Raw genomic sequence first — 72,089 nt, forward strand, 5'->3', positions numbered from 1 at the left:
GCAGACAGCCATGTTTCTGTCACAGCAATACAGTTAAGCTGCAAGTGCTGAGTACATGATGCTAAATCTGCAACATGTCCAGATAAACCCTGCACATTCATCAAAAACACAGAGAAAGCATTTGACTCCATGTTAGGCCGGGCTATGTTGTCACTTAAAAACTTTGGCATGCTTCGAAGTGCATCCTTTATTTTGGCGTTGCAGAAAATGACCTTCTCTTTAAAATCTGTAATGATCAACCCATCCATAGTCCTAACACGACTCAAAGCTACATAAGCCTGTCCTGGAGCAAATATCCTCTCTAGAGAGACCACTGCCTTGTCGACAGTCAGTCCCTGTGTTTTGTGTGCAGTACACGCCCAGGCAAGTTTCAATGGAAATTGCCGGCGCATCCCACCTTTCCCAGTGGCTCTTTCCTCTTCAGGCTTGATGCCTGTTGAGCCAGCTACCACTGGTGGGGTATGTGCACTGTTCTTCCTCCTCTGGGCACCAACATTATCATCATCAAACTTGACAAAAACAACCTGAGGAAACCTACTGTCAGGCTGATGAACTATATCAGTGACTGTGCCACATACCCCATTCACAAGCCCATCATTGATATCCACATTTTTAATCAACATCACACGAGCACCTTCACCTAAGTTTAACACCTGATCCAAACATGTGTTGGATGCTCTGCTGTGATGACCGCTCATCAATTCCAACTTCCCGGTTTTTTTGCTGTTCTCAAAGTCCTGGGCATGTATCTCTTCCCACTCAGTACATACATCAACCAGCTGGGAATGATTGTGCAGGTTAACTTGGTTATTTGTTGCATATATATGCAAAGCTGAGCTTTCTTCACCTGTTACACGCTGTTTCAACATATCAACATCCTTGTCCTCCAATGGTGTCTCTTTAGGACGAGTTCTGAGCCTGTTCAACATATCTGCAAATGCTTTTTCCTTCTGCCTTACAACCGTTGTCAACTCCACAACCTTAAATAAACTGGACCAAAGGTTCACAGTCACATCATCATTATACAACGCTTTCCCTCTAACAGGAGGCAGCTGATAAAAGTCTCCAACAGCCAGCACACACACATTCCCAAACGGTGAAAAGTCACCTGTTTGTTTTATCTGCCTCAACCGTCCATGGATGTAAGCTAGAAGGTTGTGATCTACCATGGAAATCTCATCAATAATCACAATCTGCAGATCACCTAACTTAGCTCGCAATGAATTGAGCTTCTCTTCACCCAAAGGACTGTACGGCAAGCGCACATCCTTCCCAATGCTAAATGTGGTGTGTATCGTTGCTGCATTCAAATTGTATGCAGCAATGCCTGTTGGAGCACATAGTAACACACACGTGCTATCAGGATGACGGCTAACAGTAGACAAAAGTCTCCCTGCCTCATATTGAATAGCTCTGATTAAATGGCTCTTCCCTGTCCCAGCACCACCTGTAATAAACACATGAAGAGGCTCTGGCTTTTCCCCTCTGACCTTATCCAAGCACCACTGACGGACCTGATAAAATACAGACAACTGTGTCTCATTTAGTGATCGAATCAATGTCAAGCCCTCGCATCTGCTCATGACATTCCTCTTCTCTAAATGAGAAACCTGTTGCCTGGTAACAGCTAAATCTGGAATGTTTTCTGGCGGGTCATCCCCTAGCTGTGGATTGTCCTGAAGTTCCTGCACGCACTCTAACCGTTCCAGCTCCGCTTCTGGACACAGCTCAGCCCAGGCATCCTCAAAAACACCCTGATCATCTAACTGTTTCTGAGCATTCTCTATCTTATCTGCTTCTATCTCAAATCTACGTCTATTTACATCAACAACTGACCTCACAGAATGCCTGGCCCCATCACTAAACCTGACATTACCATTCTCGTAAAAATCTTTAAAAGTTACATGGTTAGTGGGTTTAAGCTGGGAATCTGAACGATGTGGCAGGAACAACTGTAAGATGCTTTGGTGGAACAACTCTGGACTCTTGGTCTCAGAGAAGCGAGCATAGCGAACTACAGCTGGCTTTGTCCGAGTTCTCTTGGCTACAGAACCAAAATTCCCATTTAATTTAATTGCCCCTTTACATTTCTCATTTTTGGTGAGAACGCGATACTCAGACGCAAACAAAGCCAAACACATATCACTAAACACATCATCATTAGGCCTGTTCCTGTACCGATCATTTAAACTGGTCATCCACATGTCTTCGTCGCTAAGATCAGATGATGACGCAGATGATGCCTTATGTTTTAACACACTTAAAGGCAAACTCATTCTAACTGTACTTTCCCCTGTGGGAATGAACATGACCTTTCTGGAGCACTCTTTAAGATGCATATTAGTAAGCCTATAAACAGCCTCCTGGGCAGACACATCTCTATGGTGAAGGTAAACACTGCCTAAATTCTTAAGAGCATCTTTTGCACTACGATTACCTTCTTTAGAGGCCTCCCTATGTGCATTGCCCAACATTAATCCCATTTCCCGCTCCGCTTTGGAAATATAGGAAATAATATAGACTACACATGCATACGCGTCCACTACAAACTGGATATCTAAATTCGCATTCCAACATTTTAATAAAGACTTGTTGTAGTGGTTAATCCACGTTTCATCAACCTGTCTTTTCAAAACCACCTGAGTGCGCCGTTCAAGCACTCTTACACATTCCTCAAACGCCTCCTGAGTAATATTCAAGGCCTGAAACAGCTGCTGCACACTATCAAAACTTCTGTTTTCATCTGACAAAGCCATCTTAATGGATGTCAGAACCCTGTTGGCCCATTCTTTCTTCTTCTTTTTAAGTTCAGCTAAACGTGTAAGACATGGACACAGTCTACCAGGATGAGCTGGGTCTACAGGACAAGTGCACGGTGGCACTGTTTCATCAGGTCGCCGGCTAATAAAAGTCCTAGCTGACACGGGCCTTGGGAAATTGAAACGACACACAGTGTTTTTCTTTTTACATGTCTTGGCATGTCGTTTCGAATGTCTCTGAACAGTAGTAACAATGTCCAGCAGCTCCTCATCTGATGATGGGAGTTCACATGTTACATATTTGTCAATGAACTGAACGACCTCCTCATCAGTGTTTCTGTCTATCAGCGGAGCATTCTCTATCCAGAATAGACAATGGACATGAGGAGAACCTCTCTGCTGAAACTCCACCCTGTAAAAGTAATCTATAATCTTACCAATCGGTTGAGATGGTGACATGAGCACATTCCTGAGGAAACAATGCCATCTATAATCAAACATGCGAGCAGCTGTGACAGGATTGCGTCTCAACAAATCACACTTATCAGCCCACTCTAAATCTTCTACAGTGGCTGTTCGTCCTTCCTGCTTCAGAATAGTAGAGAGCAGATTGCCCCAACGCATATCTGCAGAACTAAATGAACAAAACCAGGTTGGAATGCCCAGCTGACGCACACAGGCCAGGAGGTCACGCTGGGCTCCCTGCCAGAAAGCTGGAGTGCCTCTAATAGGTCGAAGAAAACGATAACCATCATCATACTCCAGCATCTTCTTGAAATTCTCCTCATTATTCAGAATATCTGACACCTTATACGACCTCTCACCCCCTTTACTTTTACGTAATGCAATTGACACATTTGACACAACCTGTTCAACCTCTGACATATACTGAGCAAAAAATATGTATTCAAGATTATTTGCAAACCTGCCATCTGCGTGTAAAATGCGATTATTAAAGTATCGTGACAAAGTCAGCCGATATTGGCGATGCTCGTGGTAAGTGTTTCTGGCCCTTGGAAACAACACTGGGAAACACTTTGCTTCATTAGTAATATCAGAAAGCAGCTTCACAGGATTGTTGCCTTCTGCTGGTGCTACATTCAAAATATCATCAAAATATTGGTCAAGAACCTCCTGACCAATATCAACAGGCATTAGACAGGTGTCCTGAAACATGCCATGTGACTGTCTATCGTGCAGAAGCTCCTCCTCCTCAGCTGCAGCAGCATCATCATCATTAGCATCAGGTCTGTTTACAGTCTGTGATGCTGCAGGAACGTTACCACCAGCACTGTCAACAGTCTGTGATGCTAAAGGAACGTTAGCATCAGCACTATCAACAGTCTGTGATACTAAAGAAACGTTAGCATCAGCACTGTCAACAGTCTGTGATACTAAAGAAACGTTAGCATCAGCACTATCAACAGTCTGTGATACTAAAGAAACGTTAGCATCAGCACTGTCAACAGTCTGTGATACTAAAGAAACGTTAGCATCAGCACTGTCAACAGCCTGTGATGCTGCAGGAACGTTAGCATCAGCACTGTCAACAGTCTGTGATGCTGCAGGAACATTAGCATCAGCGCTGTCATCATTCTGTGATGTTAAAGGAACTTCAGCTTCCTGTTCCTGACAAAACTCATTTAACCACGCTTCATTAAACACAATGTCCTTATAAAGGCTATTGGTCTGTTTTAAATACTGCAAGGCCTGTCTAATGCGGAGAGTGTCAACAAACTGATACTCATAGTGGCCTTTATAGGTCAACTTACGCTTTAACTTCACTGCCAACAAAGACCCCTCCATATTGGAACGGGGTAACAGGTTACTGGTCTGTACAATGTTGGCTGGAACACAGGTCACTGGACCATGTACTCCATTTTGACCCCCTTTAGGCAAAGCTAGCATCTTCATAAATGGAATATGGAGAGCAACCAAATGTTGCTCTAAACTATTCAAACAGGCCAGCTCAGGAGGGACAGCCTGTACTGTTAGATTGTTCTGAGAACACTCAGGTGGCATCTCACCTCTGTTAATCTTATAGTGACAAGTGTAACAAATCCACAATTTACCCCGAGCAGTGTCTAACACCTGACATGGCACAACACAAAACTCATTACATTTATGCAAGTAGTCCTCGGTTATGCAGTTTGTTGCTATTGAGGCTATTGTCTGTGTTTTGTTATAATCATCTCTTTTACAGTTCAGAACCTGGTGCCTGAATAGCAAGCGGAAACACACTGCGCAGACATGTTCTGGACCTTCCAGCACGTCCTCTAAAAACTGCTGCATAACAAAGTCAAACTGTCCTGTCTTCTCTTTCTTAACCTGCCTTTTCAATCTAACATCTGCTATAACACGCTTTTTGTGATCAGGATTTTGATGATACTTTCTAATGCTTGCAGACTTTATTTTGTTTCTTAGAGTTTTATTCAGTTGATATGTAGTTCTACTCTTTTGCATTACTGTACTCTTGTGTACAAGATTAGATTTGTACTTCAAAACACTAAATGATTTCACCTTTAATCTATGCTCCATGTTTTCTTTGTATTTAGCAATGCTGGATGCCTTTAATTTTAATTTATGCTCTATGTTTTCTTTGTATTTAGCAATGCTGGATTCCTTTAATTTTAATTTATGTTCCATGTTTTCTTTGTATTTAGCAATGCTGGATTCCTTTAATTTTAATTTATGCTCCATGTTTTCTTTGTACTTAGCAATGCTGGATGCCTTTAATTTTAATTTATGCTCTATGTTTTCTTTGTATTTAGCAATGCTGGATTCCTTTAATTTTAATTTATGCTCCATGTTTAATTTGTACTTAGCAATGCTGGATGCCTTTAATTTTAATCTATGCTCTATGTTTTCTTTGTATTTAGCAATGCTGGATGCCTTTAATTTTAATTTATGACTGATATCTTTGTATTTATTTATTACCATCAACTTCTTTTTTTCTCTGTAATTGACATTTTCCTTATATTTGTTCACAAGAAGAGCATCCAACCTCATCTTATGGAAAGCATTCTGTTTGTATTTACTCACACCCATATGCTTCTTGGGTTCCTTATACAAGATGTTTTGCTGATATTTTCTTTTACGCTGCATTCTATACATCTTCTTGGAATAAATCAATGACCTAGACCTAAGTGGATTAAAGGTGCTTTCATCAGAAACATCACTTTCATCTTTACTATGACATCTCAGGTTATAGCCAACAGAAACAGATGTGTTAACGTTACAGTAACCATAGCAACTCTGTGACTGAGACTGCTGTGCACAGACAACTGTTTCATAATGATTAGCATTAACATTATGTAAATACACAGCTTCATTTGACAACTTCCTATTTTGACAGCTATATTCAAGCCAGCGATCATTATAATAGGTGAAAACACTAACACCTAAATAATCAGCTGTGGCTTGAATCTCTAACTCAGTGGCCCAACTATCAACATAGCTCATCCTTGACATCTTGATGTATTCTGATATTGAAGGATACTCGCTTCTCAGAAGACTCTGATATGAAACAGGATTGCTTTGTAACTGCTTCACAGCTGCATTTCTAATTTTCTTATGGTATTTCTGTGTACCACTAATGGCCTGGCTAACGGCCCTAAAGAAACAGTTACCATCACCCACAATCTTCTCTGTCATACAAGGAATTCCTAAAGAACCAACAGCAGAAGAGGCGGCATCTACTCTCTCTGATTCTATGTTAGCCTGCTTACACAAAGCTAAAGCAACATCTTTAGAAAGGGGACGGAATTCTAAGTTTTTACATGCTACATCCCCAACAAACACAACATCTGAATTGACATCATTATCAAAACTCTTTGCTTTCTTGGAAGTGCCATGTCTCTGTGTGCATTTACGTTTTTCACGTTGGTTAGTGGCTGCACAGACCACTGGTGTGACAAGAGGGGTAACCTGTCCCTCTCCACATGTAACGGCTGTCTGTGTGCATTTACGTTTCTCGCGTATGTTAGTGGCTGCACGGACCACTGGTGTCACAGTAACCTGTTCCTCTACACAATCAACAGCTGCACCAGCACTCACCACTGGTGTGACAGTAGCAGGAGCAGTAACCTGTCGCTCTATACACTCAGCAGCTGCACCAGCACTCAATGACACAGTTGAGGGTTTCACTTTAACACCACAGATCTCAAACTGTTTGGGAGATGTCCGACTACCTGCAAATTTGCTAAAGTGCTTAAACAGATCCTGTACAGAACTAAAATAGACTACAACACTCCGTCCTTTACCATGGACCATCCCATAAACATCGCGAGCGTGGGAGTCAACCACAGCATACTCACCATCTTTACTACAAATGACAGCACATGTAGCCCCACCCATTGTAACCAAGCAGGGCTTGTCTTGTGTACACCTCTGACGGAGACCGTCAAACAGAGAGATGTGCTCAGGTGAAATACGCACACTTGGAGAGGAGGCCCCAAATCCATATACAGGTTTCACATCATACTCAAAATCAACAAAACCATACTGCTTAGGCAACTCTGTAACAGCAGGGAATCCAGATGGATCTGCGATCTGATTGCCTTCCCACATGGATGTGTACAGTTTATCACCTGCGAGCACTACCTCGTCCAGTGTGTCAGACTGCCACTCAAAGACGCTGTCTTTGGTGTGTCTCACTAAAGCAACCAAACCAATGGCCATACACTGACGACCGTGATATGCAAACTTACTCTGGTCGCCTTGATGGAAACTTCCACTAACAGAAGCGCGACCTTGGGACTGACTAGTAACAACTGGATCAATCGCTACTGAAACACTGCTGGTCTCTCCCTCAGACTGAGTGGGTACAACTGGTTCAATAACCACAGAAACATTGCTGCTCTCTCCCTCATCAACACACTGCTCCACAGAAATGCTCTGTCCCTCATCAACACACTCCTCCACACTGCCGCTCTCTCCCTCAGACTGAGTTGCCACAACTGGTTCAATAACCACAGAAACATTGCCGCTCCCTCCCTTATCACCACACTGCTCCACAGAGATGCTACTGACAGAAAAAAACTCTGTAAACAAAGACTGGCCCAGAGCAATGATGTGTTCCACCAGGTCATCAAAGGTGGTGTTGAAAACGACCCTAGATCTGCCTGGATAGGACCTCTTTCCCTCTTCGGAACGTGCCCCACAATCCACAACAACAAAGAAGTCCTTGTGCTGCATGACCAACACTGCTGCTGTGTTGAGCCCCAACACACACATGCCATCCCCTGACAACTGCTGCCTCAACTTCTCCTTCAACTCAATCACATCCCTGATGCTCCTATACTCTGGCTCCCCCAAATCCACGTTCCACTGATGACCACACACATCAAACTGCCTCCTCACCCCCCCCAGCCAAGTCCCCAAAGTTAACCCCTGTTTGCGAACAAAATCAAGATCATCGCCACGCCACGTACAAACCGGAGCGATGCTATGTTTAATTGCCGCGACAACACAGCATGACACGTAATCATGGACATCATATTCGTGTTTTGGAGAAAGATACTCTGTCCCTGATGCTGGAGACCCTCCCTTCATCAATGAACAACAAGGCACAGTGGGAATACTCTGACCTTTAGTAGCTTCTGGTGTGTCCCCTTCAGTTGCTCGCTGGGTTTCCCGGACCACCGTCGCATCCTGGGGAACAGGTTGGACAGGCTCAGGGCTGGGAGGGACAGCAGCAGGAAGGGCAGCGACACTGGGAGTAGGAGCGGTCCCTGGCACATCACAGGTCGACACAGGGTCGGGTGTCGCCTCCACCTGCAAAAGAAGAAACATGAAAACATTAATACCTGTGGAAGAGAGAGTCATGCTGGCTATAATAAAGATGGTGTTAAATTTGCCACAACAACAAACACAATTACAAAGACCATTCAATAACTCTACTTGCCTTCTGGTCCACGGCCTGGGCTTCAGGACGGACAGTCAACGTGGGAGTTGAGGTCACGACCTAGAAAGAATAAGAAAGGAAAGACATCCCATTAAATCTACATATTCAAGTAAATCTGATCCAGATTTTGCAGTTATACATCATTCACAATGACTTTCTGTCCATCACAATAATACATGAACACATCTCCTTCAGGATTTAAACACGACATACCTTCTTCCTAGCACGTCTGGGCTTCTTGGGGACAGGTCGAGTACGAGGTCCCACAGGCAGCGGCTAAAGTGACAGAAACATAGTGTCAAAACAGTGGACAAAAAGAATATCTGAACTATTAGAAGTTTCTTGTTCTATAAATACCTGCTCGCCCGTGGAAACAGCGTCCTCGGCCGAAGGACCAGCGTCGTCCGTGTCAGGCAACATCCCAGGCGGCAGCCAGAAAGGGTTCAGGGGAAGAAGACGCTGTATGAAAGACATAAAGATTTTTTGTCACACTTATCGTTTTGTTAGGGAATAGAATGTCACTGTCAAGATCACAGTTAAATAAAATGACAACATACCACTCGAGGAACCCTCCTCTCCCGAGAGCAACGGCGCTACAACGACAAAACAGAAAAGACATTAGGATACAGAAAAACCTTCATTTCTCAGTTCATGACCATATGTAGACAAAGTTCGTCTTCTTACCTTCCTGCCTGGCACGGTCGTCCAGGCGTCCTCGTCCCTGGGAGGGGTGGGTGGAGGTGGGGCTGGGACCTCCCGACCGGTCCACGTGGGAATGGGCCTGGGCCTGGGGGACACCGGAAAGACGACGGGTGGCGGAGGTGGCGGAGGCGCGGGCCGCTCCAGGTGCTGCTTGGTGGCAGCCACCAGCGACTCCACGAGGATAGGCATCCCCGCGTCGTCACTGAGGTGCGTCTATGAAGAGGAACAAATAAAGATTACAATACAGTAATGTTGAACAAGATGACATTTACTGTCAATCATACTGTGTTGTCTAAATAAGCATTTCTGAGATTCAAAGTACAATTTTCACTTACACCATCGACAGCCCAGAGCTGCCGTTGCCTCGGTGGGAAGCGTTCCGCGTGGCAGTAGAACCGCAAACCTAAAGACAACAAAAACAAGGAAAACCCACGGATTACTGAAAAACTCAACGCACAGTCCACGGTCAACTTTCATAACACAAACAATAAAGGAGCATTGCCTCAATTATAGCTGAAATAGATACTTCTGATAAATCATAAGTGCCTAAACCCATGCATTGATATTTTCAAACATACGGTGCTGTCCTGCGATGCGCTGGAAGTTCTGTCTGTGGGACTCCTGGACAACCCCCTCCACAGACAGACGAGGGACATGGTCCACGACGAAAACCTACACAAAATGTCATAACGGTCAGTTACAAATCGATAGTCACAGTACATATAATTTCATGTTCAACAAATACATCAATGACCTACCTCTGCAGTCCGCCAGGCTTCCATGACAGCGCGCAGGTACCGGTCAAACGCTGCAGCTGCTCGGTCCGGGGTCTGGTTCAGGTTGTTGCTGGGGGCAAGAACACAAACAGCATCAGGGATGTGAGGACAAGTGTGGACAACATGATTTACCTCCTTCCTGAGCAGGTCCGCGCACGCCCCCGGCACAGACAGGAAACCGAAGGTGTAGCCGTCCGCTTCCATTGGCACGAATCCATCCACGATGGGGCGTAGATGGGATGCCCCGACAAAAACAACAAGCTGGGAGAAAAGGAAAAAAACACGTCTTAAAGGATGTACACTCACAATGACACTTATTATCAGCATTCATCATGATTTCTGAATAGTACATACCTTCTTATCGGGGACTTTTGCAGGAATGGCCACCTTCAGCTGCTTCCCGGTGCGCGGAGAAAGGGGCCACTGCAGAGACTTCCGGCGCCAGCCAGTGCCGGGGACTGTTGATGAAAATACGTACAACATTTCAGCTCATGCATACAGAAACATATACAGAGAATGGTTTAGGGAAATATATGGAAGAATACTTACTGGCACTGAAGGCGGAGCGGGCTGGCAGGAAAGTCGCATCCTGCCGCCGAGACTGCTGCCGGAACCTAGCAGCCTCGGCACGACGGTAGGCCTTGCCACGGGGCATCTAAAAGTATAAATACCCAGTTATTACACATGTGTAGATTAAGACATGCATTTAGAAAGGATTTCACATTACCTCACACATAATAAAAATATTCTGATTTTTAACCAATAATTCACTGATGTTCCCTTTAAGCCCACCTGCTCCCATTAAACCCACTGGCTGTGTTTCAATGGAGAGTTTCTTCCTTTTGACTTTTGAACCATTTTCCTGCCTAAGTTTGACCTCACCTAATCAATCAGCTTCATAATTCAGATAATTAAATACCCAAATTTAAATATTAGTGATATTGCATGGGCCAATTCATTCATTTTATTAATTGTTTCTATTTAAGCTGTGGTTTTATGTTTAAAAAGTTATTTGTTTAGTTGTAAATACTGAAATTGATTCATTTATTATCCTTAAAATAGTATTGAACCAGGAAACTGTCTTTCTCTCAGTCATTGGGTCTTCAGAAATCTAGATAAAAACACTTTCAACCAGCTGGCTGGACCAGAAAATTTGGACAAATGTAAATGCCAATTGTATAATGTAGGATAGAGATACAGACAAAATGACAACAGATATTGAAAGCATAAGTACTGAAGAGTAATTTCCATTCTAATTTTTATTTTGTTCATGAATAGTTTTTTGGCTACATTGCAAAGAAGACATGTTGTAAGTTTAGCTTTTTCTGTGTTGACAACACATCAAATAGGCCGATCATGCCTATTTCAAATGCCATTTACAGGGCCAAGGAGAGGAGTGGAGACAAAATGAAAATAGCTATTGAGAGCTAAGAGATTACATATTTTAATAGAATAAGTTTGGATTTTGAAGATTTTTAAATATATATATATATATGTAGAAAAATACTATGATTACACCACTTAGAATAAACAGAATTAAAAAACAGCTGTTCATTTAAGTTAATCCAAGCACAATGGAAAGAGGTCAGAGCCGACTTCAGCTGTGACGACACACAGTGCCAGACCTTAGAAAAAACCCCTCCTCCACTCGGCCCGTGGCATCCATTTTAAATGAGCTCAACAAAAGGTCAAAGTTGTGACTTCACTTTGACCTAAACTTTCCACAACAAACAATGTACCCCAATTAAAAGAAAACTATTACCTGTATATACAACACACACAAAGTGAGTTCAGGCTTCATACAGTCACACTAACACACATGGAAAATTCTAAACTCTATAAGCATAACAACAAACTAACTTCAGAGGCCAAAATGGCCACAAAATGACTGACTTAAAAGCAATCCTGAAATGCTGAAATGTTTGCTGGACAATACTGCTGTTAATTACAATAACAACAATAACTAATAAAACAATAACATGAATCACTTTAGATACATTCTATTACTGCACATGTACGGAATATTCCACAGTTTCACTCTTCAACAACAACAACAACAACAGCCACACGGCCTAGGTCACAATAGATCCAGGGAACCATAGCCAGACTAGCGTGCTACCAGCTCAAAGTTGACCACACAAAAACACATTGGCCTGGGCACTAGTACAATAACAATAAAGAGGATAAATATTCCACCGTTTCAATGCATAGCTCTCACCAAAACCTACTTCTCTGGTCCAGTCACAGAGCAATTACAGTTCTCAGCTTTCAGAAAAACACGAGCCTCTCTGCTAACTTCAACATGCTAACGGCTAACTACGCTACATGCTAATGCCCAGTTCGAAATGAACGTCTTACGTGCATTTCGAAATGATTTAATATTACCAGAAGCACACACACAACTCTAATCATGTTTATTGCTGGTCAAAGACAAACAGTTTCAACAACACACTACAGACTTGTTCATAAACAATAGCACTGCTGTAAGTTAACTCTACTGGTTGAGCAAGCCAACGGCTAACTATAGCTACAACATGATACTAAGATAATAAATCGAATACAAAACAAATACTTACGGTAATGACTGATAGGTCACAAAGATGTACACAGAAGTCAACGCTGTGATGAGTGGGTTTGAAGATTTTCTCAGCAAAAAGCCGTGAAAAGACTGTTTCTCTCGTACTATTAAACTAGCGTGCTACCAGCTCAAAGTTGTATCAAAACAGACAGAGACACGGAGTTTGCATCGTAGTAGATAGGACTGGGCGTGAACTCACCGTAACCAATCACAGCGTGGTGGGAATACCCAGAAAGTCCGTCGAGCCCCGCCCCCGGTTACTGTTGTTATCTGTTTGAAGCTGATGACAAAAAGCCATCATTGTTGCCGTGCTGTTCCGTGGCTTAATCGGTAGCGCGCTTGCCTTTCACGCAGTCAACCTGGGTTCGAATCCAAGTCAAAACCATAATATTTCTTTATTCATTTTATCATGGTTATACACTGCTCCAAAAATAAACGTTAATACATACGTAAATAGATGTTGTCAACTCTCTATTTTTTTTACAATCTATGTTCTCAACACACTACTATACATTTAATAACGAATTTAAACTGCAGTATTTCATTAATTGAGATGTAAGATGTGTTGTTTAAATGTTCCCTCTAACAACTCTTTTTTTTCCTCTATATGGAAGAGAATCTGCTCTGTACAATTGCGCATGCATATGCTTTTATTTTGAAGGATGTTTTCCGGTGCCATGTCCAACCACCCTAGACCTTAGTAATAACTTTAGGGTTGTTTATAATACAGACACTAAATCTCAGATAACAGTTATCAGAGTTAGCCAGATGGAGTTCAATAATTGCTATAATATAAATATATAGGCCTATTCATTAGAGAATTTCATTTACATATATCCAAAATGTATTATTTACAAAACTTACATAATCCAAGGCACATCAAAATGTATTTTAGCAGCCATCTTTTCTATATAGTAGCATTAATGTCTATATTGATAAATAACAATTACGTTTTAAAATGGTCATTGTAGACATTTTTTTAAAAAGTGGTTTTCTGAAATACTTTGAATATAGTGTGCTGTATCATGAATGAGTGTTGCACTACTAGAATAAATCTTCGTGTTCCATCGTTATTGCCGTGCTGTTCCGTGGCTTAATCGGTAGCGCGCTTGCCTTTCACGCAGTCAGCCTGGGTTCGAATCCAAGTCAAAACCATATTATTTCTTTATTCATTTTATCATGATTATACACTGCTCCAAAAATAAACGTTAATACGTACGTAAATAGATGTTGTCAACTCTCTTTTTTTTTTTTTTTACAATCTATGTTCTCAACACACTACTATACATTTAATAACGAATTTAAACTGCAGTATTTCATTAATTGAGATGTAAGATGTGTTGTTTAAATGTTCCCTCTAACAACTCTTTTTTTCCTCTATATGGAAGAGAATCTGCTCTGTACAATTGCGCATGCATATGCTTTTATTTTGAAGGATGTTTTCCGGTGCCATGTCCAACCACCCTAGACCTTAGTAATAACTTTAGGGTTGTTTATAATACAGACACTAAATCTCAGATAACAGTTATCAGAGTTAGCCAGATGGAGTTCAATAATTGCTATAATATAAATATATAGGCCTATTCATTAGAGAATTTCATTTACATATATCCAAAATGTATTATTTACAAAACTTACATAATCCAAGGCACATCAAAATGTATTTTAGCAGCCATCTTTTCTATATAGTAGCATTAATGTCTATATTGATAAATAACAATTACGTTTTAAAATGGTCATTGTAGACATTTTTTTAAAAAGTGGTTTTCTGAAATACTTTGAATATAGTGTGCTGTATCATGAATGAGTGTTGCACTACTAGAATAAATCTTCGTGTTCCATCATTATTGCCGTGCTGTTCCGTGGCTTAATCGGTAGCGCGCTTGCCTTTCACGCAGTCAACCTGGGTTCGAATCCAAGTCAAAACCATAATATTTCTTTATTCATTTTATCATGATTATACACTGCTCCAAAAATAAACGTTAATACGTACGTAAATAAATGTTGTCAATTCTCTTTTTTTTTTTTACAATCTATGTTCTCCACACACTACTATACATTTAATAACGAACTTAAACTGCAGTATTTCATTAATTGAGATCTAAGATGTGTTGTTTAAATGTTCCCTTTATTTTATTGAGGAGTGTATATTTAATTTGCCACCTCTACTGATTTCTTCAGCTATATCTATTTCAAATCAAACAGTAGCCCAAGACAGTTAATGTACGGAGGTGCTGACAGAATTTTACTGGATTTTCAACAACTCACACTGTGCCACGTGAAAATGTAGCAAAGGTTCCAATGTTTCATAGCTCATTCAGTAGAGCACATGACTTTCACATGGAGATCCTCGGTTCAAGCCCAGGGGCTAGCATAAAGATTTTTATCATCATTTTCTCATGATTATATGTTCTCAACTCTCTCTCCTTTTTTTTTTTTACAGTCTATGTTCTCAACACACTACTATACATTTAATAACGAATTTAAACTGGAATATTGAGATCTAAGATGTGTTGTTTAAATGTTACCTTTATTTTATTGAGGAGTGTATATAAAACAGTAGTCCATGTGAATGTCTTTGGCCTGTCAATAATTTTCATTTTAATTTGCCACCTCTACTGATTTCCAAGGTGGTGACTTCACAGTGACCTAAGAGCCTGACATTAGTTTAGTTTAGTTTAGTTTGGTTTATTTCAGTCAATACATGTCATTAAAAGGAAAATAACAAACCAGAAAGAAAAAAGTAAATAAAGAAAAACATCATTCAGAATAAACAATAAGTAAACGTAAAAAGAAAATTTGGACCGAAAAGGCATAGGCTGAAGAATAGCTTATTACGCCTATACTGTTACAACTCTGATTAATTAAAAAAAAACAAAAAAAACATTTAAAATGTACAATTTGTTATTTATTAATAAAAGAAATAAGCAATCACAAAACAGTGAAAAGAGTGAAGCTGCTTGATTTGATTTCCCTTTCTCCTTCCTTTCCTTTCCCTTCCTTTCTCCTCTCCTTTCCCTTCTTCCTCCCCTACTTCCTTCCTCCTCAAAAGAAAAGGGGGAAAAAGAAGACAATCAAACATAAAGAAAACAGGACAAAAATAGCAGCAGCATAGCACGTGTCACCACTCATTACTCAAACTTATATGAATTGATCATCCTGTTTTCAAGTACTTTTTTGAATAAGATTATGGTATTACATGTTTTTAAGTCATTCTCCAATTTGTTCCATAAATTAACAGCTGTTACCGTAATGCATTGTAATTTGTTGTTGGTTCTGGTTTTTAACTTTCTAAATATACATACCCCTTTGAGATTGTAATGGCTTTGTCTTAGATTAAAAATTTTCTGAATACAGTCAGGCAGCAAGTGGTTGTTAATTTTGTGAAGTTTTGAAATCCACCAGTTGTTTGAATTTGAGTTCATTACAATTAATAAATAATTGATTAGTGGCTATAGTCAACTTTGTTTATAAGTGGCATTGCTTTTTGAGAGACATTGACACATTGAGAGTGAAGGCATAACTATCCCACCCAACTCCAGATTCAAGAAAGACAGAGTACACGATATTAATCTGCCACTACAACAAATTCAGTTCTTGATGAGGGACCATAGCATAATGGACCTGTAAAGACTGCTAAAACACCCTGGATGGCAACACCACCACAGGGGGAGAAGAGTCTGAGGCAGCGTGGAAGCGGGACGCCGAGTGGCGTGGAACGAGGGCCCGTCATAGCCGCTTGCGGCTTTAATTAGGGCCCGAGCCTGTGACAACGTCCCAGGGAGGACCCTATTGTAATTCGACATGCACATTAGTCAACGTGCCAGCCGACGAGTAACAACAAGTAAGCAAGCAAGTAACCAAGTACTGCATAGACCTGGCAGCAAAAACCCCAGATATTGTAATGTTTATTATTATTAGGGCCCGAGCCAGTGACAACGTCACAGGGAGGACCCTATTGTAATTCGACATGCACATAAATCAACGTGCCAGCCGACGAGTAACAACAAGTAAGCAAGCAAGTAACCAAGTACTGCATAGACCTGGCGCAAAATACCCCAGATATTGCAATGTTTATTATTATTATTATTATTATTACGCGCGTTTGAACGCGATTTCGACCCCTTTGCCGAAGCGAGAAACGGATGAAATTTGGCATACACGTGTAGTCTGGTGAAAATAGACGTACCATGACATCCGTTCGTGTGCGCAGAATGTAATGGCGCAACAGCGCCCCCTTGAAATTTTGAATTGATCAGCCCCGCCACACCGTTGCACTTACATGCATGAAATTTGGTGGGGTTATAGAACATGGGAAGACACACAAAAAATCCTCTTAAAGCCACGCCCTATACCCAACCGGAAGTCGGCCATTTTGGATTGAAATTTTGACCTATTTGACCGAACCCCTCCTACAGATTTCGTCCGATTGACTTTAAATTGGCTATGGACCATCGAGACGCCATGCTGATCTTATCTTGTGAACTACATGTCTGTAGGTCAAAGGGCGTGGCTGCTATGATGCGACACATTTTGGCGACTGTTCGTGTTCGGCGCCGTTTCACTTCGAACGGCTCTCACGCCGACATACTTGATCGTAGCCGCTTCAAACTTGGTGGACATGATGATGGGTCCTTCCTGGACAATCTGACATATTAACTTCCCACGTTACTCATAGCGCCCCCCGGTGGTAACAGGAAGTCGACACAGATTACGCTAACATGAATTAATCGTACATAGTTCACCCCAGCAACTTCGTTCCACTTCTGATACATGTGAAACAAATCGGTGAAGCTACATTACGTACGCTTTGAGGCTACGGCTAATTGCCCCCGTGTGGCGGCGCCACGTATTGCGGTCCATCAGAAACGAACTCCTCCTAGGGGTTTCGCCCGATCGGCTTCATATTCGCTACACATCATCCTCAGACCGCCCTGATTACAGCTTGTGCTCTGCAGGTCGGTAGGTCAAAGGGCGTGGCCACTGTGGCCGCCGCCATTTCTGATGCCTCGCCATGCATACACGGGCTGCTCTATCTCCCATGTACTTCGTCCGAACTGCTTCAAAATTTATGTACGTGATCAGACACCCGCCCTCTACACCTCTATTGCCTCGTATGCAAGTTCGCTCAACTCGCCCCCTTGTGGACACAGGAAATGACATATTTTACATCGACATTGTCCGATTTGCTCGAAACTTCACATGTGTGATGAGGTCACGACCTTGAACGCAACGACCCACATCCCGTTACTGCCCCCTGGTGGACGAACCGTAAACTTGCCGTAACTCCATCGTACATTGTCCGATTTTCTCGAAATTTCACGTGTTTGATGAGGGAACAACCCTCTACTAGCTGCCGACGTCCGGTGGCGCACGGGGGTTTCGAAGAGCGCCCCGGGGGTGGCGGGGACCGGGGGGTCGTGGGAGCGAGACGCCGAGTGGCGTGGAACGAGGGCCCGTCATAGCCGCTTGCGGCTTTAATTAGGGCCCGAGCCAGTGACAACGTCACAGGGAGGACCCTATTGTAATTCGACATGCACATTAGTCAACGTGCCAGCCGACGAGTAACAACAAGTAAGCAAGCAAGTAATCAAGTACTCCACTGACCTGGCGCAAAATTCCCCGAAATGCAAATGTTTATTATTATTAGGGCCCGAGCCTGTGACAACGTCCCAGGGAGGACCCTATTGTAATTCGACATGCACATTCGCCAACGTGCCAGCCGACGAGTAACAACAAGTAAGCAAGCAAGTAACCAAGTACTGCATAGACCTGGCGCAAAATATCCCAGATATTGTAATGTTTATTATTATTATTATTATTATTCTTATTCTTCTCCGCGTTTGAACGCGATTTCGACCCCTTTCCCAAGCCGGGAAACGGATGAAACTTTCGACGCAGGGGGGGAAGCCCGAAAATTGCGATTCAGTGGTGGTCTCGCATGTGGGCGTGGCCAAATGGCACCACAGCGCCCCCTAGACCGCGGATAGGGAATGAGGGTCCGCGACACCGATTTGTCCGAAACTTGGTAAACGTATTCATCAACCCGAGATCTTCAAAAAATTTCATAAAATGACATAGCCTAAAACCAACAGGAAGTCGGCCATTTTGCTTCAAAGTTGGTTTACGCAAAACGAACTCCTCCGAGGGGTTATGCCCGATCGGCTCCAAATTGGGTAGAGAACATCGTCAGACCTAGCTGAGCTTAACTTGTACTCCGCAGGTCTGTAGCTCAAAGCGCTTGGCCTCTGGCGTGCCCCGAAGTTTGGCGACTGTTTCGGTGCTCGCCATGTAAATACGAACGGCTCTCATGCCCACATACTTGATCGTAGACGCTTCAAACTTGGCGCAAAAATCTAGGGAGAGACCCTGAACGATCCGACATATTATTTGCCTACGTCGCTCATAGCGCCCCCCGGTGGTAACAGGAAACGTACAAAAATTCGTTAAAAATACGTAGTTGACCAAATCGACTTCGTTCCACTTCTAATACATGCAGACCCGGATGGTGAAGCTACATCATGAACGCTTTGACCCCACGAGCAACGGCGTCCGTGTGCCGCCGCGGCGAATGTGTATCTTCCCAATTTAAATTACGTTTGCCAAATACGCGCACATACTTCGTCGTAGCCACTTGAAATTCAAAGGACATGACGTTGGCTCCTCCCTGAACGTTTTGATGTATCGACTTCCTGCCTGGCTCATAGCGCCCCCCGGTGGTAACAGGAAGTACGCAAAAATTCATTAAAAATCCATACTTCACCCCATCAACTTCATTCCACTTCTAATACATGCAGAACCAGTTGCTGAAGCTACATTATGAACGCTGTGAAGATACGACGAACGGCGTCCGTGTGCCGCCGCGGCGACTGGCGATTTTTTTTCGTACAATTACGTTTGCCTTTTTCGGGGCTTTAACGAAGTCGTGTCCTCACGAAATTTCATCCACAGGTCAAGAATGGCGAGCTCTTTCAGCGGATAGAATCGTTTCCCATGGGCGTGGCTAAATGCCTCAATAGCGCCCCCTTGAAGTTTTTCCGAAATTCTCCATAGACAAATTTCGCTTACTTTGTCGTACACATACGAAACTCGACACACACGTGTATCATACCCAAACATACAAAAAATTGAATTGGAGCCACGCCCTAAACCCAACAGGAAGTCGGCCATTTTGGTTAGCATTTCTTTGACGCAAAACGAACTCGTCCGAGGGAGTTCGCCCGATTGACTTCAAATTGGGTAGAGAACATCTCCAGACCAAGCTGATTACGGCTTGTGCTCCGCAGGTCTGTAGCTCAAAGGGCGTGGCTGCTAGGGCACGGCCAAGTCCCACGAGTCAGCTAAAAAGGTTTAAATGCTATCACGCCCACAGATTTGATCGCAGCTGCTTCAAACTTGGTGCACATGATGAGGACGTGACCCTGAACGATCCGACATATTATTTTCCTACGTCACTCATAGCGCCCCCCGGTGGTAACAGGAAGTGCGCTAAAATTCATTAAAAATACATCGTTGACCCCATCAACTTCATTCCACTTCTAAAACATACCGAACAAGTTGGTGAAGGTATTTTGTGAACGCTATGACGCTACGGCTAATGGCCCCCTTGTGGAGGCGACAGGAATAGCGCTCCATCGTGAACTGCCATCTCCCACGGATTTCGCCCGATTTACTTCATATTCGCGACAGATCATTAGGAGACCAAGCTGGTCAAACACTATTAAAAGCTTTTCTCTACGTCAAACGGCGTGGCTGCTAGGGGGCGACAAAGTTGGTCAACTGCTCGTTTAGTCGCCATGCTATTACGTTTGCCTTCCACGCCCACATACTTGATCGTAGTCACTTCAAAATTTCAGTACGTGATCAGAGGCCCGCCCTCTACACCTCCGTTTCATCGTAGGCAAGCTCGCTCAAGACGCCCCCTTGTGGACACAGGAAATGTCGTGTTTTGCATCGACATTGTCCGATCAGCTCGAAACTTCACATGTGTGATGAGGTCACGACCCCGTACACAACAGCCCACATCCCGTTACCGCCCCCTGGTGGACGAACCGTAAACCTGCCGTAACTCCATCGTACGTTGTCCGATTTGCTCAAACCTTCACGTGTATTCGACGAGGGGACCGCCCTCGACGCAGTCGCCCACGTCCGGTTGCGCGCGGGGGTTTCGAAGAGCGGCCCGGGGGTAGCGGGGACGCCGAGTGGCGTGGAACGAGGGCCCGTCATAGCCGCTTGCGGCTTTAATTAGGGCCCGAGCCAGTGACAACGTCACAGGGAGGACCCTATTGTAATTCGACATGCACATTAGTCAACGTGCCAGCCGACGAGTAACAACAAGTAAGCAAGCAAGTAACCAAGTACTGCATAGACCTGGCAGCAAAAACCCCAGATATTGTAATGTTTATCTTTATTATTATTATTCTTTTTTGCCCTCTTCGAACGCGATTTCGACCCCTTTCCCAAGCCGAGAAACGGAGGAAATGTTTACACGCACGTGGGGACTGTGGCAACTTAGCGTTCAGTGGTGGTTTCGCATGTGGGCGTGGCCTATTGGCGCCACAGCGCCCCCTAGACCGCGCATAGGGAATGAGGGTCTGCGACACCGATTTGTCCGAAACTTGGTCAACATATTCATCAACCCAAGATCTTCAAAAAATCTCAGTACGGACATACCCGAAAACCAACAGGAAGTCGGCCATTTTGCTTCAAAGTTGGTTTACGCAAAACGAACTCCTCCTAGGGGTTACGCCCGATCGGCTCCAAATTGGGCAGAGAACATCGTCAGACCTAGCTGAGCTTATCTTGTGCTCCGCAGGTCTGTAGCTCAAAGGGGTTGGCCTCTGGCGTGCCTCGAAGTTTGGCGACTGTTTCGGGGCTCGCCATGTAAATACGAATGGCTCTCATGCCCACATACTTGATCGTAGACGCTTCAAACTTGGTGCAAAAATCTAGGGAGAGACCCTGAACGATCCGACATATTATTTGCCTACGTCGCTCATAGCGCCCCCCGGTGGTAACAGGAAACGTACAAAAATTCGTTAAAAATACGTAGTTGACCAAATCGACTTCGTTCCACTTCTAATACATGCAGACCCGGATGGTGAAGCTACATCATGAACGCTTTGACCCTACGAGCAACGGCGTCTGTGTGCCGCCGCGGCGAATGTGTATCTTCCCAATTTAAATTACGTTTGCCTTTCATGCGCACATACTTCGTCGTAGCCACTTGAAATTCAAAGGACATGACGTTGGCTCCTCCCTGAACATTTTGATGTATCGACTTCCTGCCTGGCTCATAGCGCCCCCCGGTGGTAACAGGAAGTACGCAAAAATTCATTAAAAATCCATACTTCGCCCGATCAACTTCATTCCACTTCTAATACATGCAGAACCAGTTGCTGAAGCTACATCATGAACGCTGTGAAGATACGACGAACGGCGTCCGTGTGCCGCCGCGGCGACTGGCGATTTTTTATCGTACAATTACGTTTGCCTTTTTCGTGGCTTTAACGAAGTCGTGTCCTCACGAAATTTCATCCACAGGTCAAGAATGGCGAGCTCTTTCAGAGGATAGAGTCGTTTCCCATGGGCGTGGCTAAATGCCTCAATAGCGCCCCCTTGAAGTTTTTCCGAAATTCTCCATAGACAAATTTCGCTTACTTTGTCGTACACATACAAAACTCGACACACACCTGTATCATACCCAAACATACAAAAAATTGAATTGGAGCCACGCCCTCAACCCAACAGGAAGTCGGCCATTTTGGTTAGCATTTCTTTGACGCAAAACGAACTCCTCCGAGGGAGTTCGCCCGATTCACTTCAAATTGGGTACAGAACATCTCCAGACTAAGCTGATTACGGCTTGTGCTCCGCAGGTCTGTAGGTCAAAGGGCGTGGCTGCTAGCGCACGGCCAAGTTCCCAAATTCAGCTAAGAAGTTTGCAATGCTATCACGCCCACAGATTTGATCGCAGCGGCTTCAAACTTGGTGCACATGATGAGGGCGTGACCCTGAACGATGCGACATATTATTTTCCTACGTCACTCATAGCGCCCCCCGGTGGTAACAGGAAGTGCGCTAAAATTCATTAAAAATACATCGTTGACCCCATCAACTTCATTCCACTTCTAAAACATGCCGAACAAGTTGGTGAAGCTACTTCATGAACGCTATGACGCTACGGCTAATGGCCCCCTTGTGGAGGCGACAGGAATAGCGCTCCATCGTGAACTGCCACCTCCCACGGATTTTGCCCGATTGACTTCATATTCGCTACAGATCATCAGGAGACCAAGCTGGTCAAACACTATTAAAAGCTTTTCTCTACGTCAAACGGCGTGGCTGCTAGGAGGCGACAAAGTTGGCCAACAGCTCGTTTAGTCGCCATGCTATTACGTTTGCCTTCCACGCCCACATACTTGATCGTAGTCACTTCAAAATTTCAGTACATGATCAGAGGCCCGCCCTCTACGCCTCCATTTGATCGTACGCTAGCTCGCTCAAGACGCCCCCTTGTGGACACAGGAAATGTCGTGTATTGCATCGACATTGTCCGATCAGCTCGAAACTTCACATGTGTGATGAGGTCACGACCCCGTACACAACGGCCCACATCCCGTTACCGCCCCCTGGTGGACGAACCGTAAACCTGCCGTAACTCCATCGTACGTTGTCCGATTTGCTCACAACTTCACGTGTTCGACGAAGGGACCGCCCTCGACGCAGCCGCCCACGTCAGGTTGCGCGCGGGGGTTTCGAAGAGCGGCCCGGGGGTAGCGGGGACGCCGAGTGGCGTGGAACGAGGGCCCGTCATAGCCGCTTGCGGCTTTAATTATTATTATTATTATTATTCCCCGCAAAGAATCGCAAAAACGACCCCTTTGCCATGCACGAAAACTCACCAAACTTTGTAGCCTCGTGGGGCTTCGCGAAAAATTTGATATTTTGGCAGCGTCGCATTTGGGCGGGGCCAAATGGCTAAATAGCGCCCCCTACAATTTTCCCAAAAACCCATAGGGAAAAAAATGACGTTAACGAAAGCGGACCAAAATCGCCACACATGTTCATCAATGCGAGATGAACACAAAATCCTCCTATAGCGAAGCCCGAAACCCAACAGGAAGTCGGCCATTTTTCTTCAAAGTTTGTAAACGCAAAACGAACTCCTCCTAGGGATTACGCCCGATCGGCTCCAAATTGGGTTCAGAACATCGTCAGACCTAGCTGAGCTTAACTTGTACTCCGCAGGTCTGTAGCTCAAAGCGCTTGGCCTCTGGCGTGCCCCGAAGTTTGGCGACTGTTTCGGTGCTCGCCATGTAAATACGAACGGCTCTCATGCCCACATACTTGATCGTAGACGCTTCAAACTTGGTGCAAAAATCTATGGCGAGACCCTGAACGATCCGACATATTATTTGCCTACGTCGCTCATAGCGCCCCCCGGTGGTAACAGAAAACGTACAAAAATTCGTTAAAAATACGTAGTTGACCAAATCGACTTCGTTCCACTTCTAATACATGCAGACCCGGATGGTGAAGCTACATCATCAACGCTTTGACCCTACGGGCAACGACGTCCGTGTGCCGCCGCGGCGAATGTGTATCTTCCCAATTTAAATTACGTTTGCCAATTACGCGCACATACTTCGTCGTGGCCACTTGAGATTCAAAGGACATGACGTTGGCTCCTCCCTGAACGTTTTGATGTATCGACTTCCTGCCTGGCTCATAGCGCCCCCCGGTGGTAACAGGAAGTACGCAAAAAATCATTAAAAATCCATACTTCACCCGATCAACTTCATTCCACTCCTAATACATGCAGAACCAGTTGCTGAAGCTACATTATGAACGCTGTGAAGATACGACGAACGGCGTCCGTGTGCCGCCGCGGCGACTGACCATTTTTTATCGTACAATTACGTTTGCCTTTTTCGTGGCTTTAACGAAGTCGTGTCCTCACGAAATTTCATCCACAGGTCAAGAATGGCGAGCTCTTTCAGCGGATGGAGTCGTTTCCCATGGGCGTGGCTAAATGCCTCAATAGCGCCCCCTTGAAGTTTTTCCCAAATTCTCCATAGACAAATTTCGCTTACTTTGTCGTACACATACGAAACTCGACACACACGTGTATCATACCCAAACATACACAAAATTGAATTGGAGCCACGCCCTAAACCCAACAGGAAGTCGGCCATTTTGGTTAGCATTTCTTTGACGCAAAACGAACTCCTCCGAGGGAGTTCGCCCGATTGACTTCAAATTGGGTCGAGAACATCTCCAGACCAAGCTGATTACGGCTTGTGCTCCGCAGGTCTGTAGGTCAAAGGGCGTGGCTGCTAGCGCACGGACAAGTTGCCTAATTCAGCTAAAAAGGTTTAAATGCTATCGCGCCCACAGATTTCATCGCAGCAGCTTCAAACTTGGTCCACATGATGAGGGCGTGACCCTGAACGATCCGACATATTATTTTCCTACGTCACTCATAGCGCCCCCCGGTGGTAACAGGAAGTGCGCTAAAATTCATTAAAAATACATCGTTGACCCCATCAACTTCATTCCACTTCTAAAACATGCCGAACAAGTTGGTGAAGGTATTTCATGAACGCTATGGCGCTACAGCTAATGGCCCCCTTGTGGAGGCGACAGGAATAGCGCTCCATCGTGAACTGCCACCTCCCACGGATTTTGCCCGATTGACTTCATATTCGCTACAGATCATCAGGAGACCAAGCTGGTCAAACCCTATTAAAAGCTTTTCTCTACGTCAAACGGCGTGGCTGCTAGGGGGCGACAAAGTTGGTCAACTGCTCGTTTAGTCGCCATGCTATTACGTTTGCCTTCCACGCCCACATACTTGATCGTAGTCACTTCAAAATTTCAGTACATGATCAGAGGCCCGCCCTCTACGCCTCCATTTGATCGTACGCTAGCTCGCTCAAGACGCCCCCTTGTGGACACAGGAAATGTCGTGTTTTGCATCGACATTGTCCGATCAGCTCGAAACTTCACATGTGTGATGAGGTCACGACCCCAAACGCAACGGCCCACATCCCGTTACCGCCCCCTGGTGGACGAACCGTAAACCTGCCGTAACTCCATCGTACGTTGTCCGATTTGCTCGGAACTTCACGTGTTCGACGAGGGGACCGCCCTCGACGCAGCCGCCCACGTCCGGTTGCGCGCGGGGATTTCGAAGGGCGGCCCGGGGGTAGCGGGGACGCCGAGTGGCGTGGAACGAGGGCCCGTCATAGCCGCTTGCGGCTTTAATTATTATTATTATTCTTCTTCCGCGCGTTTGAACGCGATTTCGACCCCTTTCCCAAGCCGAGAAACGGATGAAACTTTCGACGCAGGGGGGGAAGCCCGAAAATTGCGATTCAGTAGTGGTCTCGCATGTGGGCGTGGCCAAATGGCACCACAGCGCCCCCTAGACCGCGGATAGGGAATGAGGGTCCGCGACACCGATTTGTCCGAAACTTGGTAAACATATTCATCAACCCGAGATCTTCAAAAAATTTCATAAAATGACATACCCGAAAACCTACAGGAAGTCGGCCATTTTGCTTCAAAGTTGGTTTACGCAAAACGAACTCCTCCTAGGGGTTATGCCCGATAGGCTCCAAATTGGGTAGAGAACATCGTCAGACCTAGCTGAGCTTAACTTGTACTCCGCAGGTCTGTAGCTCAAAGGGCTTGGCCTCTGGCGTGCCCCGAAGTTTGGCGACTGTTTCGGTGCTCGCCATGTAAATACGAACGGCTCTCATGCCCACATACTTGATCGTAGACGCTTCAAACTTGGTGGAAAAATCTAGGGAGAGACCCTGAACGATCCGACATATTATTTGCCTAAGTCGCTCATAGCGCCCCCCGGTGGTAACAGGAAACGTACAAAAATTCGTTAAAAATACGTAGTTGACCAAATCGACTTCGTTCCACTTCTAATACATGCAGACCCGGATGGTGAAGCTACATCATGAACCCTTTGACCCCACGAGCAACGGCGTCCGTGTGCCGCCGCGGCGAATGTGTATCTTCCCAATTTAAATTACGTTTGCCAAATACGCGCACATACTTCGTCGTGGCCACTTGAAATTCAAAGGACATGACGTTGGCTCCTCCCTGAACGTTTTGATGTATCGACTTCCTGCCTGGCTCATAGCGCCCCCCGGTGGTAACAGGAAGTACGCAAAAATTCATTAAAAATCCATACTTCACCCCATCAACTTCATTCCACTTCTAATACATGCAGAACCAGTTGCTGAAGCTACATTATGAACGCTGTGAAGATACGACGAACGGCGTCCGTGTGCCGCCGCGGCGACTGGCGATTTTTTATCGTACAATTACGTTTGCCTTTTTCGTGGCTTTAAAGAAGTCGTGTCCTCACAAAATTTCATCCACAGGTCAAGAATGGCGAGCTCTTTCAGCGGATAGAGTCGTTTCCCATGGGCGTGGCTAAATGCCTCAATAGCGCCCCCTTGAAGTTTTTCCGAAATTCCCCATAGACAAATTTCGCTTACTTTGTCGTACACATACGAAACTCGACACACACGTGTATCATACCCAAACATACAAAAAATTGAATTGGAGCCACGCCCTAAACCCAACAGGAAGTCGGCCATTTTGGTTAGCATTTCTTTGACGCAAAACGAACTCGTCCGAGGGAGTTCGCCCGATTGACTTCAAATTGGGTAGAGAACATCTCCAGACCAAGCTGATTACGGCTTGTGCTCCGCAGGTGTGTAGCTCAAAGGGCGTGGCTGCTAGGGCACGGCCAAGTCCCACGAGTCAGCTAAAAAGGTTTAAATGCTATCACGCCCACAGATTTGATCGCAGCTGCTTCAAACTTGGTGCACATGATGAGCACGTGACCCTGAACGATCCGACATATTATTTTCCTACGTCACTCATAGCGCCCCCCGGTGGTAACAGGAAGTGCGCTAAAATTCTTTAAAAATACATCGTTGACCCCATCAACTTCATTCCACTTCTAAAACATGCCGAACAAGTTGGTGAAAGTATTTCATGAACGCTATGACGCTACAGCTAATGGCCCCCTTGTGGAGGCGACAGGAATAGCGCTCCATCGTGAACTGCCACCTCCCACGGATTTTGCCCGATTGACTTCATATTCGCTACAAGTCATCAGGAGACCAAGCTGGTCAAACACTATTAAAAGCTTTTCTCTACGTCAAACGGCGTGGCTGCTAGGGGGCGACAAAGTTGGTCAACTGCTCGTTTAGTCGCCATGCTATTACGTTTGCCTTCCACGCCCACATACTTGATCGTAGTCACTTCAAAATTTCAGTACATGATCAGAGGCCCGCCCTCTACACCTCCGTTTCATCGTACGCTAGCTCGCTCAAGACGCCCCCTTGTGGACACAGGAAATGTCGTGTTTTGCATCGACATTGTCCGATCAGCTCGAAACTTCACATGTGTGATGAGGTCACGACCCCAAACACAACGGCCCACATCCCGTTACCGCCCCCTGGTGGACGAACCGTAAACCTGCCGTAACTCCATCGTACGTTGTCCGATTTGCTCGAAACTTCACGTGTTCGACGAGGGGACCGCCCTCAACACAGCCGCCCACGTCCGGTTGCGCGCGGGGGTTTCGAAGAGCGGCCCGGGGGTAGCGGGGACGCCGAGTGGCGTGGAGCGAGGGCCCGTCATAGCCGCTTGCGGCTTTAATTGTATTTATTTTTAGTTAGCATATATCTTAAACACTTTAAGCTGAAAGCTAATGATGGTTATATGAGAGCAGCTGCATGCTGGTGCGATAAACTGTATGTTTTACATTCAATTTACGTATAATCCGATTCGTCGACTAATCGAAAAAAATAATCTGTGATTAGTCGACTATCAAAATAATCGTTTGTGGCAACCCTAGTGCAGGGCAGTCCCCGTGAAGGAAGATCAGACAATAAATGTAGCCTACACGGACATAGATGTGCATCACCTGTAACAACAGCGCTGCAAAAAAAGAGGATGTCGCTGTGGTCTCTAGCCGGTTCACCTGCAGCTCCATAGAGGAGCCTCTGCTGTTCCTCTGTCTTCAGTCTGGTGTTTGGCTGCACTTTGTATAAAAACAGTTCAACATTGGACGATCTAACCTACATACAGTGGGTACGGAAAGTATTCAGACCCCTTTAAATTTTTCACTCTTTGTTTCATTGCAGCCATTTGCTAAAATCAAAAAAGTTCATTTTATTTCTCATTAATGTACACTCAGCACCCCATCTTGACAGAAAAAAACAGAAATTTTTGCAAATTTATTAAAAAAGAAAAACTGAAATATCACATGGTCATAAGTATTCAGACCCTTTGCTGTGACACTCATATTTAACTTGCATGCTGTCCATTTCTTCTGATCCTCCTTGAGATGGTTCTACTCCTTCATTGGAGGTTACAAAAGAATTTCTGCAGCACTCAAGGTTCCTAAGAGCACAGTGGCCTCCATAATCCTTAAATGGAAGAAGTTTGGGACGACCAGAACTCTTCCTAGACCTGGCCGTCCAGCCAAACTGAGCAATCGTGGGAGAAGAGCCTTGGTGAGAGAGGTAAAGAAGAACCCAAAGATCACTGTGGCTGAGCTCCAGAGATGCAGTGGGGAGATGGGAGAAAGTTCCACAAAGTCAACTATCACTGCAGCCCTCCACCAGTCGGGGCTTTATGGCAGAGTGGCCCGACGGAAGCCTCTCTTCAGTGCAAGACATATGAAAGCCCGCATAGAGTTAGCCAAAAAACACATGAAGGACTCCCAGACTATGAGAAATAGGATTCTCTGGTCTGATGAGACGAAGATTGAACTTTTTGGCATTAATTCTAAGCGGTAGCCTATGTGTGGAGAAAACCAGGCACTGCTCATCACCTGCCCAATACAAAGGGCTACAGTGATAGTTGACTTTGTGGAACTTTCTCCCATCTCCCCACTGCATCTCTGGAGCTCAGCCACAGTGATCTTTGGGTTCTTCTTTACCTCTCTCACCAAGGCTCTTCTCCCACGATTGCTCAGTTTGGCTGGACGGCCAGGTCTAGGAAGAGTTCTGGTCGTCCCAAACTTCTTCCATTTAAGGATTATGGAGGCCACTGTGCTCTTAGGAACCTTGAGTGCTGCAGAAATTCTTTTGTAACCTCCAATGAAGGAGTAGAACCATCTCAAGGAGGATCAGAAGAAATGGACAGCATGCAAGTTAAATATGAGTGTCACAGCAAAGGGTTACTTATGACCATGTGATATTTCAGTTTTTCTTCTTTAATACATTTGCAAAAAATTCTACATTTCTGTTTTTTTCTGTCAAGATGGGGTGCTGAGTGTACATTAATGAGAAATAAAATGAACTTTTTTGATTTTAGCAAATGGCTGCAATGAAATAAAGAGTGAAAAATTTAAAGGGGTCTGAATACTTTCCGTACCCACTGTATGTGTACAGTGGATGTGGCACAGATCAGCTGTTGCAGCGCACGTGTGATAGTTGGCTCTTGGATCCATAGACAGCAGTATCTGGTTGTCTGTGCTGAAGTGGCTGCAAATCGAAGTTTGCGGTTGGCAAACTTGATCTCTGGAAGGGGTGTTCTATTTAGTCTCACGGTGCGATAGACTATAGGTTAAACTTACACCGGAAAATATCCCTTTAATTGGCGACTCTAAATTGCCCATAGGTGTAAATGGGAATGTGTCCAGTGTCAACCCCGCCTCTCGCCCCATAACACTAGTGAGGATTAGCAGTAAAATGAATGAATGAGTTCTTTCAGAGGTGATGCCGTGCTCATGGTGCACGAACCATTCATTTGGGTCACCAGATGGACACAGCAGCTCAGTCTCTGGTGATTTAAATGTCAAGTTTTGTTAACTGATAGATGTGCCGTTAACTCTGACTTCAATTAATTATTTTTTAAAGAAAAACAGCAGCAGTAAACAGCACTGACGCATCATCCTGATAACTCTAAAACACTAACCAAAATTTGTCAGCTTACATGACCTGCCTCTTTTGTTTGTTTTTGCCAGTTTTTTAGAGGATGGACCATGAACCCAGAGGGCATGGTGGCTCTGTTGGATTACCGCGAGGATGGCGTCACACCGTTCATGATTTTCTTCAAAGATGGTCTGGAGGTTGACAAATGTGTAAGTACTCAGTTGAACCTCTAGTGATGCCCACACACACACCAACACACCAGGGACGTGCAGTCAGGGGGGCTGTCAGGAATAATTAAATTATTTATCATATCTATGTATAATATATTCTAAGGTTTAATTTTTTTTTTTTCCAGATAACTTTACCACAGGTTTAAATGTATCAGCATTTGGTGATTTCCATAGTCTAATAAACGCGACTCAACTGAGTTTACCTCTGGCCTGGCAGCGGCTGCAGAAGCCACTCGCCGTCTTGTTGTATTTCAGAGGAGAGGCACAGAGCTGCTCTGCCTCTTCTGCCAGTACGATGTGTATGCCTGTTTGCGCATGTGCAGTTTATTAATAGACGTTACATGTACGGCATGCTAAGGGAGACAGAGGCTACGCTGCCTCTTAACGTAACTCTACTAAGTGTGAGCGGCACGTACGTTCACGTTGCTTTCGTGAATTGTAAACACAGATGGCCCCCTCGGTTTTTGCGTCCAGCAGTTTAGCAGCTAATTCAACTGCAGTGATGGATAACTGTACTGGAGCTTCATTTGAGGAATAAACGGCCTATTTGTTGTGACTTTTTTTGCGTGATAAGCTGATTTGCCGAATACCACCCACCCCCCTCGTCTGTGAACGCCTGCCTACCCTGTCCTAGAGGTCACCGTACGTCACTGCAACACACACATCATTAAGTGAGCAGGGAAGCTGCTAGTCATCATCAGACCCTCTTGAGGCGGCAAGACGCAATTAGTGACACGCACATGGAAGCAGAGAGCCTCATTCTCCCTCATAACAAGTTCATCACAATTACTCCAAAGCTGTTTAAGGTTAAAATGTAGCATAGTTAAGCTACAAATCCTAGTTCCTCTTTAATTCGTTTTTTGCTGTAGTGATTTGACCTAACACACACATGAACATACACTCCTTTTTATACAGGTCACAGTCTCTCTGGCATACATGTGTTTGTGCATGCAATGTTTGAATTGAAATTAGATTTATTGCCAGGTAGTCATCCAACTTAGTTATACAGCTACAACGAATTTGCTTTGGTGTACAGAAAACAGGCAATGTGAATGACATAAGTTAGCAGCATAAGACAACAGTACACATAAGAATATAAAAAAACCTAAATTATAAATGCATATCTATAAATAAAAATAAATCAAATCAAAATGATAATTTTAGGGTCATTATAAATCCTGGAACACTTGATCCTAGTTTTCTATTACCCTGCCTGCTTATGTTGTTTCTTGAAGTCAAACTATGTCAAAATGTCAATTCTCAGATCAGCAGTATTTTATAGCAGTCATGAGTTTTGATGTAGGTGGTACTGATTGTGAAAAACTGGTAGATGCATGTATGATGTACTATATTTCTCTTTCTTGCAGTAACTGTGTGGAACTACATCTACTTTCCAACTGGATGCTGTGATCCAGACGGCCTCAAAACTAAAGAGCACTATTTTGCATCATGCCTGTTAGGGTGAATTTCCTTGAACACTGAACATTTATATCTACTGATGATTAAATCTGAGCATCATGACTACTAGCTAATTAATACTGAACATGTATGTCTACACTGGTGATTACTGATTAAAACTGAGCACTTAATGTTTACTGATTAAATCCACGTTTCATTGATTAAGCTACTCTTCAAACAATGTGATAACTGAGCTGAAAGGTCCTGTTGAATGATGAGATGGAATAAAGCATTAGTGTTACAAAGGATTAATACAGCGGAGAGTTAAGCCAGGACACTTTGAGTCTTTTATACTTTTACATTATGAAGAGATTAAGCTGTGACCAGCCTGTGCACCAACGATGGGAGAACTAAGTCTAAACCACAGCTCCTCCCCACCTGTTTAGCCAATAGAATGAATTACACACACACAGAGCAAAAATATATTAAAATATATTTGTAACGGAATTGCTTCATCCTTTTCTGGGCGGGTGGTTACAGACTAACAGCGAAGCTGACTGTGATTTCCCAAACAGTGAAAGTCCTTGTACAAGATTATTTTTAATGATCCAATTTAATAAATAGTTAAAGCAGAAGTAAGTGATATATTTGTGTTAATATAAGTCTTAAATAGTTATATCTTCCGATAGCAATCACTTACATAGAGTGTTTGGACAGAAACACAGGTCTCTCAGTCCCTCTGCTCTGCTCTGAGCCGAGGAGAAAACATTTATCGTATCCTACAGTTTTTATCCAATGAGGAGAGAGAACGGCATGCAGGGCTGTGTGTGCAGCCAAGGGACGCCGTGAATGTGGTGACGTAGGGACGAGGACTGTTATGGTGCGTTCAAGGAAACTCGTAACTCGTGTTTTTCCGACCTGTGAAGTCGTAGCCTACCAGTTCAATCTGGTACGAGTTCACGGGTCGGAAGTTACGAGTGGCCGTTATAGTGACTTTCACCGGTAAAACAGGTCGGAAAAACACGAGTGGGTTGCCTGAAACGCTACAAAGTCGTAAGTTGTGACTTGAAGCTGTAATTTACGGTTTCAAAAGCCTACCTGGAACGCAGCATTAGCCAAAACGACCGGATCGCTTACTTCTGCTTTAACCGGAACCCCGTTGTTTGTCCTCTCTCAAATAAACCAACACGCCCTACATGCCTGAACAGAAACATTCTTGTACAATTTCTTATAGGTATTTACATTATGGCACACACTACTCCCCCAGACTGGGTGAATGAAAACAGGACTGGTCACTAAATAGGCCTACAGTTTTTAACTAATGGCTTTTGCAGTGTCTGATTTTTGTCTCAGGATTGGCCCACTTTTTTTAGATTGAAGGGAACAGACAGTGAGTGGTTGTGTTTGACAGTTGTAGGACTAGTAGCGAATCGAAATTTGTCCTGAAGATGTGGAAGAATAAGTAGGAAAAAATCCACACAGTGCCCGGTGCGCTTGCCCCGTGGCCCGGAACGAGCAAAGCAGAATCTTAGAGGAATCTCAGAAAATGATATTTCCTTTAAGATCTATGTCAAGATTTGTTGAAAGAAGTATAATATCTGTCTAAAAAATCCGTTACAGCCTCAGGTAAATTTCGTGAGCTGGCATGTTGAGTTCAACTTCCCTTGTGTCTCGGGGAGAGTCGCTGTGCTGCTGTGGCCAGGCCAGGCTGCAGTCCCACGCTCCACCACGGAGTCGCGGGGGCGCCAGAGCGCCGACGCTGTAACGGTGACGTCAGCAGGACGTAAATGCGCCGCCTCGCCGCCTCGTCGGTCTTTTACCTCTCCGGTGCTGGTAGGGTGGCAGGCCTGTGCTCAGTCTCTGAAAGATTTAACACCGAAACAGCAAAATGATCATCTACAAGTGCATCATCACCGGTAAGTCCTCACGTAGTTGTCGCCGTTTTCGTGTTGATCGGGTCGCATCTTCTTGGCGGCGAGTATTTCAGCTGTGATTGTGAAAGAAGCGATAGAGGGAGAGGGGGATGGAGAGAGGAAGAGTTGGCCCCGCTCTCTGGCTACCAGGCTAACTCGTGTGATTCCGCAGCTAGCGCTAGCCACATGCTAGCACCCCCGGCCTCCAAACAAAAGGAAAAAGAAACGGGGAAAGGAAAAAAACTTTGTCGTGTGTCGCCGACGAGTGTAGCCAAGTGTTGGCCGCTCGGTAACGGTAACTATGCTAACCGGCGGAGAGGACCGAGGCCCAGCGGAGCTCGAGCCCGGGCCGCCGCCACCGGCAAAGTTGGGTTTAAAAAAAAAAAAAAAAAAAGTCGGGGAGTGTGAGACACTACCGTGTGTTGAGTCACAGCAGGGCGGGGTGCAGAGTCGGCGGTCGATGATATTACGGTGTCGTTAGTCACCGTTGGGAAACGCAGTGAATGTGGCGGCATCACGTAGCAGCTAAGTTAGGTTAGCCGCAGTAAGTATTATTTACAGCGCAGCGGAAACTGCGAGAACAAGTATTAGCATCGGTAGGAGGAAAACGAGTTGGTGGCGCCTCCACTCGTTCATTTCAAAGCTTTGAAACAACGTCCAGGTGGCATTTAATGTAGTGTCTGCAGCTGTGGCCTGGAGATGGATGAGTCGGCCGAGCTAAAACCGTGACTCTGTGTTTTGTTCCCTCAGGTGATGAGATGTTCTCGGATATCTACAAAATCAAGGAAACCGACTTCTTCTTCGAAGTTGAAGGAAAGGTGAGTGAGGTTCACAGCAGGGCTGACACCTGGATCAGGTGTTTACTCCCTCACCTCCATAAACAGCTGTCAACACATTAACCTCCTCCGTTGTTTTAGTGTGTCACTAGTTTTTAGGGCAAAGTGGCCAAACGTCTGATAATCTGTTACTAGCCTCTCTAGACAGTTTCCTGCTTTCATTATATTATCAGATGATTGGACTTGCAACAAAACAAGAACTCACATTCAGCGATGCAGTTTGTTTGATTGACAACTCAAATGCACACACTGTTTATGGGCTTTTCATATTTTATCAGACTTAACTAGGGGTGTAACGGTTCTGAACCGAAAAGTTTCGGTTTAGAAACTCATTCTATCTTCCCGAACCGATGGGTTCATCCCTGCCCCGCCCCGCGCACAGATGCTGAACTTTGGGGCAGAGGGAGAGAGGAGGGACAAGTAGGAGCGCAATGAAAAATGTTTAAGTTGCATATATTTTTAACCCTGAAATAATGCTGAGGGTCCAATGTGACCCATTTTTACATTTGAAAACAGTAAAATCACCATTATCGATTTTTCCCTGTTGAAAGGGTTTTCCATGGAGTTTTAAGGGCAGAGGATGTTATGATGCTATGTGAAGCCCTTTGAGACAAACTGTTTGTAAAAACGGGCTATACAAATAAAATTGCCTTGCCAAACATTATCCCCTGTATGGGTCATACATGGAAATATTTCATTTCTTTTTTTTAATCAACAGACACAAGCAGTAACTTGTTCTATGTATATTATGACAACACAATATTTGGTGAATTGGTCTTTCCTGCCGCTACACTATTATTATGATATTAACTCTGATATGAACTATATCTTATTATTTAACTACTTAAATCACAGTAGTTAGTACTGATTTGTTGAACTCATCCTGATAAACATTATAACTCAATATACAGTCACACAAGCAGCTCCATGTTGTCGCTGTGTGATGTTCAGGGACAGGTCAGGACAGTCGGTGGACAGACGGAGAGCTTTAAGGTTGGAAGTTTATATTGGGGAGCATACATCAGTCCGACTGCCCAAAAGTCCAACGGCTCATTTCTCCGACTACCCGTTCTACAGTGTTAAGGTTATGTTTAGGGTAAGGTTAAGGGTTAGGGCTACTTAAGTCGGAGAAATGGGAGGTCGGACTAATGGACGCAAAAATAAAGAAATGTATGGTCGGAGAAATGGGTAGTCGGACGGACGTTTATATTAATTAAGGGTGCACTGTGAGACTGTGACCCTACCACATGCCAGTTTTAGGAGAGGAAAACTCGTATCGTGCCGGTGGAAACACGGGAGGACACGGCGCTGTATTTATCAAAGCTTGGTCGCCGTGCTTAGGCACCGGGTCGGAACTGGAGAGACACAACTCCAGACCGGACACCGGAGGGAGAAGCAGGTTGGATGTGCACGAAAAAACAAGCACTTCGCACCGACTGCGAGCTGCTATGGCGTCGCTTTGGGTTGTGAGCGCCCATGACGTGCGTCTACACTGAAAGTAATGCGCACAAAAGACGCTACATCTGAACGGCCCGCATGTACACGCGCCTTTCAATCAAGGCAGCGGCCAAAATCACCAAGGCGGCCCCGCCTTGGTCTTAAACAGGCAGGGAAAACCCTGTACAAGTGTTTTTTTTTGTGGACTGGTCTAAAGAGAAGTGTTATACTTGGTTAAGTTAATATAACTTACGTCATGTTCATGTTCTTGATATTGCAATGCAACAATCCTTTAATAAAATCCAGAATTTTTTTTCTGGAAGTCTTCCAAAAGGTTTTTCAGTATGTTTTTTTAAAACCGAGGTTTGAACCAAACCGTGAGTTTGGTGAACTGTTACACCTCTAGACTTTACCATAGCTTTCAGCTGTCGACTCGATATGTTACACATGGTAGATATTTGCCAGTAATCTAGACTGATGGCTACAATGAAACGGTGCTGAGCTCTGGTAAATGTGCTCTGCATCTACTTAGACTTAGGACATAGACGAAGACCCACTGCTTTGTGACGAAGCTCCATGGTTACAAGTGGACAGTCATGGTCAATTTGAATTGCTTTCTTCTAACATGTGATGGTCATTGTGTCCAGGTGGTCACCAGGTCAACAGATGGCATTGATGATGCTTTAATCGGTGGCAACGCCTCTGCTGAAGAGGTCTGCGAGGGCACTGATGAGGGCTCCGTCAGCGGTGTGGATATTATACTCAACCACAAACTTTCAGAGACCGGCTTCGACAAGAAGCAGTACACAACATACATCAAGGACTACATAAAGGCGTAAGTGTCGGATCCTTGAATGACTCAAACACTGGTATTCGACCTGTGCTTGTTATCCACAGGTTACCCTGAGTTTAGTTGTCCCCAAGCTTGAACTGTGTTGACTCTTACTAAAAGCATGTCACTCTTGTTTGTCCAGAATCAAAGCCAAGCTGGAAACAGACAACCCAGAGCGTGTGGCTGCCTTCATGGCTGGCATGCCAGCTGAAATTAAGAAGATACTTGGCAACATCAAGAACTACCAGGTAACTACAGAGTTGAGTGCTGCGTTTGGAAAAAGGGGAGAAAATAATTAGCATGTTAGTCTAACTTGTGTTTATGAATAGTAACTCTGAAAACATTTAACTATTCGGCCATTATGTCTGAGAGATCCAGAGGAAACCTACAATATACTACATGATAACCTACTTCCAGCAGGTTGGCTACACCTTTTTTAGTGTGTGAAGTTCTTTCAGACGGCGGCACGGGGAGCAGTGGTTAGCACTGTTGCCTCACAGCCACTGAAACCACTGACTGAACCCACTCCCGTGCATGTGTGGGCTTTCTCCAGGTACTCCGACTTCCTCCCACAAACCCAAGACATGCAGGTTACGTTGAAGGGATAAAGGGATGTTCTGGCATAAGTTTAACCCATGGTCTATCGCACCATGAGACCGAGTAGAACAAACCCTCCAGAGATCAAGTTTGCCGACCGCAAACTTCTCTAGTTGTAGCCACTTCAGCACAGACAGCACAACAGAGCCACAGCCAACCACAGATAAAAAAGCCACTAGTGGCCATAATTAATGCTCAGAACAGCACCATACTTCGTCAACAGTGCAAATTGGGTCCCAGGCACATTATACGAGGCATCAAACACCTACTGTCTTTGCCTGGTTTCTATTGAAAAGAGATGAAAAAAAAAAAGACCCACTCTCCTCCAGCTGTGTGCGCGTTATGGGGTAGTCCTGACAAGTCGATAACTGAACGCATCGGTGTTACTCTCTGTTTCTAACTCTCACAGTCGGCAAATGGTTTCCTGCTGTGAAACCCACTCTAAAAGTGACCTAAATGATTTTCTTAAAGAAATATCCGTTTGTGAAAAAAAATGCACATATTACAGTGGGTAAGATCAAGTTTGCAAACCAGCCAGTAAACAGCACCTAGGCATCATCCTAATAACTCTAAAACGCTAACCAAAGTTTGCCAGCTTACATGACCTGCCTCTCTTGTTTGTTCTTGCCAGTTTTTTACAGGAGAGAACATGAACCCAGAGGGCATGGTGGGTCTGTTGGATTACCGCGAGGATGGCGTCACACCGTTCATGCTTTTCTTCAAAGATGGTCTGGAGGTTGAGAAATGTGTAAGTACTCAGTTGAACCTCTAGTGATGCCCACACACACATCGTGAAGTGAGCAGGGAAGCTTCATCAGACCCTCTTGAGAGGGCAAAAGGCCCCATTCAGTACTGTGGGCCAGCCGTAGTTGGCATGGATCTGTAAAGTGTAAAGTTTTGCTAACCCTCGTCCTGGTCATGTGCATTTGTTTACAACAAAGCCGGCAAGAAATCAATCAAAAGAGCCGTAGATAATGTTATACATCATATAAGATGTTACGACGTGTATATTTGTGTGGTTTAATCGGTCATAAACAAGAGATTACGGGTTACGGGGCACATTTGTGTCGTAGTGCGCAGAGGCGAGAGCTGGGACACCGGGGCAGCGGTATGGGCAGAAATATGTGCCACCAGAAACTGAATTTGAATCATTCATATTTGAATTGCTGAATTTGAATAATTGAATTGGAAAAACTGTATCTGAATAGTATAATTTGAAATTGAAAGCCAATGAAATTTGATCCTCACTGAAAATCCAACTCTCTCACAATGGGCTCTATGCACAGCTCCACCACTTCCTGGATTTAAGGCAGGTCCTTCATTTCCTGTCTTACATTATTGGACAAACTGATTAATCCAGGTGTGTCTGACCATTGTGACTACTCAGACACACCTGGATTAATCAGTTTGTCCAATAATGTAAGACAGGAAATGAAGGACCTGCCTTAAATTCAGGAAGCGGTAGAGCTGTGCATAGAGCCCATTCAAATTCAGTTTCAATTTACTGTGACAGACATCCGGGTACTTGAAGGATGAAGGAAGAGCAATCGAGCTCGGATACAACACAGGACTCCTCTCGCCTGTGTATCTGAGTCATGGATCTATCTGAGCTCGTAGAGAGAGTGTAGCTGTGCTTAACTGGTTCAACTCTGGTGCCTCCACAGAAATCAGAGCCACACTCCTCATACAGAAGCTGCTCCTGTCTTTGCTGCTGCGGCGACAATTCTCAGTGTAAACTCGGCTGAAAAAAGGAAGCCGTCTTCGCCGTGACGTGATGGCGACATGTTTTGATATCAGCGTTAGCTGCTAATTAGCCTGGCTGACAGCGGCTAACGCTGCCTGTAGCTGAACGGCTACTTGGCGTTAACTGCGTTTACATCGATTAGCAGACCTTAGCAGACCTGAGGGGTGTACTCATGGATGTATTATATGTATGATGTATATATCTAAAGCCAGGCTCTCCTATACTACAAAGGTGGCTCTCTTTTAACCCGACTAGATCACCATGGTAACTTATGCTTAGCTCGTAACCTGGTCCCGACCAGGTTAAAATCGGCTATAAACGCGCCGCTGTTTCACGATTTAACTCATTTACAGCTGGCGTCAACTTTACTTTTGAAAGTCCAGTGGAGCTGAATCAGATTAGCAGCCAACGCTGATAACAAAAAATCGCCGTCACAACGTAGTTGCCGGTCACGGCGAAGACAGCTTCCTTTTTTCAGCCGAGTTTAGACTAAGAATTGTCGCCGCAGCAGCAAAGACGGGAGCAGCTCCTGTATGAGGAGCGTGGCTCTGATTTCTGTGGAGGCACCAGTGTTGAACCAGTTAAGCACAGCTACACTCTCTACGAGCTCAGATCTGAGCTCGATTGCTCTTCCTTCATCCTTCAAGTACCCGGATGTCTGTCACAGTAAATTGAAACTGAATTTTGAAAACCGAATTTGAATTGTGAGCGAGTTGGATTTTCAGTGAGGATCAAATTTCATTGGATTTCGATTTCAAATTATACTACTCGGATACAGTTTTTCAATGCAATGATTCAAATTAAACAATACAGTTTCAAATTATGTGATTCAAATTTTCAATTCAATTATTCAAGTTCAGCAATTCAAATTCAAATATGAATGATTCAAATTCAGTTTCTAGCGGCACATTTCTGCCCATACAGCGGCCCCGATCTTGCAAAGTTATTTTTCAGCCAAGAGTAGTAAGTGACACGCACGTGGAAGTGGAGAGCCTCCATTCTCCCTCGGAACAAGTTAAACTATTTATTAAACCATCACAATTACTCCAAAACTGTTAAAGGTTAAAATGTAGCATAGTTAAGCTACAAATCCTGCGTAGTTCCTCTTTCATTTGTTTTTTGCTGTAGATTTGGCCTAACACACACAAGAACATAACACTCCTTTTTATACAGGTCACAGTCTCTCTGGCATACATGTGTTTGTGGATATGCAATCTTTCAATTGGAATTAGATTTATTGCCAGGTAGTCATCCAACTTAGTTATACAGCTACAAATTATAGCAACAAATTTGTTTTGGTGCACGGGAAACAGGCAATGTGAATGACATAAGTTACTAGCATAAGACAACAGTACACATAAGAATATAAAAAATGGCCCGTAGAAAAGACTTAACTCGTCTACATTATACAACTGCCTCCTGGCATTGAACAATACAATGAAATGCCCAAGACTTTGATGGTACTGATTGTGAAAAGCTGGTTGATGCATGTATGATGTATATTCCTCTTCTTTCTTGCAGTAACTGTGTGGAACTACATCTACCGTACTTTCCAACTGGATGCTGTGATCCAGACGGCCTCAAGAGCAAGACTAAAGAGCACTATTTTGCATCATGCCTGAACAGAAACATTCTTGTACAATTTCTTATATATTCACATTATGGCCCACAGTACAACTACTCCCCCAGACTGGGTGAATGAAAACAGGACTGGTCACTAAATACAGTTTTTAACTTTTGATTTTGGCTTTTTCAGTGTCTGATTTTTGTCTCAGGATTGGTCCACTTTTTTTGAGATTGACGGAAACAGGCAGTGACGGTGAAGGACAGTGAGCAAAACTCTGGCCCTGAGATGATGATTTTTCTTCTGTCTGCATACTGTTTTAGCAATGATTCATACATGTTGACTTCATCATACCTCTGTGTTTATGGCTGAATTAAATACAATTCCATCTGCAGTGGAAATTGGATTTCAAAATAAAATATAGTACCACCATTTTGTCACCTCTGGTTGTATATGTATCTGAGCTTGCATGTGGATGATACACACACGGAAAATAAGAACATTTTGACACTGGTACAGATCTTTGGTTATATGCACCTCTATTTGTGGCTACATGTTCACTAGGTTTTCATTTTAAAACAAAAAGGAAGTCGAAAGAGATGCATTTTTAAAATGAGAACATGGCATGGTCTCACATGAAGGTTTGACAGGAGGTCACCCAGCCGGCACATATTCCCCAATGACAGTAAGGTATCTCCTGAAAACTCGTACAATCATGTATGTTATTGTGCGGAAATCACACTTAAAGCTGTTGACGCGTGTGGTCAGTGCTGATAGACAGGTACATGAGTGGTTGATTATGTTGCTGGATCACACTGTTAAAAGCAGTGTAGGAGGAGTTAAAAGGAGTTGAACCCAGAACCTTGTATGCAACAAGCCTTCATATGACTGTCTGATGGATCAATACATTCATTCATAGAATTCAGTTCTCAACAGTTCAGCAAGTGCATTATTTCAAAGAGCTGCAGCGCTCATATAACACACACTGTATGTTGAGTCTACCAAAGACAACTGACAACTTGTTGAAGACATGAATTATCATTACATCATGAACGTATGGATAGCCTTGCTCATGCATCTTATTTTAAAAATTACGTTATAATTAGGACTTATAACACAAGTAATTAATGACTCACAAACTCTATTAGTGAGCAGGTTTGTAACACTTTGTGTTTTGTTAATTTAATGTAAGACTGTTGCTCAGATATGTATAGAGTGAATCACTCCCTGCCCCTTTCTGACCATGGAATCAGAAGGTATTGTGTTTTGGTGTGTTTATTTGGGGAAAGTGGTGAAGTTACCTTGATTGGACCAAATAAAGAATAAAAAGAAAATCCTTTATTTGACTGAATGAGTGAAGGTCTGATCTATTAATTTGCCTCAGAACAGGGAACAAATACCACAACATGAACACAACAGTATACATGTAAATTAAAAACACAACACAAATGCAAAAGTTGCACTGTGAATGAAAATTATGTGAGTGAAGTGAGCAGCAGTCCATCGTTATTGATCCTGGCAGGATTCAACCACACCTAAAACCAGCGCAGTTTCAGTGGGTTCACTGATGGCATAACATTGATTGATTGAAACCTTTATGTGGGAGATTCAGGTGTTCGAAACAGCAACAGTTAAAAAAGGAGAGGCAGAAGACAGTCGTTCAAAAAAAAGAAAAGGTATTGCCCAATAAGCTTACAGTTTTTCTCTGTTGGTTTGGCTCATTTCTTGAAACAGAAATTACATTCTTAAAACTATAAGACCATTTGGCCAAACAGTCTTACAGTTCTGCACAACATTACAGCTCACTAGCAAAAGCGCATATCTCTCCCAAAACTGTTCACACATGCTTCAAAACTAGATTCCTTTACCATGTAAAGTGTCAGTACCATCAAAATGGCAAAGATCTTTCTCAATTGCTTTTGGCTCATTTGCATTCACTTAGTGCTTTTACCAAAAATAAACTGGATGGTTCAGCATAACACCATGGATGAGCTGCAGAACCTCATATCTCTCCCAAAACAGTTTACTTATGTGTCAAAACCAAACTTCTTTCTCATGTAAGTAGTCAGTGCCCCCAAAATGCATCATCCCTGTGGCATTCTGTGAGCACTGCAAGTCAAAATGCTTAGATGTTTTGTCACTATGGCAGAGACGTATAAAACCTAAGAAAAGGACTTTACAGTAAGAGCAACCTCCAAAGTTTGACATCACACACACTGCACTCATATTGCCAAGGAAATTGTAACCATTTTTATTCACATATAGCCTACATAAAGTAACTCAAGATTATGTACTGTAAAAACAAAATGTACAGGCCTACAGTTCTCCGTACATGTACATGTATGAAATCCGCCTATTCCACCACGCATCCGCACTCCTCCTCCTCTTCTTCTTCTTCCTCCTCTTCCTCTTCCTTGAGCAGGGAGTTGCTCATGATCATTTTCTTGGCCAGGTACCTCCATGTTTATACTGCAAAAGGTACAGGCCCTAGCCAAGCTCTATATATACGCGTTTGGCAGCATTCACAATCATAGACAGCACCAGTCAGGTAGCTAAACAGCTGATTGATTGGTCATCTGAGATGTAGGAACTCCTCCTTCGTTAGTCAAGTTCTAATTTCACCTGACTGTCAATTACTGTCATGAATTTATGAAATGCTGCAAGAAATTCATATGGTTTTCATGGTATTAGCCTACAGTATATTGACTAATTTTGACAGTTGAACAGACTATTGTGCATATGATGATTTACACAGTGAAATCATGCTGACATGTTTTGGAGAGAGCAACCATTAGACTGAGAATCAACTAATCAGCTTAGATCAGCAAGATCTATTCATTTGGAAAATGTGCTAAATGTATGCTCATTGTGCTAACTCTAGGGTACTTGTACATAACCATTTGCAAAGATGCACTAAGACACTTGAGACATGTACTAAGACATTTGCAATTTGATGAAATCAATGAGAAATGCCATTCTGTTGTGAACATTTGCAAGGTGGTTTGGAGATTTGTCCATGTTATTTTGAGAATGTAATTTCTGTTTCAAGAATTGAGCCAAACCAATATAGAAAAACTGTAATATAAATAAATAAATGAAAGCATGGCACAAGAGAAATGACCACAGGAGGGAGCCATTTGCTTTTTATTAGTGTGTGAACACTGATGGTGTCAAAGTACAGTAGGACTGCAGTGGGCTGGGTGTCGGAGGGTGAAGTGTAAGTAGTGAGGTACTCAGTAGCCAACACCAAGAGATTGTTTACACATTGACTCAGACTGAAGACACCAGGAATCACTAAACCACTGGACCGTGGACATCCACAACTAATTCCCCTTTCTCATGAGAAGAAAACATTGGTAAACGAACAGACAAATAAGCAGTCATCATTATAATGTTTTCACCTCAATTGATTGATTGGTTGATTGATTGAATGATGTGGCCACTACAGTTCAGAGGATCTGGAACAAGCTAATTCCATTTTTTCTTTGCTTGGATGTAGGTACTATCTAATTTGTGAATTAATTCTTTGTAACAAGGGGTAGACAATATAAGTTCGCTTCTTTCTGCCCCCTTTCATTCAAGAGTTACAGTATTGTCATTGTTTATTTTATTTTTTGTTTTTATTCTCGATAAATGAATGAAATAAATAAACTAAACTAAACTAATCATCATGATGAGTCTGTGCTGTGTTCAAATGTACGTTCATGTTTTCCTGTATGTGTCAGAGTCCTCCTGTGTAGGTTCACGTCTCCTCCACACACCACAGATGTTGGTGTCACCAAAACCTGCAGCGAGTTACCGAAACAGCCTGATGTCACACCTGCCCGAGCCCGAGTGTGGTCACAGACGAGCACCTGTGCTGCAACATGAGCAGGTATTCATTATTGATTTCTGCTGTTGTTACTCTCTGAACGACGTCACCTGCATGTGTGTGACAACGACGATGAGGACTCGCCCCTTATACCAGTGCTGCACCTCTGACACCCGATGCTCTACAAGTATTATTTATGCCAGTTTAGTGTTGGTCTGAGCAGAATATGAAATCAGTTTAATCTAATATTCTACATTTCAATTTTAGGTCAGGAGTTTCTGGGTCTTCGCTGGTGGTTTGATTTAATTACAAAAAGACTGATGAGGGAACATTGAGTTAGATACTGATGCTGTATTTCCCTCTAAAATCACAACTCAACGCAGTAGGATTGCATTTGGCCTCTGAGGAGTATGCTCTTTGTGATTTGGGTTATTAGGATGTCTGCATTTTATGACTGGATCTTTGTGACGTTCCTGTGACACCCACACACTGACTTTTTTTTCTTTTTGTTAATATATCACATGGCGAGACAAGACAAATAACAGTAGATATAGTAATGTATTAATTGTATAGATATTTAGGGAAGTTTTCATTCAGTTAATGGACTCAACACACAGCAGTAACAGTCTTTGTCTGTACTCTTACTCTCATCTAGTTGATGAATGGTGATGTAGCAGATGTTCTTCCTTCATGTTAGTGGCCTGTAATCTGACACCAAAGCCCTAGGTGGGTGTGTGATTTGAATATTTTGGGACACTATAACACTTAAGAAGAAAGAAAGAAAGCAGAAGAGGAGACAATGGAGTTTGTTGAAACACTCAGTCTCTATATATAGTCCCTGAATTCTGCAGATTTGGACATTTTGTTGGCATCAGTCGATACAAATGCTGCTGGTTACGTAGCATCTTTAAAATCAGACACAGAGGAAAACAAATAGAAGGAAATTAGAAACTGTACGGGAGGCCTGATGACCAAGACCCCATTGTGCAGACTATACATCGGTTTCAAAGTCCCTGAACTGCAGATCCCAGTTTACTGACCTGATTGACCTGAATATTAAGGACACGTGGACATCAAACTAAAGGCAGGTTGAGCTCCAGCTAAAACTACAGTAGCCTATATAGGTCAGATAAACCAGAGCAGTGTACAATTATAAGTTTTGGGTCACAGGGAAACACCTTTGAATGTAGGTCAGCTGTGTGTGTGTGTGTTTTAGTCACGGAGCTAATGCAAGTTACTCTGGATAAAGCAATTTCTTTATGAATCTCTGGCTGACGTTTTTCAAGTGAGGATGACTGGGGAAGATAAAAGGAAACTTAACATGCTGCATGTGCTTAAAATCTGATTTCCTTTTTTTTTTAGTTGGCTGATACACTGCAAAAACTCAAAATCTTACCAAGAATATTTGTCTTATTTCTAGTCAAAACAATCTCATTATACTTAAAATAAGACTCATCACCTTAAAAAGTAGCTTGTTTTTAGACACTTTTTACTTCTTTCAAGCATATTTTCACTTAAAATAATCTGATAGTGGGGCAAGTTTTTCTTTCTTATTACAAGCACAAAAAAACTTGCTTTCACTGTCAGATGTTTCTACTTATTTCAAGTGAAGATTTGTTTGAAACAAGTGAAAATGATCTAAAAAAACAAGTTAATTTTTAGGTGATGAGTATTATTTTAAGTGGAAAGAGATTAGTTTTGACTAGAAATGAGACATTTTGACAAGAAATAAGACAAATATTCTTGGAAAGATTTTGGGTTTTTGCAGTGTAGGCACAGAGGAGAAATTTTATCCAAGTGATGCTTTTAAAAATCCTCCTAACCTTAACCCAACTGTAATGCTGTTTCAGTTCCCTGAAGGACATGCAACTTCAAATCATACTAGAAAATCTTCAATAACCACATCTGCATTTGTCACACAGGACCCCATGTGGATCTTGTGCTGTAACAGATGAATGGAGTCCAGAGGTAAAACTGCACTGATTCAATCTTAAGTTTTACCTTTCGCATGGATCAACAAGGAACAAGGTAAATGTGTGTCTGTTGCACCGTAGACAGAGTCCTTACATCCAGCACATCTGCAGAGAGAAAGCTGAGGGCCTGTCTGAGCTGCAGGTCAGCAGGTTCAGGTTGGCAGAGCCTCTAACACACACACACACACACACACATTTTGGTGGTTTGCCCATATCTCAGCTGTGTTTGTCTGCAGAGAGGATGAGAGAAAGTAAGGCGGAAGAGAGACAGACGGGGAGAGCACAGGGAGAATACAGAGCGGAGGAGAAGAGAGAAAGAAAAGGTATCCAGTCTGATCAAGTTCAAGCTGAAATCGAATGCTGCCAGCACTGAGAGGGGAGCGGTCTCTCTCTCTGTGTAACCATCTAATAGAAAGATTACAAACCAACTGTGATGCATCAGCAGCTGATCCCTGGATCTTCACACAGTCGTTGCTCCAAATGACAATGGAGGTTTAACATGCGGGAACGTTTTCAATTGAACACATTATCATGAGCCAGTACACACAAATGTTTATTTTTATGAAGGAGAGGGAGGTTCAGGGAAAAAATAGACAGAGCAAGTGAAGGGACGGAGAAGTCTGCAGCACTGAGTTGTTGTCGTTGTTGTTGTTGCTGCTGAGATATCACCTTATTTACGAGGCAAGGATTCCTCTCCCTCCCTCTCTGTTTCTCCCTCCCTCCTTCTGTCCCACAAACTCAGTGACAGGGGAGAAATGGGGGGGGGGGGGGGGGGGGGGGGGGGCGATGACCCAGTTACCTGCCGTGACCAAATCGGCCGGCACACTGGCCTGGCTGAGCCATCCGGCCTCCAGCACATACAGTAACTCTGCCATCATCACTCACTCACCTATAAACACTTTCCGTCCCACTGAAATAAGGGGTGAAAAAAAAAACGAACTAAAAGACCATTTTCTTTCCACTGAGAGTGTGTTTTTTCTGAGGTAAATGCCAGTATATCTTGGAGAGAAGCTGCCAGCGAGGCCAAACATGTCCATGCGTGTTACTCTTGGGCTTGTAACATTAGAAATCCATTAATGAAGCAGAGTTCTCCCCTGTAACTAATCTTATTTTTCTACTGAAATATAGCTGCCACCAAATTAGGGAGGGTTTGTGATATTGAAGGGCATTTCTCCAAAGAACCTAACGATCCTCATCAACAGACATTTCATATTGCTCATTATTTCTGGATTAGGTTTAGTCACATCGACCTCTGTGCAAATACAACAAAGTAAAAAGTCATGTAAAGTCTGTTGATCAGCTTGACTGTGTGCACTAACTTTCGCATAAGATATTATTATTTGTAGTAGTGCCATTTGGAGACACTATTGTTACCCTGCAAATCAAGTCAAATCAAATCAAAATTACTTTATTTTTCGGTTCATTGCAAAGAACGTCAATGCAGGTGCAGAACACACATCCCGTATTCACGTATTTACACACATCCTTACCCAGCAGACATGGCATACATGTCACACATCAATAAACATATATATAAAAATGATGCGTGTTTCTTATTAATTCACTCCCCAAACCCATCAGAGACTCTACAGACCCCGACACCTTCAATTCACTCCTAAAAACCCACCTTTTTAAACTGGCTTTTAATCTGTAAATTAAATGTCTAATTTTCAGTGCTTTAATCCTATCTCCTACATTGTCTGTGTTGTTACTCTACATTGTTTCTGTATTTTAAAGCAGAAGTAAGCGATCCGGTCGTTTTGGCTAATGCTGCGTTCCAGGCAGGCTTTTGAAACTGTAAGTTACAGCTTCAAGTCACGACTTACGACTTTGTAGCGTTCCAGGCAACCCACAACTCGCGTTTCTCCGACCTGTTTTACCTGTGAAAGTCACTATAACGTCCACTCGTAACTTCCGACCTGTGAAGTCGTACCAGATCGAACTGGTACGACTTCACAGGTCGGAAAAACCCGAGTTACGGGTTGCCTTGAACGCACCATAACGTCTTGTCAGCCGATGGAGTTAGCAGCCCCCGCCCTCGTCATGGATCTATTGGTCCTCGTCCCTACGTCACCACATTCATGCGCATCCCTTGGCTGCACACACAGCCCTTCATGCCGTTCTCTCTCCTCATTGGATAAAAATTGTAGGATACGAGAAAAGTTTTCTCCTCGGCTCAGAGCAGAGCAGAGTGACTGACAGACCCGTGTTTCAGACCAAACACTCTATGTAAGTGATTGCTGTCGGAAGATATAACTATTTAAGACTTATATTAACACAAAAATATCGCTTACTTCTGCTTTAATTGTGTTGATATTTTTATGTAAGCGTCTTTGAGCACTTGTAAAAGTGCATTATGAATAAAATGTATTACTATTATTCATTATATTATTATTATTATTCAATCTTCTGTGTTAAATGTGACTTCTCTCCTCCTCCTAAAGCTATGAGAGGACCTATTTCTGCATTTTGTCAACTTCTGTCACCTTTCTACCATACATTTATGAAGTCTCCATTAACACACACACTCAGGTAACTTTCTGTGATAACAGAGATGTTTAAGTTGTAAGCCTGAGTTTGAGATCTCACTCTCGTAGCTAAGCAGGTGAAATCACGATGAATGATTGATCTGCCCCAAATTTAAATGTCGTCGGTGGTGTCCAACGCAGAAGGTTTGGCTCAAATCAGACCAGTATTTTTGGACTAAATGGCCAAAAACTCCATCAGCGAGGGCTAAAACATTCTTGACCCCGGGGTCATCGACATCGGCCCCCTGTGGCTCCAGGTTTTTGTTCCAACCAAGCGGCAGCACACCAGACCTGACTCATTTAATCAGCTCTTCTCAGTCTTCAGACAGATGATTGGTCAAACTGTGTTAATGTGTTGTACTGTCATTTGTGAGGATAGAGTGGGTGACACCATCAGCCAGAGTGGGAGAAGTTGTCTCATTGTCTGAAATGTTTCTCTTTCATGCTGCTCCCAGCCACAAATTACACTCTGCACACAAGATTATTTCACAGTTAACGTATCATCTCTCTCACAATGTGCTCAAAGAACAGTTCAGAGCCTCTGAGTGAGGCCAGTCCCATCCCGTTCACTCCAATTCAAAATTTGGAGCCGATTTCCCAAGAAAAGCAGAAGCGCCTCTTTCTTTTAACTCATAAGGATTAAAAAGATATTTACTCTAGAAACACCCAAAACATATCGACATGTCTGGGAATATCTCTGGTCGCTCAGAATCTGCCTTTTGTTATAATAGAAGCTACTGTTTTGTCACAAAAAGCCTAAATGTTAGACCCTCACCTATAGGAAAAAAAAAACCCCTCTTTCTCTGCTTTTTTGCCTCTGCCTGTGATTTGTCTATCGTCATGGCAACCCCCAAGTTACCATGGCAACCTCTGAGCCTCAGACCAGAGCCACAGCTGAGACCGATTCATCAAATAGGGACGACTGACTGCGATATCTCTGTAGTTTACCAACTTCTGACCTCTGTTCTCCCTACATTTATATGACGTCTCTCTGAAACACAACTGACCCCCCCCACACACACACACACACACACACACACACACACACACACACACACACACACACACACACAGTTTGAGAGATACATTTCAACTTCTGAGGGCAGGCTGACACACAGGTGTTTTAAATCTGACTGTTAGCAGCATCTCGGATGGTTGTGGTGTTTATCACTTACATCGACTGCAACCTCCCAGTCACCAGATTTGATCCCAACTCAACAAAATAAAGTGAGGGAGCATCTTTAGGAAGAGTGGTTCTCATTCCTGAGTCTGTCCTGGCAGCACATGCTGCTGACCCAGCACCTTGCTAAGACACAAGAGTTTATTTTGTTCCTTTAATTTGTCACTTGCCCGTGTGTATGAATGCATGATGCAGTTTGTTTTGGTCACACAGATGAGACGATGTTTGCTGTGAGGACACCTCTTGCAATATTTTCCATCTGGGTGGAAACAGCCTGTTGTCTGTGCTTCCAGATGTAGGCTAGTTTGAAATGAAAACAGCCAGGCTGAGCTGTCAGCCTTTCACACAAGATTTTCAATGTAAATCATCTCACCCTAATCACACTGGGACATTATAAGGCTACTGTGAAAGGACAGCTTTCACTTGTTTTCCTCTCTGATCCTTATGGTTACATCACCATTTACCTGCTTGTGTTTCTGTGTACATACATCCTGCACATTATACACGTGCTGGTATATTTGAAAGTGGTCACAAGGAATGTGGATCGGTGCTCGTTGTGAAAGGTTCAGAGGAATGCGTACGTACACAGACCGTCAACAGAGCGCCTGTGTCTGTGTCTGCATGTTTATTTGGACAGTTCTGTTTGGTCTGGCCTGTGTCGGATGTGATTTTGTCTTGAATTTAAGTTTAATTCAGGTTATTTCAGACCACCACCCCACTTTGAAAATGACACAAACATCAAACTGACATGCACGTGTATCACATCCTAACAGAAATACGAACAGTCAAAATACCATTAAATTTCCAGAACCATCATTCTCACATAAAACGTAGGCCTACATGAAATTGCCACTTTGACATATGGTTTTCACTGAGAATGATCGGTAATTGTTTCCCACCGTGTGTAATTGAGTTTCCAAATTGACCTAAACCAATTTAAAGTTATTATCTTATTGGTGAAGATGAGGAAGAGTCGAGTCAGTTTCCCCCTGACCCCTGATCCAGTCTCTTACGTCATCTAAATCCAAACCACCATGAAACGTTACAATGAAACTCCTTCACCACTGAGACCTCAGTTTAAACATTTAAATCTGCATAATAAAGACAACAAACAGTGTTATGTAACATTTGTCTACTAAATAACACTGAATCATAAAGTGAAACTTGTACACAGAGTCACCATGACCTCGCACCACTGGAACACCGTGTCTCAGTGTTGCTGCTTACACATCAAAGTTTTTATATCCACAGGAAATCGGGGCTGTGTATCAATAAACAGGTCGGATACAGCACGTCAGCCACCTTACAGTGGGAATGCACACAAACTCAACATTATATTATTTCACTGTGACTCTTCAATGTCAAGACGTGGCATTAGAGAAACATTATCAAACTTATTTGCACTCATATATAACTACTTGACATAACCTTTTAATGATTTAGACTAGAGGAAATATAATGCATATGTTCTGTTGGATCCAATTAGTTTTTCCTCAGCTCTGGAAAGCTACATCTTGAAAACTATTTAATATGTTCCTTGATGGAACCAAAACATGTGGTTAAGTTTAGGGCAGAATTATAGTCTTTTTTTGGTATTCGTAAAAACAAAGTAGATCCTGATTTGAGGCATGAGACTGGAAACAAGTCATCCACTTTGTACCTCAGACAGTCTAAGTCAGTGTCCTCCCATGGCATTTTAACTACAACATGTTACATTGTGCGCGTGAACACAAATCAGGTTTTTCATCTAATGTTACTTTAATTTTGAAATAAAAACCTGTGTGACATGTGCACTATTCTGAGGGAGGGAGGCAAATTAAAATAAAATAAAATAAGGTTTATTTAGTGTTTCCATGATGGCCAGTGTATTTCCACGTGAGCTCAATAATACGCTCACAGGAGAGAACTAGATCAGAAATAAGTCACTAAAATTTAAAGCAGAAGTGAGTGGTCCGGTCGTTTTCGCTAATGCTGCGTTCCAGGCAGGCTTTTGAAATCGTAAATTACAGCTTCAAGTCACAACTTACGACTTTGTAGCGTTCCAGGCAACCCACTCGTGTTTTTCCGACCTGTTTTACCGGTGAAAGTCACTATAACGGCCACTCGTAACTTCCGACCGGTGAACTCGTACCAGATCGAACTGGTACGACTTCACGGTCGGAAAAATACGAGTTTCCTTGAACGCACCATAACAGTCCTCGTCCCTACGTCACCACATTCACGGCGTCCCTTGGCTGCACACACAGCCCTGCATGCCGTTCTCTCTCCTCATTGGATAAAAACTGTAGGATACGATAAATGTTTTCTCCTCGGCTCAGAGCAGAGCAGAGTGACTGAGAGACCCGTGTTTCAGACCAAACACTCTATGTAAGTGATTGCTGTTGGAAGATATAACTATTTAAGACTTATATTAACACAAATATATCACTTACTTCTGCTTTAAGTAAATGTACTTGTGTGTGTGAGAGAGAGAGGGGAAGTTCAGTTGTTTTGGTTTTGTGATGGTGGTGAGCGGTGAACCTGTGTGTTGATTGTATTTTGCTGATCAAGTCAGTTTTTTTTTATTGCATCGTGTCAGTGTTTGCACCTTTTCTTTCTCAGATATCTGTAACTAATGGAAATGCATGAGAGACACAGAGGGGTCTTCATCAGCCGGTCACTGTGCCTTAATTAGCTGTTCCCACGCCATGTGCTCATTACTGCTACTCCCAGTGATCACTTGCGGTGTTGTGTATCACTCCCAAAGGACACAAGCTCACACACACACACACATACACTGCAGCCTCATGAGTCCCTGGATTAGAGCCATGTTTGTGAGAGCCTTCTACATGACAGTCTGAAGCCACAATAGCTTTTTGTCTGGCCCAGTGAAACCAAAGCAGCCAAACATCACACAGAGGATAAGTTTAGCCCGAGGTGGCCCAGGCAGAGCTCTGTGTGCTCTTGAAGGTGGCTCAACCTGTTTGCAAAAGCATATGACAGTTTCTATAGTAATGTTTTACCCTTCAAGCAGCCATCAGTTACAATGATTTACATCTACTGTACCACAACAGGTGGCACCTGTGCCTTTAAAGTCTGCATTTATATATTCTCATTTTACTGCTGAGTGGGTGTTTTCCTGGGCTTTGTACGGTGGCCCTGAGGGCTCGACATACTGCAACTTACGTAAGTGCACAAAAAACACACTGCAGATTGAAAACACCACTTGACAACACATGCATGGCAAAAACTAACAGCAGTGAAAAGTGTTTCTGGGGACACAGACAGTGACGCCCCTGGCTAAAGACTCAGGATGCTAACTGTGCATATTTGCTATGATATTGCTTATTGTGACAGCATGTGGAAGCTTACGGTGCACTTTGTGTGTGAAGTGAGTGTTAGAGAGATCAATAGGTGAGTAAGTTAATGGTGCATGGGGCAGGTGGCTGCCACTGTGCAGTCAGTCACGTAGCCTACTGTATGTGCAGAAGTAAATGTTTCTGTTTTGGTTAGTGTAGTTAGTAAACCTGACTGAGTCAGAACAAAGACGCTGGTGATTCACAGATGAAACTTGGAACAAAAGCCTGTGGACATTTGTCACAGGACTGACAATCAAATGACATTGTTCATTCATCACAATCTGACAGGATCACATGCAACTCAAACAGCTGATGTTTAAAAATGTGATTTCAGAGCATCCTTGAATGCAACGGGAACCGTTTCCAGGGCAGTCCTCTTGTGCAGCTGCTGTGCAATGTAATTAACAAGCAAAATAAAAATAGAGAAAGATTTCCAAACTAGTAGGCAACATCATAGAGAGACTAACAGATGTTTACTATAACAGCATGTTGCGTGGTTACAATAAACTGTGCATATGCATTTGTACAACCCCTGATGTTCATGTGCACCTGAATGCACCATGAAACAGATGGTCCTGCTCATCTTAGCACGACCTGTGCAACACACAGACATATTCACCTGCCTCACATCTGTATTACAGCCAACAGCAAAAACGTCTGAGGAAAATAACAAAAGAAATATGAGGAGGCCGTGCCTGAAACACAAACACAGAGCAAATACATGTAACTGCTTTCTCTCTTCCCCTGCTACCTTTTTGTCTGTTTTAATGCTGCTAATCTAAAAAGTTCATGTGCTGCAGTAATGTTGAGGTAGATCATACTGTAAAGAAGAAATATGGCCTTCATAAAAGTTATCAGAAAAGCACTTTTTCAACACTTTTGTTTTCTTTTTCAGAGCAGCCAGTGAAAATCATTTCTATGAAAAGTGTCAGCCAAGCATTTCCAGGAGGAGGTAAGTCATCAGGCCAACACTCATGAATTAGTTTTCATTAGTCTCCCTGACATGCAGTGGCCTGATGGGAAACGGTTTCTTACAACATCCACCACCAGAGGAGACGGGGGTTTACATTCCTGACCAGTGCAACCTCCTCAAACATCACCAAGCCCACCAAGGGCCTCTATCACAATCAGATGAGGAATGCTTGATTTAAGCATTACACACACAGAAACACAAACACACACAATCGAGCTAAATGTATCCAGTGTCACTGCATACAAAAGCTCAGCTGGGTTTCCAGTTGCCTCATCACACGTCTCAGAGGAATCTCTTCTACACTGTTGTTTAAAATGAGCATCTGTATTACAACTATTTTTATTGTACTGAGGGTGTTTCAATTGAATTATACTGTACACTGTTTATACTGTAATAATATGCTGTCTACATTAGTTATCAGGTCAGCTTCCAATAACTGTTCTCTCTCTTACCTTTATTTTACCAGGCAAATTGCTTGAGATAAAAAAAAAAAAAAACCTTGTTAAAGTTGTTACTTTAGGACACTTGAAAGCATCACTCAACTATGGTCTAAAGAAAAAAGTGTTTCATAGTTTTTTTTTGTGATCAACTTTTTATTTTATTTTTACTGAAAAATTTTGAAAGGTACAAGTCAATATTACAACAATAAATCATAAGACATGTATTCACATATACCCATACCTATAAACGTATACATAAAAGTAAACAATAAAACTAAAATAATAAATGTATAGATAGGAATAAGTAAATAATAAAATAAATAAATAAATAAAAACAAATCTACAATAGGTTAAATAATAATAAATGACATGTGCATGTAATAAGGTCAAAGTACAAATAAGTGTTTCATAGTTTACAATTACACAAATGGATTCAATTGCTGATTTTTGGGCCACTCTCACTGAGGCTGAGGCTGACTCGTACCTACACACACCTGGCCAGCTGCAGCACAGGGAGTGTGTGTAAATGTCAGATTGTTTGGAAAGTTGGAAACAGACGTCAGATGTGATCACAACACCAAGACCCTGAACCTGAAGAAGCTCAGTGAAATTAACTTTTCCTGTCGTGCCATGTCGAAATCAAAATGTTTTGGACATCCTGTTACTGTAAATCCATTCAAACATGATGCACACTGAATTTTTGTCTCAATTTATGCAGGTTTTGAATTTCATGAACCAGTGCGTGTCCACCAGCTGACAGCACAGGCAATACAGCAGTTTAGTGTGTGACACTTGAGACTGATTATTACTATGGACTAGTTACTATGGTCTTGTTTGTTTCTACCTCCGTCTCTTGTCTCCTGACGTCTCACATGAATCAAGTGAAGTCACATAATTCAGGTTGAGCATGAGTCCTGTTCGTTTTGCAGCGTTTTCATTTCACCCAGAAACTGCCTCAGCTGAGTTTGTGCCACATGTGTCAGCTCACCTTTGATTCAGTCTTACTGCTTGATGTTCATTCATGGTGCTGGATTTCACTTTGTCCTTAATGAACCCAGACAGGAGGACAATGATGTCATCATAACAAACATAGCGGCTTCTCACCAAGATAAAAAACAAAACAAAACACACACACACACACACACACACGCCAGGGTTCACTAGAGTTCACCACATACCCCTCTGAGCTTTTCTCCACATCCTCACAAAGGAAAATAAAAAACTATAGTCAATTCTCTTGAAATCAGTTATTTTCCCAGGGAGTCTTGTTCTGGCTGTGGTAACATGGTGTTAAGTTTTTACAAATCTGCCCCCTGATTGATGGCAGGAAGAATAATAGGCTGCAGCAAACAATCCACATAGTATCAAGTGTTTCCAGGAAGAGGCCTCCTCCGTGAGCTCCTGAAGGAAGCTCAAAGGTGAACATTCATCAAGCCTGACGACGCGCTTCTTTAAAAGGCAAGTTCAGAGGAGACGTCTCAACAACCTCTGACAAAATTTCTTGGAAGTTCACAGAGGATTTTCAGGAATGTTCTCTCAAACTCCAAAAAGCAAAATCCTGCTCAGTGCACAATCTCCAGTGGTCGTTTAAAAAGAGTTAGATTTGATAGTTGAATTCAGTACAACAGAGAACAGCAAGGTCGTTCAGGACCTGAGCAAAACCCTCAGTGTGTTGTCCACTTGGACACTGTGGAGATTTGTTGTCACAGAATGACCACAAAGGGAAAGAAAATGATGATGACACATAAAATAATGACGAAGAAAAGCAAAACGACACGGAGAAACAAAATGACTACATGGCGACACAAACAACTACCAAAATGGACAACAAAGAGACAAAATGACAAACAATTAAGCCACCAGAAGAATAGGCCTACACACTGACAGATCATGATAAAGTAGCTCCCAGCAATGATATTTGAGAGATTTTAGTTTCTGAATGATCAGTAAACTTCTCCTATGAAATTATATTTTGAGTGTTTATTTCTATTATTTCTTTAAATAAACTATATTATGAGAGTAAACCAGCGTTCTCTGAGTAATCCCATGCAAACACAGGGAGAAGTGGAGAAGATCTCTCCACACAGATAGGCTGTGAGGTGACAGTGGTAACCACTGCTCCACTGTGCGTAACACCAACATTAGATAAAGGTGACGGATACACATGACATGAAATGATGACTGGTTGTTTCTGTTGTTGGATAATCTTGGTCAAATCATGACTAAAGTCTAAAGACAGTGTATTAGTGATGAGGTGTTAATGAAAGGTGTGTTAGAAGATGCTGTTAACATCTCATGATTTCTTTATATTAATTAATCTCATGAGATGTGGTGATGCTTCAGTGGCAGTGCAGTAAACTTGTGCAATTTTACCATGCGCTTGGCTGGGACACATTCTCACCTTACTGTCAGTCCACTCCCACCAATATCCTTGGTTTTCTTCTTCAGCTTTCTTCCTGGGTTTTGGACCTTCATCCTCGTATTCAGATGCTCTTTTTTTTCGTGATCCTCCAGGCACAGAGTCATTCTCCACATCGAGACAGGTAACTTCCCTGTCAGTCTCAACACAGACTTCAGGCAGCAGGTTCTCTGTGGTTCGGGATGATCCCCTTGTTCATTTACGATATGAACAAAGTTTCTTTGCTTTTCTGTAGTTGATGTGCACTTTCAGCAACAAAACCTGCCAAGTCAATCGGATGAAAATGGAAATAAACAGATAGATTCATACATTTAGGGAGATATTTAATCATATTTATCAAAGTAGGAGGCTACTGTACCTTTACGCTACAGGCATCATAGGGAAGCTGTCAGTTTTCCCTTCTACTCCACAACACTGCAGGAAGGTACTAACTGCACTTTTTATTCCATTAAGATCTAACATTTGAAAGGTGTGAAATAATCAATGTGCATGTAGTGCTTCAGATTAAGCCAGTTTATTTCTCACTTGTTGGCCTTTGGCGCTTTGTCAAACCAAACGGACACCTTTCTAAAAGTATCATTGAGGGTTAACATTTGGGCTTGTGTTTGGGCCTGTGGATCCTACAGTTAAGGTTCTTGGTTTGGTCTACAAAAATGTATGTAAGACAGAGAGAATAACAAATGTTGCTCTACACAAAAACAACTGTCACATTACACATTCAGATATTTAGTGCTTCTGTCAGCTGAGAATAAAAAGTACATATTTTCATGAATCATTCCTTTGGTTCTGACACCAGCTAAATAACAGAGGAGAGCACATCAGAGGCCAAGTGTGTGTGTGTGTGTGTGTGTGTGTGTGTGTGTGTGTGTGTGTGTGTGTGTGTGTGTGTGTGTGTGTGTGTGTGTGTGTGTGTGTGTGTGTGTGTGTGTGTGTGTGTGTGTGTGTGTGTGTGTGTGTATCCTTGTATTCTTGGCTTGCCAAATGCTGACCCACTTTCTCTTCTGTGGGTTGGCATCACCTGCATTAATTGGATAGCACAGAGGCTCACACACCCACATGCACACTCAGAAGAACTGGCAACGCGATTGTGTTTGAATCTGTACATTTACAAGTGTGTTAGCATTCTCTCTCTCTCTCTCTCTCTCTCTCTCTCCCTCTCTCTCTCTCTATGTGTGTGTGTTGACCTTGGCTGTCTGTAAGAGGGACTGAGCGCTCTTTAAACAGTTTTGGACTATCCCGTGGCAGGCCTGGGTCGCCAGAAGGAGATTTTCCAGCATGTTTATCCAAGACACACGCACAAAACACTCTCCATTTGTAATGATAAAAATAAGCATGAATCGCTGCTCTAAAGCCACTGATGATGATTCAGTTTGACATTTGCTCATGTGTGTTGTCTGGCTCAAGGCTGCAAAAACACACACTGATAAAAGAATATACTGTATGTGCAGAATAATTACAGTTTGTGTGTGTGTGTGTGTGTGTGTTTGTTTGTGTGTGTTTTTGCATATTCATGATGGAATTCCTAGAGGAGGAATATTCAAATGACGCAGGGAGATCAAGTAATAAAAGGTCCTTTTATTCCACATTGAAATGCAAAACCAGACACTTATGTGTTTCAGAGAGGCTTCTCATCAGGGAGAACATTAACATGGGGAAGAAACCAGGTCATGATGATAATCTAAAAATGCTCAAATCACTGTGGGTGCAACATGATTTATTTACTACAGGCACAGTTAAGAATGTATTCAAATGTAATGAAGTATAAATAAGTTTATACTCAGTTGGGCAATAATGGCTTAAAGTACTGCCTATTTAGTGTTGAAATATGAGAATCACACACACAGAGGGCTCAGCTGCACTATGGATCTTTGGTTAAATATTATGGCAAAAACATTTATTGTAAAATAAAAACTGTTGCACAAAAAAAAATCTCCTTGAGGTTTCCTGACAGTTCACTTCAGTATTTGAGGTTTTCTCTTCATCCCTGTTTTATATTTGAGGAATACTTTATAGTCAGTCAAGTAGATGCACAAAAGAAGACACTCAATGTACCTCTGATTGGCCCTCGACCACAACATGGCTGAGTTTATGGCAACAAGTGGAGAGGATCAAGTCTTGTTTCTGTGATTGGAAGCAGCTGAAAAACTGAGCCAACACAGACAAACCGAAAAGTGCAGCCTACCACTTGAGCCAAGCTCCATCAGTGAGTCGTTCCACAAAGACTCAACAGAAGAAATAAACATGTTTACAGCCTGGTACAAAAATACTTTAGGCCTCTAAGCCTAATTTCTTCCTTCATGACAACTTTATGCTGGGTATATTTTTACTCACTGGTTAAAATTTCATTAAGACCTCAATTTCTGCATGATGGTGTGAAGACGTGGCCGTTTTGAGGGACAGCTGAGCGAGCCTATGTTTGCAACAAGCCGCCATTCTCCAAACTCTGGGCTCCGCATGCCTCCTCTTTGGCTTAGCTGTGAGTTTGGCATAGTCAGGCACTAAAGCGATGGTGGAGCAGTCCCCGTCTCACAGAGGCAACATCCATCTTTATTTACAGTCTGTAAAAAAGGGTTAGGGTAACGAAGAGTTGATTTTTGTACTATAGATTTAATTTGCAGTCGTTTATGAACTGTCACAGCTGAATTCTCCACCGTTTTTCCTTTTCCAACTCCTTTGCAGATAATGATGCTCTGCGATTTATGCTACAGAATAGTTACTGCTGAAGTATTTCATGTCCATCGATCAGTGTTAAACACCCGTCTGCTTTGATTTGATTACGCAAAGTCTTTCTTTCTACTGGCCAACTTTGTGAGACAATACAGATAAGCAAATATCTTATTATTACTTAAGCTTAGCTTTTAAGTAATTCTGTGCAACAACCTTAGGTAACTCCCTCTGGAAGAATCTACCTTAAGTGTCTTACTTTAACACAAGATTTAAGGTGCTCTGTGCAACTTGCCTCAGGATCTCTATAGTGGTATTATGACACTATAAGGACAATAAGGCCGAGTATTAACGAAGCACTGCTGAGTCTGAAGCTCGCAGTACACATGTATGAATGTCAGACTGTGTGTCAGTGTTGTGAGGCTCACACTCTTTTTTGCTGCCTTCTGCATGTGCACTTTGGCTTGTCCCCACGTGTGAGTGCATGTGCATATGAGACGTGTGTACATATTTGTCTTCACACAGGTACCATAAGTGTGCATGCATATGTGTCAGTGTGTGTGCGTGTGCCCTCTGCCCCTCGTTCTTGCGTTCTCTGGGGTTTTCAGGCCTGCAGTCATTGTGCTTCCTTTGTCTGTAGCTGCTTTGTTACCTAGCAGTTGGTCAGTAAAACTGTAGCGTTTAGCGGCTAAACCAGCGCACTGGTTTTGTGTCTCAGCACAGCAGGACAATATGAAGCGAGCTGGAGCTTCATAACCACCAGAAGACCCAAACAAAGAAGTGCAGGGAGCACTAATCATCAGGACAAAGCGAGATGAGCAAACTGTCCATCGCCAAAAAACCCAAAGCCTCCTCTCCTGCAGGGGCCAGGTGATGTGTTTGCCCAAAGAGAGATGTGTTGGATTGACAGTTTTACTGGCTCCTGTCGTTTGTGTCTTTTCTCCATCTTGTAGTTCTCTGACTGTTCACCTGTGTGGATTTATGTCACAGCCCTGTTCTCTTCAATATTAACAATTTCTTGTTCTGAGGAAGACCTCTGGCTAAAATTCATCACACAATTTTCTAAATGGTTCACTGATGAAAAATAAGATTCATCCATGTTGGACACATAATTACGAGTTAAATCATTTAATTATGTTTTATATTGTGGATTGGTTATAAGCCTTTACTGAGGACAAACCTGGAGTTGGCTTTTTATGTGTTCTTTTAACAACCTTATTTTACAACTATGATTTCACCGTGAGAGCTTCGAGAATGAACCATCAGTGTCAGATTGAAGTCATGTTTGAAAAGCAGCAGAGTGCGGGGTGCACAGTAGGTTGAGCAAGCGCCCCATGTGTTGAGGCTACAGTCCTCATGCAGGCGGCCCTGGTTCGAATCCTGCATCGGGCAGCCCTTTCCTGCCTGTCATTCCCCCTCTCTCTGCTTCCCCATTTCCTGTCTCTCTCAACTGTACTATCTAATAAAGGCATGAAAAAGCCCAAAAATACACTTAAAAAAAGAAAAGAAAAGCAGCAGAGTGCACTGTAAAAACAGTGGAGTGGGTACTCAAGGTGACTACACACTGTGGCCTGTGCAAATGTGCACATCCATCTTTGTTTGGTGTTTTAATGCATGCATGTGGGTGTGTGTTTGCGTATTGATCTTGTCTGCGGCCACAGGAACTTCTAGGAATCCAGGAGTTTTAACAACAGGAGACCAGTTTCTGATGTGAGGGTTTGCAGCACTGAACTTGAACCTCAGCCTCAGTACTTTCCAATACAGCATCATCTGTTGTTGCTTAATGTGCACCTCAAAGTAATTTGCCTAAATGTCACAGTGATTCAAGAGTAGAGGAAACATCATACAGGAAAATATCAGAGTGCAAAACATACATCAAAGACACATACCTCTTTTTCCAGATAAGCTTCAAGCTTTCCATTGACAACAAGTCCATGAAATCCATGAATCAAATGTCAACGTTAAAGCAACTTGACTTCAGTAATTTACAGTTTATCAGTAGTATTCATTTAACTGACACCAAGGCTAATGTAACAGTTTGCTGCATGAGTGGCGATCAAATAATTTCAACTCTCTTTCCTAACAGGAAAATTAATGGGCGTTCTGGTATTTTTAGGTTTAAAATGTAGTCCAATTGATGATATTCCAAAAAAAATTCCAAATAAAATGTAGTCCAATTGATGATATTGCATCCAATTGATGAGTGACATCTTTCCAGAAACTCCTCATTGGGGGGCATTACCACAGCAAGGGAGTTATTATCCCTGCCTCACAGCACAAGTGAGAAACAGATTAATCCATTCTGTTTAATCTGTGTGGTGTGATGTAGACTCTATAACTTGAATGGTTTTATATCTCACACATTTAGAAGATGCTGTTGTGTTGTGGATTCCCACTGAGCTGTGGAAGCTGTGAAGTCCTCCTCCCACTGATGTTTGATGTGTCTGGACACAGGGTGCTGAAACTACTCTGTGGCAATTCTGTGTAGGGGCAGAAATATTGTGATGAGAGAAAGAGGATTACATAGTATATGTTCACTTCAGACATGTTTCAGTGAAACTTTTGTTCACCGTGGCAACCTCAGAACACTTTAAGGTGGACAACAAGTTCACTTGTGGCTGATACACTTTTTTGATCACAAAAGTATAATAACTTAGTGTGGCAATGAGAACAAAAAAGGTATTTGCCAAACCTCAAAGAGAAACAGTGCTTTGGAGACATGAAGCTACTTTTTCTCTTTCATGCCAAGACAAAGGCACAATTTACCATTGCAACACCTAAATCTACTCACTAAATCCAAGTGGGACGGAAATGTGACCCCACAAAAATTTTAATTGCATTTTTATTGCAGTTTAAGTTATTCTCCTTACTGTGCAAGTTTTGTATTTATTTATTTAGTGCATCTACTGTATTCATTTCACAGGTTGCCACGCGCACACACACACACACACACACACACACACACACACACACACACACACACACACACACACACACACACACACACACACACACACACACACACACACACACTTCAAGGCAATCCTTGAGTCTGGCATCCAAAGTGGGTCACATAGCGGCAGAGGGTGGGGGTGTGTGTGCACAGCACTGCTGCACCTCCTTGCTGCCAGTCTCTGGGGACAATTAAACTAGTTTAGGATTCATTCTGCTCCTCTTCTTTGTCTTTGTTACAGAGAGAAAATATATAAAAATAAATGTGAATAAATCTCCCTGGTGTCTCCCAGTGAGTCACTGGGACCCCCATCATCTGAAGGTGCACAGGTGGTTCAATGGTTTGAGAAAACGAAACATAAAAATGAAAGGATTATCATCTCCTGTCAAAAAAAGTGTGTGTGTGTGTGTGTGTGTGTGTGTGTGTGTGTGTGTGTGTGTGTGTGTGTGTGTGTGTGTGTGTGTGTGTGTGTGTGTGTATCCGTCACAAAGCAATCTTCTCACTGACCTATTTTCATTTAAACCAGAGCTATGTTTTTTATTTTGCTTCCCATCCCACCGTTCTTTTTTCAGGTCTTCCTGTGACTCGCGATCACATCCCTCTTTTTGAAAAAGCAAATCAATTAGTGTTTCTGACTGTTTCTATTCATTCAAAATCCAGCCAGTCATTTCCCAGGTATAGCCACTGACTCAGTTCACCTAAGAAACATCAGCTGTTTTCATCCAAAGTGACCTTCATATGACTGAATTCACTCCTTAACACGCTCCCACATGATGTTAGAGCTTCAAATGTCCTAGATTAGATGATTTTTATACAACTACATTACTGTTACATAGAAATAAGAACATGTGCAAGGAGTGTAAAACTACAGTTTTTAAACAAAAAGACACAGGTGTAATATATTTGTAATATAAAACCTCGATATGAGAGTCTTGGTGGATGCTAATGCTAACTTTTACCTAATAATGGTCAAATGCAGCAACATCTTAGTTTAGCATAGGACAGAAAACAGCTGGGGTAGCTCCACAGGTAATAAATTCACCTCTCTGCTACTTTTAAAACTCGTTGAAGCTGTAATACATTACATCCCATGTGATTATTACACACAGTAAATTAAGTGTAAAATAAAATATACCAAGATTGTGCAGATTTGTTTACAGTTTTACAGTTTCAGTTACTGTTTGTTTTAATTTATCCGCTACATCTGCATTTTGTCCCATTTTTTTGGACATTTTTTTTCTTGAATTTCCAGGATTTTCTCTAAGCTAATATTTTTGCTGCATCATTTATGGTAAATTGTCATTCTGTGCTAAAAGCTTAGGATTTATGAAATGTAGAAATGGGATATTTGATTATCATGTGGTTCATCTACTGCACAAAACAAACAAACAAAAAAGACCAAACCCAGCAGAAATTAGCTCGACCCAGCTAGAAGATTAGCATGTTGCACGATATTTTGAACTGTGAAAATAGTAAATATTTTTGCAGCCAGGTTTCCTTCTCAGGGCATGGAAGCCCTTCGAGCTGCCTGTGTGTTTGCGTTTTTGGAAAACACCACAGCTGGAAGCCTTCTCAGCTTTTCCTGAGCGCTGCGCCTAAGACCTGTGCTTGTGCAGCAGGAAAGGAGTCAGTGTTGTTTCCTGTTCATGACAGCAGCACTGAGGGCTCAACACATCGCTGCTGATTTGAAATAGACTCAACATGTGTTGGAGTGTGTATTATGCGAGGCCTGGCTGTGTGTGAGTTACTGTATATGAGGCTACAGATGGAGCTCTGTCGGGCCCCGGCAGCATCAAGGCCAGCGGGAGCCTGGCAATCAAAAATAAGAGGAAGGCTTGTTTGGGAAGTAATGAGTTTCAACCCAGCGACCCGCCTATATGTTTTCATACAGAGCTTATTTTGTCCATGTCACACCCTCACATGCAGACATCAAACATTTCCTTCCCTGCTCCACCGCTCCACCCTCTTCTCTCTTTGCCTGAATTCATCTCTCACGTTTCAGGTTTATTTTACTAGTGTTAACTGCTGTTTACCTTGCTCTCGTGCGGTGGCTGAAATACATGTTTCTGCTCTGCCGGGTGCATTTGGACTATAATTAGGGAGCAGGTTTGAGGTAAACAAGTCAGAATTTAGGTCAGATATTCTCCATGTTATACTTCAAAACAGGGCTACTGCGGTTGGGATTTTCTCACAGAGGAGATACTGTGAGGTGACGACGGACGATGGGCAGCTTCAATCTACATTAAGTCACATTTCTTTATCCGATCTGCTTGTGTGTATTTAGCATTGTCTCATATTTAACGGGCTTCCGGTTATAAGGACGACTTCTTAGGTATTTCCTCTGTCAAAGTCAGCCACAGCTGCTGTGTCACACGTGCATGCGTGTTCACGCTAACATGTCTGTCTGCCATCCTGCAGACTTTTTGCATAATTATGGCCCGGAGGAGCCATAAACGGCTTTCTCAGTCCGGCCTGTATGTTGTTTGGTCTAACAAACATGTAGGTCACTCTGTACTTACATCAGTGTTATTACTCACACGTTCTGTTATCTTCAAGTGTAAATTTAAAACACTGTGTTTAAACAGGTGGAGAATTTCAGCATGTCTGGTTGGTACGTTTAACCTACTGGAGACTTAAACGGGTGCGCTGCATGTTGCCTCTTTGCTGTCAACACAGTGTTTTCCACTAACATCCTTGACATACTTTGCTCATTGTGCTCCTTTAATTTCAAGGCTATCTCTTTCCTTTCCGAGCCACTTTTCCCTGATGGAAAACGGTGCAAGGTTGAGGGAAGTTGTGAAGGACAATGACCCCTAGTTGGAAACATTATTTGATGTTGTTTAGTAGTAGCCTTTGTTAGCTATAGTGATTACAACTAAGCTCAGTTTTTTCCCCAAAATCAGGCTGTTTTCACATTTGTTTTGGTTTTGATTGTTTTTTGATGGTCAGTTTAATCAAAGAGAACAGAGAAATATCTTAGAGAAGAGAGAGGGGAGCAGATTTCTAAAAAGACATGAAATAGGAATAATTTTTATTGGGAATTAGAAGAAGTGAATGTATAAAAAAATAATAAAAGAAAATCTATTGTTTCTTTTACTCATGTCCAATTTGTTCTTGCTTTCTGAAATTCTCTTCTTCCCTACAGTACAACTTTGGTCTACACACACACACACACACACACACACACACACACACACACACACACACACACACACACACACACACACACACACACACACACACACACACACACACACACACACACACACACACACAAAGGAGACCCCAGAGATGGGAAAGTGAGAGGCTTGAAATCCAGGTCAGGCATTGATGCAGACATCGAACACACGAGGACATTCGATCTGCAGCTGCGACCTCTGTTTACTTCCACTGTCTCTCTCACAGCACATATAAAGACAATGTTAAAAGTATTCGTGACCTCAGGCGAAGGTAGCGTGCGGGAGGAATGTCTTGGCGAACAACAGGTGGGTGCGGTGAGTGTGTACAGCACCTGGAGTCCTGTTGTTGTTACAGACAGTCTGCAAATCCTCCGCTTTGCCCTTTTTGTCCAGAAACTCCTGCAGCAACACGAGAAGAGCTGGAAGGACAGATAAACTGTTATTTATCAAGGACTAACATTACTGTCTTTGTTTGTTTTTTAATTTTTCTCGCTGAACATGATAAATAAACAAGATTCATGCCTGAGCTGTGTAGGTGTATCTGGGTGTTTTCTGTCTCAACCCACTCCCAGTCTTTCAATCTTGCTCTTCAAGATAAAGAGAATTATTTTTTCCTGTCAATAAAGAAACAGCAGCAGATTAGTACCCTGCTGATATATTGACTTTACATTCCTGCAGGCCGGGGACTGATGAGCCAAAGAACTGCTCTGTGCACTGAGAAGAAATGTGATCAAATATTTGCTTCAGGGAATTTAAGTCACTGGAAAAACAAACATTAAGGATATATCAATCCATAAATCCACCCATTGTCTCGACCGGTTATCCTGCTCAGGGTTGTAGAAAGCAGCAAAGAGCCAAAAGAGAGGTGGAGCACACCTGGATGGACTGTGTTTCTAGGATAGGCTACAACAGGGGAAAATAATAAGCACAGTTGAAGAATAAAACAACATGATAGGGGAATCATCAATAGTCAGGTTTTTGCTGTGTTGAACCTCCAGAACTATCAACATTAGGCCTGTTGACGAAGTTGTACATGGTTTATCCACTGCACTCGACACAACAGCTCAATCCCTTCTCCTCCAACTTACGCCGACGTCTCTCACTCGTTGGTCATGAATCTGCTCTTCAGACCAGTTCGTCCATCTGTCCCTCTCCTTACTGGTGGAGTTTGTGCGTCCCTCTCAAAGCGCACCTCTTTGATGCAGTTGCTAGGCAACCTCTGCTCTGCCTCTGTCCTCCTCTCCCTCTGAGCAGGCAGCCAGCTCGTCCTGTCACAGTGTGAATGATGTAATCCGGCTGTAACTGATTGGGGATCGTGTGCATCACCCTCAGTAACGCTGAGTGGTCATTCACTGTGTTCACTGAGTTAAATAGTTGTATAGGCATTACTAATCTTTAGACCGACAATAATGAGGGCAGAAAAGGCTAGTAGATGTACCTGCAAGTCATGAGTGAAAAAAGTTGCAGCAGATAGTTCCCGCTGTGTATTTATTCATAGTGAAGAAGACTGTAAATGAAGAGGCTGCAGTCCTGTGTGTGTAGAATAGTGTTGTGTAGTGTAGTGTTGTAGTGATTGGAAATACCCGTTTCTGTGCAGTCTGTTGGTTTTCAATCCACCTGTACTCATTATTTCACATTAAACACTGATCTGCAATTTTCTTCTCAGGAGATTCCAGCTAGAGAATAAAACCCATTTTTCATTCCTGGTGACAAATAGGCTAGTAGTTAACAAGTCTAAAGTCTGACTACACAATAAATCCCATCTCCATTCTTCTATTGAAACTGCAGCTACAGCTTTAGTGTGTGCATGTGAACATCCATGAAGGTAGGCTTCATTAAAGGGATAGTTCAACATTTTTCAGATTAAAGGGACAGTTCAACTAATTCATGCAAAACCACTGATGTACGTTGCCTTCAGGGACAGTTTTTCATCAAGCAGTCTCTGTATTTACCTCTAAAACAACTCTGTCTGGTAACGTTCTGTTATTATCTCATAGCGTGGTGAATGTGCAGGTCACAACTTTTCCACCAGAGCGTTTTGGAGTTGTTGGATTGTGTAGGCTATTTGATGAGTTTGATGAGGGAAACCAATAAATCCCATGAGCCTCCGTAGCATAGCCCTGAGCAGCTTGTGGCTCTGCTCCGCCGTTCTAAAAATAGCTATTAAAGGTAACGAACCTACTGCTGTGACTATAGGGGTTATGGCAATGGGTTAATTTGACAAAATGTTGAACTATCCCTTTAAAGGCCTGATGTATTAGGCTGGATTAGATTTACCCCTTCATAACATAGGCTACATTATGGTATATGTTGTCAAGGAACTGCTGTTGTTGATGTGATAACTAATGCTACCACTTTGACTTCACCTGTGTCTCTTCTTGTTGGTTTGTTATCGCTCAGGTCACATTTCCACCTCCATGTGTAAACAGATACAGTCGGACCAGAAGAGGTCTGACCACGCTCATCTCCTCCAGGTGCATAAAGGAGCTGTGTCAAGTTCAGCAAACTGAGACAGCCCTCTTCCTGTGATGGCCCTACAAAGTAAAAGCTGTTGCAAATACTTTACATTTAAATCCATCTGTGAGTTTTGGCAACAAGACAAAAATAACGTGGCTGGTACAATTAAACTATGTGCGTTTTGTAAAATATAAACTCAAATTTGCTCGTTTCTTCCTGAAATGCTACAGCACTCTACAGACATGTGGTGCTTGTATTTTGAAAGTGTCTCGGTCTGGTTTCCGGGGCCAGTTTCCTTGCTTGATGCAGCCGGGGTGCTGTCGTCAGCCTGCAGCATCAGAAAATCACAGGCTAAACACACTAATTTATCCCGGGTACTCTAATCGTTCCGGAAGATGGTGGCTAAACAGAGGATCCGCATGGCCAACGAGAAACACAGCAAGAACATCACGCAGAGAGGAAACGTAGCCAAGACGCTGGTGAGCCGTTAACTGTCAGCGACGCGCCAGCATGATGTTAGCCCGGATAGGTGCCGCTCTCTCCGGTGTGTACAGGGCAGCGTGACGGTGACGGTGGTCGGTGGTCGGTGCCAGCTGTGGCTGTTCAATGTCTCCTGGTTTCCTCACACATATGTCGCGCAGCGTGAGTCAGGACGTGCCCCAGCTCACCGTGCGCTGCTGTCTGATGGGCTCAGTGTGTGTACACCCAGGACAGAGCCGGCAGGCAGGCAGGCAGGCAGGCAGGGCTGCTCTATTAAAACCTCATTCATTGATTCAGCCTGCTGCTGCTGCTGCTCTCCGCCCGTCACCGCCCTCCGCCCTCCGCTCTCGAACCTGGTCCTCACTCTGACAGCACAAAGTGGAGTCTGGTTATAGGCTACTCTGTCATCTCAAATAAGTCCAACCACTGCTGCTTGATGCACAGATGAAACTATTGCCAACTGTGAAAGCTTGGAAGCTAAGGCATCCAGATGAAAGGATTATTGGGGAATATTTTTTAATTATTGAACAGTTATACTTTTGTAACAACTTCAATTAATGTGTTATGATAAATAAATCATATACGGTTTTGTTTTCTTAGCCCTCTTAATAGTGAATGACTCTTTGATTTTAGACTTTAGTTGGTGAACAACTCAAGCCATCTGAAAATGGGAGGTTGTGATAGATTTTTATTTGACATTTCATAGAACAAATAATTCATTTGTTAAGAAAAACATCAGCAGAGGAATCTATAATTACAATAATTACTTGCACCCCAATGTGGCCTCAGGGTTTGTTAACTGCTGTTGTGTGACTATAAATTGGTTTATTTGGCTTTACAGGAACATTTTAGCTCAGCTGGTGCTTAAACTTTTTATGGATGAATCAATTAGGAGGCAAATAGAAAATAAAGCCACAACTGTTTACAGACTCTGTTTAACGTTACTGTAAATTGAATAGCTGAGGGTTTGTGCTTCACTTTGATAACTGCACTTTGGACTCTGGGGAAAATGTGATGGACATTTTGATTGCATCATGTCGATGGTAGAAAGCCCAATGCCTATTTCCTCTGAGCACTTTAAAGTCCTCCAATCCAAGCTGACCTTGGAAACAGCAGCTGATAAAACCAATTAAGTACCTGCTCTTGTTGTTGTAGCCATTTAGATAGTACTGACTTGTTGGCTCATGCCTTACATGTTACACTGTTGCAAAGACAATAATTAATTGGCATCTTTGTCGTCCTAATCAAGGCGTTTGTATTTATTTATCACAGGTCCTCTCTAGCACACACGCACGTACAAATTGAAAATCCCATTTACTGTGAGGAACCACCAGGTCGAGATAAAAGTGGGCGTGGGAGATAATATTGGTGTGAATGAAACTAATGGCCGGCGTAGTGTCAGCAGCGCTAACAATAATCAGGTTCTCCCTCCACCCTGTCCTCTGTCATTACATGGACGTTGAACAGCATCTGAAAGGTCAGATCTGGAGTCTGCTCAGGGTCTGGTTTCACTCTCTGTGACAGGCGTCTCTTACTGTAGGAGGAAAACAACAACTTTCCCTACAAGGCATCAAGATCGTCCACCAGCAGCTAAACAGGCAGATGACATCATCTTGTGGGACTGATGGGTGCTCCCGAAATCCGTCGAGACGGGCCGACTCGTGTTGTTCCACTCGTCTTTTCCACATTAGCCACAATGAGAAAAAGCACCAACTCTGCACCTTTCAGTGTATACGTAATTAGACACTGGGGTTTGTACAGTGCAACCACACAGTTGTTATTGAGGGAACTGCATCATCTTTTCTCATTGGTCTGAAAAACAAGACAATTGGTGATTGTAGGATTAAATAGAAGGAGCCAAGTACCAGAGCAGATGTGGTAATGGGAAACTACTTTGTAAGTCTACCCACAAGTTTTATTTTTGTTTTGCAGCATCTGCTAATTTACACTGTGTGTGTATGTATGTATGTATGTGTGTGTGTGTGTGTGTTTGTGTTTTTCCCATAGCGACCACAAGAGGAGAAGTATCCTGTGGGCCCCTGGTTGCTTGCCCTATTTGTATTTGTTGTGTGTGGATCAGGTACATACTTTCTGTATCTAAAGGTGTGTGTGTGTGCATGAAGTTTTGTTTGTGGTAAACTACTGTAGTGGCTGATAACGTTCATGTGGCAGTGAGCTCACACACCCTCTGCACCATTTATATTGTATTGAAGTGGCATTTTATTTATACTTTCCTTTTTTTTATCTTTTGGATTTGGGTGTTGTTGTTTTTTTACTTGTCGCTTTTGCATATTTTATTTATTTTCTTTGCTCTGTTTCCTGTTCTTCTTTATGTTTATGTTCTTGATTATGTTGTGTTGTGTTGCACTGTGTTTTTTATGTATTGCTTATCAAAAAGAACTTTTACTGCTTATTACTAATAAGCTAATGGTGATACTTTTATTTTACAAGGACTCCCAACACAGTAGAAAAAGTAGTTTTCTTTACTACAGAGGTAGAAAC

General features: G+C 43.0%; 3 protein-coding genes and 1 long non-coding RNA gene across 4 annotated transcripts in view; 2 read left to right on the forward strand and 2 right to left on the reverse strand.

Annotated features, from left to right (window-relative positions):
* Positions 1-9,021: 9,021 nt before the first annotated feature.
* LOC311005080 lies at positions 9,022-9,399 on the reverse strand. The gene is made up of 3 exons (XR_014596330.1): positions 9,349-9,399; positions 9,222-9,257; positions 9,022-9,123 (listed from the first exon to the last, which is right to left on the reverse strand). It is a non-coding gene; the product is annotated as an uncharacterized lncRNA (long non-coding RNA).
* Positions 9,400-9,697: 298 nt separating this feature from the next.
* Positions 9,698-12,801, reverse strand: LOC311004675 (uncharacterized protein; the record flags this gene model as incomplete). Its single annotated transcript, XM_083996846.1, has 6 exons — positions 12,719-12,801; positions 10,692-10,797; positions 10,497-10,600; positions 10,125-10,403; positions 9,919-10,038; positions 9,698-9,769 (listed from the first exon to the last, which is right to left on the reverse strand). Exons 2-6 carry the CDS (start codon positions 10,795-10,797, stop codon positions 9,698-9,700), a joined length of 681 nt encoding a protein of 226 aa, XP_083852972.1. The 5' UTR covers positions 12,719-12,801.
* A 21,197-nt stretch (positions 12,802-33,998) lies between these two features.
* tpt1 (tumor protein, translationally-controlled 1) lies at positions 33,999-41,624 on the forward strand. Its single transcript, XM_083997018.1, has 6 exons — positions 33,999-34,185; positions 34,933-35,000; positions 37,103-37,290; positions 37,430-37,535; positions 38,516-38,632; positions 41,150-41,624. Exons 1-6 carry the CDS (start codon positions 34,158-34,160, stop codon positions 41,150-41,152), a joined length of 510 nt encoding a protein of 169 aa, XP_083853144.1. The 5' UTR covers positions 33,999-34,157; the 3' UTR covers positions 41,153-41,624.
* A 27,878-nt stretch (positions 41,625-69,502) lies between these two features.
* The window catches only part of serp2 (stress-associated endoplasmic reticulum protein family member 2), a gene marked incomplete at both ends in the record, with an annotated part of 2,853 nt that continues 266 nt past the window's right edge, over positions 69,503-72,089 (forward strand). Inside the window, 2 exons of the mRNA XM_083996681.1 lie at positions 69,503-69,586; positions 71,595-71,667. Of these exons, the coding sequence (XP_083852807.1) occupies positions 69,503-69,586; positions 71,595-71,667 (157 nt within the window). The remainder of the gene's footprint in view (positions 69,587-71,594; positions 71,668-72,089) is intronic.

The sequence above is a fragment of the Trachurus trachurus genome (assembly GCF_905171665.1).
Source record: "Trachurus trachurus genome assembly, chromosome: 21".
Lineage (NCBI taxonomy): Eukaryota > Metazoa > Chordata > Actinopteri > Carangiformes > Carangidae > Trachurus > Trachurus trachurus.

What these genes read in the sequence shown, in the direction of transcription:
- tpt1 (XM_083997018.1), top strand. Translation starts at nt 34,158, where the DNA reads ATGATCATCTACAAGTGCATCATCACCG. An exon ending in TCTTCGAAGTTGAAGGAAAG is followed by an intron (nt 35,001 to 37,102) that starts GTGAGTGAGGTT and finishes CATTGTGTCCAG; the next exon opens with GTGGTCACCAGGTCAACAGA. An exon ending in ATCAAGGACTACATAAAGGC is followed by an intron (nt 37,291 to 37,429) that starts GTAAGTGTCGGA and finishes TTGTTTGTCCAG; the next exon opens with AATCAAAGCCAAGCTGGAAA.